At 39.7% G+C, this 72089-nt stretch overlaps 1 protein-coding gene and 2 long non-coding RNA genes across 3 annotated transcripts; 1 reads left to right on the top strand and 2 right to left on the bottom strand.

Annotated features, from left to right (window-relative positions):
- The first annotated feature begins 18679 nt into the window (after positions 1–18679).
- On the top strand, positions 18680–20311 carry LOC132611794 (zinc finger BED domain-containing protein RICESLEEPER 2-like). Its single transcript, XM_060326168.1, has one exon. It carries the CDS (start codon positions 18680–18682, stop codon positions 20309–20311), a length of 1632 nt encoding a protein of 543 aa, XP_060182151.1.
- A 13843-nt stretch (positions 20312–34154) lies between these two features.
- Positions 34155–36622, bottom strand: LOC132637086 (uncharacterized). Its single transcript, XR_009581530.1, has 3 exons — positions 36190–36622; positions 35654–35702; positions 34155–34571 (listed from the first exon to the last, which is right to left on the bottom strand). It is a non-coding gene; the product is annotated as an uncharacterized LOC132637086 (long non-coding RNA).
- Positions 36623–52732: 16110 nt separating this feature from the next.
- On the bottom strand, positions 52733–54960 carry LOC132636963 (uncharacterized). Its single transcript, XR_009581503.1, has 3 exons — positions 54752–54960; positions 54216–54264; positions 52733–53132 (listed from the first exon to the last, which is right to left on the bottom strand). It is a non-coding gene; the product is annotated as an uncharacterized LOC132636963 (long non-coding RNA).
- Between the last annotated feature and the right edge of the window lie 17129 nt (positions 54961–72089).

The following is a 72089-nucleotide window of genomic DNA, read 5'->3' as shown; positions in this document are numbered from 1 at the left end:
TCATTCTTTCCACGGGACGACAAATTTCTTGATTTTTTTTTATCACCATTCTTACTAGCTGAGCTTGATATACGGTACTCATGTCTCATGTCACGGAATCACTATGTTGCTTAAGCGTTCTGTATTTTTGCTCATACTCCCGCTGATCACAAGGCCGAGGTATCATCTATAGTAATATAGGGCTCATTTACTGTTTCTAGCAATAGCTTATCTAGTTCCCCTCTTGTCGGACTTACCAAACGTGCCCCTCGTTTTAATGGCCTAAAGATTTTTTTTATCACCGTGTTACTTTCCCTTCCTTACCAACTAACCTGTGGCTAGGCGTATCCCTCGAGAATGCGATGATCCCATATGTTGGTGTGTACTTATTTTTTTTCACGATATCCTTTGTATGACACCCTACTCATACTAAGCGTTCTTTAGCACATCATTGGCTTTGCGGTTCCTTTACCTTGCTTGCTAGCGCTAAACTTCTTAATTCATTTTCTTCCCATTGTCCGTACCTTCACGGCCTCTGCTCTTTGAGTGCCTCATTGCCCAACTTTTGTTTCTCCGCCATCTTCCATTTATGGCGATACTGTTATGCATGGCCATGTGTCACGCCCCGAAGCATGGCCTGGGTGTAACACGACACTCGATGCCTGATTACATGTGACCGAGTGAACCATATGGCTTGCTGACTCAATATGAACATGAACTGATGCGGAATAACCAATGAACATGCAAAGTAAAGCGTGGGGACCATAAATCATAAGTCTGAAAATATCCTAATATCATAATGCGGAATACTCTGAATAAACAGAATAATAACAAGCCAAAATGGCTAGACGACTCCGAATATCTGACATAACATAACTGACTAGTCTATAAAATCTCTGTCATGAATCTGAACTGTAGAACATACTTATTGGGACAAGGCCCCCAGCATAGCTTAACTGCATAACTGACATAAATGTAAATAATGACTAAACCCCGAAGAAGATAGGGCTCACCAAAGGCTGATACGTGGATGATCCTACTGAGCAGATGCGTTGTTCTGTAAATCGTACCTACATGGTGAGGTCCTGGGCAATAGAAAGGGGACGGCAGCACATTAAATGTACTGGTATATAAAGCAATTGAATGAAATAAACATGGCACATGAAATAACATGATAAGAGCTGAAACTGATACTGAGACCTGGCCATGAACATGAATACCTATATATATAATCATGAGTAAAAACATTTTAAGCAGGGAACACATAAGTATAATCGACAACATGAATCACCACATGGGTACGTGGAGCCTGGTACTTGACCCGACCATAAGAGCTCCCATACCTTGCTAGGGGTATAAGATATAAACATGTCATGAAAGGATCCAATCAATAAAGCATGAAGGAATCGTCCTAAACATGGGTGGAGCGATCCTTGTTCTACGGTGGCTAGCGTAGTTTCAGGATATTAAAGCCTTCTCGGTAATCGTTTTTATAAAACGTGACTTGCATTATACATGGATGTTGTTACATAATATACTCTCATGAAAGCGTGTAAACATGTAGAGTGTTTCATGAAAATAAACATAATACTTAATAACTTGCATGTAAGAACTCGTGGAATGCAAAGGATGGGGTTTTCATGGATTACAGACAGATTCTCAATAACCAAAATGGAATATCAAGAACACAATAACGAACTACGTATAGAAACATGGAACATCATGGTATATAGATTTAGGGTTATCATGAACATATCTAAAACCCTAGTTTTGGTGAACTCTTGTATAATCATAGAGGAACGTGGCGTGGGGAAGAACAAAGATATTCCCACATGTGGATAGAAGCTCTACGTACCTGGTAACGCTCCAAACTCGAAATAAAAATCTGAACTTTGAAGAAGAATCTCAAAGCTTGATCTTGAATCCCTTTAATTGGGTTTTCTTGAAAACCCTAGGTTAAGAAGGATGAATTCGTGTTTAATGTTCATTAACTTATGTTAGAATCCATTTGGAATAGGTTGGGACTGCTTACCTTAATGTTCTTGGTGATGGAGAATGAGAGTTGTTCATTCTAGGGCTTGAAAATTGGTGAAAAGTGAAATTAAAACTGAACCCCTCGTATTTATAGATTCTGGTGGACACGGGCATTGTGCGGGCTCCATGTATGGTCTATGCTTCAAAGTACAGCCCGTACATGGTGGGCGTACTTTGCCTTAATTTTCCAATGAGTAGGCTGCCTTGGCCATCGATGTACGGGCCGGGAAGTACATCCCGTACATTGATGTACGGCCCGTACATCCCTGGCCGTATTTCACCTTGTCGGACCAGCGAGCTCTAAACTTTTGCCTCTCAAGGTACGTCTTTAAGGTACATCCCATGCTTCATAGTACGGGCTGTACTTCTGACGTAGGATGTACATTTAACGTTCTGAGCTAGATTATTTAATTCTAACACCTTTGTCTTGGGTTCTATGTCCCCAAATCATGTGCATAAGCTTGTTAGGGATAATCATGTACATATCTCCCCATTGGGATCATTCGTCCTCGAATGATGGTTCATGGTTAAGATTGGGACTGGACATGGCTTGAATACATGAACGTGAAGGAAACATGACACAAAACATGGGGACTGAATTAACATGACATGGTAACATGGAAACATGAATACTGAGACATGGAATGTGAGCACTAGGTACATGTGCGTGAAACATGAGAAATGACATGACATGACATGGACTATGCAAAGGTTACCTTGGGCGTTCCCTGCTTGCTGTTCAAACAAAAATGGGTACTTGGATTTCATGTCTTCTTCGGCTTCCCATGTAGCCTCTTCAACTTTCTGACTCCTCCATAAGACCTTTACTGAGGCTACTTCCTCAGTTTTCAACTTGCGAACTTAACGTTCAAGAATTGCAATAGGGATCTCCTCATAGGTTAGGCCATCCTCAACCATTATAGTATTAGCAGGAACAACCAACGACGGTTCTCCTACACACTTCCTCAGCATGGATACATGAAACACTTGGTGTACAGCAGCTAAATCTTATGGCAACTCAAGTTCATAAGCCACTTGACCAACCCTTCGCAGGATTCTGTAAGATCCAATGTATCCGGGACTAAGTTTCCCTTTCTTGCCAAATCTTATCACACCTTTCATGAGTGAAACTTTTAAGAACACCCAATCCTTAACTTGAAACTCTAAGTCCCTTCTCCTCACATATGTATAGGGCTTCTGGCAACTCTGAGTCGTTTTCAAACGCTCCTGAATTAACTTGACTTTCTTCATAGCCTGATAGACCAAATCTGGTCCTAGCAGTTCTGCTTCACCAACTTCGAACCAACTAATGGGTGATCTACATCTTCGCCCATAAATAGCTTCAAACGGTGCCATCTTGATACTAGCATGATAACTGTTATTATAAGAAAATTTAATGAGAGGCAAACAGTCATTCCAATTTACCTTTAAAATCAAGGACACATGCCCTCAACATATCCTCAATAGTCTGAATAGTACGCGCTGCCTGGCCATCTGTCTGAGGATGAAAATCTATGTTGAGGTTCACCTTGGTACCCAATCCTTTCTGAAAGGATTTCAAAAACTTTGCTGTGAACTGAGCAACACGATCTGAAATAATAGACAATGGGGTCCCATGCAATCTGACAATTTCATTAATATACAACATGGCGTAATCTTCTGCTGAATCCGTGGTCTTGACCGGCAAAAAGTGCACTGACTTAGTAAGCCGGTCAACGATCACCCAAATAGAGTCATGCCTACGGGATAAACAAGGTAGACCTGTTATAAAGTCCATATTTATCATTTCCCATTTCCAAACAAGAATATCAATATTCTGTGCCAAGCCACCAGGCCTCTGGTGTTCGGCCTTCACTTGATGACAATTTGGGCACTTAGCCACAAAATCCGCTACATTTTTCTTCATATCATTCCACCAATAAATCTCCTTAAGATCATGATACATCATAGTGGAACCTGGATGAATGGAATACCTAGAATTGTGAGCTTCCGACACTATTTGCTCTCTGAGCCCATCTATATCTAGAACACCTAATCTTCCTCGGTACCTAAAGGTACCATCATACCCCCCTTGTTCAAAAGCTATTGTCTTATGCTTGTGGATCCCCTCCTTCAGTTGTAACAAGTAGGGATCACTAAAATGCTTCTCTTTGACTTCAACCACTAAAGAGGAATGAGCTCTGTTCTAAACAACAACCCCACCATCCTCGGAGTCCAAAAGTCGAACTCCAAAACTAGCCAAATGGTGAACTTCTTTCTTCATAGTTCTCTTATCTACCTCAACATGGGCTAAACTTTTCATGGAACGCTGACTAAGAGCATCAGCTACAACATTCGCTTTAACCGGATGATAGAGAATATCCATATCATAGTCCTTAAACAATTCGAGCCATCTTCTATGCCTAAGATTTAACTCCCTTTACTTGAAGATGTACTACAGACTTTTATGGTCAGTGAAAATATTTACATGAATTCCATACAAATAATGATGCCAAACCTTAAGCGCAAAAATCACGGCTGCCAATTCTAAGTCATGAGTCGGGTAATTCTTTTCATGAGCCTTGAATTGGCGAGATGCATAAGCTATAACCTTACCATGCTGCATTAAGACACATCCGAGACCAATTCCTGAAGTATCACAATATACAACGAACCCTTCGGTTCCCTCTGGTAGTGTCAAAACTGGAGCAGAAGTCAATCTCTTCTTCAACTCTTCAAAGCTTTGCTCACAAGCATTTGACCATTGAAACTTAACCTTTTTCTGAGTCAACTTAGTCAACGGGGAAGAAATAGAGGAAAATCCCTCTACGAAACGTCTATAATAGCCTGCAAGACCCAAGAAATTTCTTATATCAGAAACTGAAGTGGGCCAGGGCCAATTCTTTACGACATCTATTTTATGTGAGTCAACCTTCACACCTTCACCCGAAATTACATGGCCTAAGAATGCTACTAACTTAAGCCAAAACTCAAACTTTGAGAATTTTGCAAAAAGTTCACGATATTTAAGAGTTTGCAATACTATTTTGAGATATTCTGCATGATCAGCCTCACTATGGGAATATACCAGAATATCATCAATAAATACAATGACGAATAAATCAAGATACGGCTTGAAAACTCTGTTCATGAGGTCCATGAAAGCAGCTGGTGCATTTGTCAACCCAAATGACATAACAAGAAATTCAAAGTGACCATAACGAGTTCTGAAAGCAGTCTTCGGAATATAAACTTCCTTAACCTTTAACTGATGGTAGCCTGATCTGAGGTCAATCTTGGAATAACATTGGGCACCCTGAAGTTGGTCAAATAAGTCATCTATTCTGGGGAGAGGGTATCTGTTCTTAATGGTGGCTTTGTTCATGTCACGACCCAACTAGTGGGCCATGACGGGTATCCGGAGCTGATTACCAAGCACCACTCATCATGTTGTCTATCATGCTCAACCCGGGGAATACATCATTCTCAACACAAGACTTATCATGAAGCAATCTCCAAATATCTCCCAAAACATATATATATATATATATATATATATATATATATATAAACATAGGCCCATAATCCTACAAAAATGATGTACAAAGTATAGACTAAAGAAGTCTCATAACATCTATTACCCACACATAAGCATCTACGAGGCTCTAACTGGAATAATGGAATCATAAGGATGGGACAGGACCCCGCCATGCCCCATATATGTACACAAAAGAATATACCAATAGGCTGCACCTCCGGAGTAGTGGGTTTCTCCTGTACAACTGCTGATAAGGCTCCTAGGTGTCCGGTCCCTCTCCCTGTCTACTTGTGGGCATGAACACAACATCCATAAAAGAAAAGGACGTCAGTACGACAATGTACTGAGTATGTAAGGCATGTATGTCAACATAATAAAGATAAAAGAACCTGATATGAAGAGATAACCTGTAACTGATTGCCTTTTAAGGCGGAATCATGCATGCTAACAAGAGAAAACATCATATCATGTATACATATATATAAACTGCATGACTATATAGGTACGATGCGATCATCATTAGCCCACGTCCAGATCATCATTAGCCCACGTCCGGGGTAAACATCTCAAGCCGCCCACTAGTAGTGTCTGCCCGACCATATAGGCACGGTGTAATCATCATCATAACTGCCTACTACGCCCATCATAGTGGTGACTGCCCGACCATATAGGTGTGTAATCATACATATACATAACATGAAGCATGCATGTGAGCTCAAGTAAAAGCTATAACTCTATCGGAGTGACGTAAGGTCGGGAACCTCGAATTACATTATGGAATAGTCATCATCGCTATGCCTCACCTTGGAAGAACTAATATCATGAGGTGAGACAAAAACGAGAAGTAACATCATTGAAATCATAAAAATAGGATTATCAAACTCATGAAAGCATCATCATAGAACGCAGCTTATCTCTACCTCATAAGAAACTCTTAAGAATCTTTAACTTTCATCTTTTGGGATATAAGAAGATCATGGGGATATAGAAAGGAATCATGATATAGGAGTCATGCCTTTGAAAGAAAGGGATTAGCCTTACATACCTTTACGACTCCTTAACGACTAAGCGTTCTTCCCCCAAGCTCACAACTCTACATTCAAGAGAATTCGTACCAAGGTTAGATTATTAGAAACATGCTTAAGCTAAGCTAAGGCGACTAATTAAGAGCTAACGAAAATTGGGCAGCATTTCCTTTGTTTCTACAACTTTCTCCATATACTAAAAAAACTCCCAAACATCAATAACAACATCCATAATATCATAATCAATAAACTTCTTCAAGTTAAACATTATTCAATCCTCACAATCCCCTTTAAAAATCTTCCACAAGCATAGCTACAACACAACACCATGTCCATTCTCATATAATACTTCCTTAACATTATTAGCATCATTCATAACAAGATTATACTCATCTCATACTAAGAATTATGACTCAAATTAATTTACTACTCAAAATACCATTATTCCCATATTTGAGCTCATATCCTACATTATTCTCCAATCCAACTCTTTCAACCACTCAATACCTTTAATAACATGAACAAGTATAAAACTCACCTTTGATTATGCAGGAATGGTATTTGGATGAAGATACTCCACTTGAGAAGAACCCCAACTTCAATTCCTAAGGAAACCTTGACTTGTATCAACCTTAGTGAGCATCCATATTCTTGATTCTACCAACTCTTGGTGTTTAACCCTTGATTTCTCTTGGATGTATTAATAAGGTATATGAAATATTATAGAGGTCTCATGAAGTGTGGAGAAGATGAGAAATCAGAAAAATGAATTTGGGACCTCCTTATATAGAATTTAAAAGTTTCCCGTCGGGACTTATACGGACACTTATACAGTCCGTATAAGTGACCGTATAATACTTCTGGTGGAAGAACCTTCTCTGGACAAGTTATACGGTCCCTTGTACGGACCGTATAACTCACTTTTTCCGGAATTGCTCATTGATTCGTTTGACTTCCAATCCTCGTGGAACCTTCTTGGCACTTGTTTAATACTTCATTAGCCATCTAAGGAGCCCTATAACTCCTCCTCCTCAAGACATTACTAAATCAACATTAGCTCGGTTGTTACAAAACCCTTCCAAACACAACTTATACTTCGCGTTCTTCGACGAACTTTCTTCTCTTACCTCAAATGTCTTTGGAATCTTAATTAGAATCATTAAATATCCCTTCTTACTTGTAGGGAAATCTTGTAAACCCTAACTTGCATTAGTCTATTCCCATTACAACAACATGGAATGTTCGAGGTGTAACATTTCAACTAGCGATAGTCAATGCACATGCGTAAGGAACCATCTTTCTATCAGACGAATAAGACTGGCGCACCCCAAGGTGAAACACTAGGCCTAATAAATCCCTTATCAAGGAGATCTTTTAACTGGGCTTTTAACTCTGCTGGAGCCATTCTGTATGGCGGAATGGATATCGGTTGAACGTAGGGAAGTAGATAAATTCCAAAGTCAATCTCCCTGTCAGGAGGGACTCCGGGAAGATCTTCTGGGAAGACCTCTGGAAACTCATTAACGAGTGGTACGTACTAGAGATTTGGGGTTTGGGCTTCTGAATCCCTGATCGAACTAAATGATAGATATACCCCTTAGAAATCATCTTTCTAGCTTTAAGATGGGAAATAAATATACCCTGGGTACTACTGAATTACCTTTCTACTCTACGATTGGTTCGTTAGGAAACTCAAATCTCACTATTTTGGTTCTACAACCCACTGTAGTATAACATGAAGATAGCCAATCCATACCCATGATTACATCAAAGTCTACCATTTCTAATTCTGCTAAATCAGCTATGGTTTGCGGTGATAGACTAAAATTGGGCAACCCCTACAAATACGTCGAGCTATAACTGATTCCCCAACTGGGGTGGACACCTCAAAGGGTTCATGCAACTTTTCTGGTTCAATCTAAATTTCTTAGCAACAAATGGGGTTACATAAGATAAGGTGGATCCTGGGTCAATAAGGGCAGAGATGTCAAAAGTGAAAACTGTTAGTGTACCTGTGACAACATCTGCACGTGCCTTTATATCTTGGCGACCTGCCACCGTATACAAACGGTTCTGAACACTTCCCGTATTGTTGGACTTTGCTGCTCCACGACCCTGCTGGGCTTGTGAATTTGGAGGAGCTGCTGAATTTGTGGACTGGACCACATTACCTCCGGTACCTTGTCTAGCTGACGGACAATCTCTCTGAAAATGGCCTTGCTGGCCACACCCATAGCAAACATCCATACGCATGCGACACACCCCTGGGTGTCTCTTACGACACTTGTTGAAAACCGGAATGTCATAGGTCTTCTGACCCAGACTAGCCTGAGAATAGGAGTAAGTCGGCTTGGAATTATGTCTCTTTTGATCATTCTTTCACTTTGAGACTGGGGCACTGGCTGCCGATGGAGCGGGTCCTGATGACCTGTTCTTAAAGAATTTTCCGCCTCCACCTCCCCCATGACTGAAGTTACCTACAGACTTACCTCTTTTACTGATTTCCCTCTCTTTCTCTTTCTGAAGAGCTTCTTCATCTTTCATTCGGTCCTCATTACCTTGCACAAAAGCAACCATCTTGGCAATGGTCATGTTGTTGTTCTGAGCAGCCGTATTTGCATCACCATTCAAATCATATTTGAGTCCAAGCACAAATCTCCTAGTTACGACCCTCATATCGGGAACCATATGGGGAGCATGCTTGGCTAACGAAATGAACTTGTGATAATATTCTTGGACTGTCATATTATTCTGCCTTATCCTTTCGAACTAAATAGCCTTTGCTTCCCTGACCTCGATGGGCATGAAGTGGTCAAGAAAAGCATCTGCAAACTCATCCCAAGTACCAAGAAGTGCATCTTCCCCTCAGGATTGTTCCCATAACTCATACCAAATATGGGCCACATCCTATAACTGAAAAACACCAAACTCTGCTGTTTCTATATCTATAGCATGCATAATGTGGAACACCTTCTGTATCCCATCTATGTAGTTCTGCGGATCCTCCTCTGCCTTAGTCCCTGTGAAAACTAGAGGTTTCATCTGCATGAATTCCTGAGTCCTGGAACTAATAGATCCTCCACTAGCACTGACGCTAAGAGCTTTTTATTGACGTTGAGCCTGATTAGCCATAATCTGGGTGAGCAATTGAATAGCTCCCCTAACATCCATGTCCGAAGCATTAGGAGGCGTAGCTGTAGCATTAGCTGGGGCGGCCGCCTGAGTCTGAGTGTTCCCTTGTGTAGTTGTATTAACGGCAGCCCTCTAGCTAGTAGCTGTATTCCTCTTGTTGTACTTTCTTTTCGGAGCCATTCTCTGAAATACATAATTTGCACGAGTTAGAAGAATTCCTGAAAGTAGTGCTCTAACTGTATGATCTAGAGTATAAAAGAAGTGAGACAATCCTGACTGTCTTCGTGGTCCACTGTTTATATGTGTGGGGCCCTCACACATATTAAAGTGACCCCACTGGATATGGTTTCATAGACTCCCTAAGACACTTGAACCTAGTGCTCTGATACCAAGCTTTGTCACGCCTCGAACCATGGCCTGGGCGTAACACGACACTCGATGCCTGATTGAATGTGACCGAGCGAGCCACATGGCTTGCTGACTCAACATGGACATGAACTGATGCGGAATAACCGATGAACATGCATAATTTAAGTAAAGCATGGGCCCATCAATCATAAGTATGAAAATATCCTAATATCATAATGCAGAATAGTCTGAATAAACAGAATAATAGCGGGCCAAAATGGCTAGATGTATCTGACATAACATAACATAACTGACTAGTCTATGAAACCTCTATCATGAATCTGAATTGTAGAACATACTTGCTGGGACAAGACCCCCAACATAGCTTAACTGCATAACTGATGTTGACACCTAATTTTCACCTCATAAAACATATATTTTTAATTTCCATATTTCCCGAGTCCAAGACGGGGTAAGGATGCCCTTAAAAAATTACAAATTTAAAAATTCTGAGAAAATTGCAAAATTGACGTTTAATTACTATTCTGTGAAAATTGACAATTATAAGAAATTATGAGTTATTTATTTTCATAAATGTAAGTCAAAAAATAAATAATACACATCCCGTTCCGTTTAACTCGGGAAAATTGTTAATTAAAACAACGTACGAGTTATGATTCATTTTGACCGCATATTTCACATACTTAAATATTATCCGGAAGTATGTCAATATTGGACTCGTATTAAAGCTCGTATTTAAAAAACGGCGTACTATAAATTTTATTTTTATAAAAAATGACTTTACGAGTGACTTTTAAAATGAATACGCTCTTTTAAAATTTAGTATTTTTGTTTTAAAAGTGTGTACAAGGTTTAATTATTTACTTTTTATAAACATTAAAAGTCTTTTTAAACTTTTTTAATTCTTCTGGGGCTGGGGGTATATAAGACGAGGGGGACCAAAATTATCTTTTGATAACTTCAGTCCCACCTCGTCTGATTTTGAGAACTGAAGCTCTCTCTCGTCTTCTCCAAGTCTCTAATGGCGATAACCTAGGGTTTGATTCGCGATCACGATTGCGACCCTTCCCATGGTTGTTTTCATGATATTTTTGAGGGGTTTTGCTCCCCTAATCATGTTCTATTTCATACCAAGTTTAATTTGGCCTAATTTGTATTTTTAGCATATTTGTTATTCAAAAATAGGGTGTTACTCGGGTCATTTGTTGTGGTAGGGTAGCCATGGGTGAGACTACAAGTCTTTTGCCATCTTGTGCACCCTACCACATTGAAACATTTGACCTAGGGGAAATTTCCTTTATACATCAGCTTATTTCATTACGATTTTGGGGTTCTTATCTATTTTAGTACGTTAGTTACCGTTTGAATATGTTGTATTGGCTAGAATTTGTTCTATGTGTGACTATGCTGTACTATTCTGATATTTTCTCCTAAATTATAGGGATATAGTGGTGTATTTGTACGAATTTTGGCTGAATTCTACCTATTTGGTATGAGGTGTACACATTTTGATTGGGATATAGTACTATTCTGTACAATCTTGTCAAAATCTCTTGATATTTTTGAAAATATTCGAATTAGGGCGAGAATTCTGTTTTGGAATTTATTCCTAATCCATTTTTACCCCTAGCATCTAAATTCAGCATATAAATAGAAGTTTCTATTTCATTTTTAGGGATCCAGAATTTTCATCCTAAAAATATAGTAAGTCCTTTACTCTATAGCATATACTCCTACAATATACACTAATATACTACTATATACCACATAATATTATAGAAATATACTAGAATACACTACTATTTATACATTACTTGAAGATACAAAGCTTATTTTTTGAAAAATTGAAAGAAAGTGTTGAGGTTTTTGGTTTGGTGTTGACATTGGACTCTACTCTCCCCTTTTGATCTTTAGGTTGCCCCCAAGAAAGGTAACAACCTATCCTAGTCCTATTTACTACATTTAATTCTGTTAAAATGCTATTGTTGTGTTTATTATGGTAAAACTGCCTAAAATGTTTTTTTGTGCTTATTATGTTAAAATTACTTGAAATGTTCCTTTAGTACTGATTTATTGATTATAAGGTTTGCTTTATATGTTATGATGTTGATATAGTAATTCTGAGTTATTTTTTTTTCTAAAATAAAGTCCACTAGGCATTTAGGTGCCTAGGGCTAATTTTATAAATGTTTCTCAAAGCAGATCCAAAGGTCCTTACAAATGTAGCAAAAAAGGCTAATAAAGAATGCACGAATTATACTAATAACCAAAATAAGCCTTATAAGTTGAGTTAAATTGGTACTACAAATTGCTAAACTATGAATATGATAACAAAACTGAAACATGATAACATTAGCTGCTGAATCCATCAGATTTTGTGTCAGAGAAGTAGTGTCCCAAGTCTGCTCCCTTGATGCACCAATTGGCTTCCATCAATAGCATATCGTAGCTAATTTGCACTGAAATTTCAGCACAAAACCAACAACAATGCTGAATTGATTTTGAAGTCCTGCAGCAACAATGTAGCATCTTATTTCCAGTGATGAAGTCAAGTTTCAGCTTTCTTGAATTGCTGATGTCCTTGTGAGTGTTAGCCTGTAAGATCCCAATCATGTAAATCATGTAGTTTACTTCAAACCAGAACCAGTGTTCTGTTGAAAATTGCTTCCATTTCCTTTGCATGCAAACCATTAAAAAACCAGCAACCATATGATCCATAGCTGGAACAAATCTGTCCCAAATATGTTTCCCATAGAATGTTTCCTGATATTTTCCATGATTTGTTCCAGTTGCCGCATATAGTATCTTAGCAAAGAGCATACAAACTTTATTATCAATTACTGATATTTCCACCTTATTTCCTACAGTTGTAGGATCAGTGGACCAATAATCAGTTTTATCCATGTCCCAAACCTATACCAAATCCTCTCCAAAGTGAATAAGATCATTAGCACAGGATGTAAAACTCCACTTCTCCTCATTTCCAATCGGTGCTAGATCATTGATATACCTAGCACTAGTAAAATTTACAGTCCTGATAGCCTTGTTATTTAATTTGACACTGGTTTCCTCTAAAATTAAATTAAGAAAGTAACCTGCAAAAAAGAAAACTTTGTTAGTAGAAAAATATACCACCATACTCTCCTCCAAAAGGATTTGAGTATGATGATTAGTTATCTTCGACTTCCATCCATCAGTTTTTTTTTTCACACCAGTAGGAAAGAAAACCCAGATCTGTCCATTATTTCCAAAATTAAACCCAGTGTCTTCAAGGCAAATAAGCACCAAGTACTTTCCAAAGTGAGTTGGATCAATGAAACACAAATTATATGTGGTCCTGAAACCAACACCAAATCCAGCAACCAAAATGCATCTTTTTTTTTTCAAACTTTCCGACATTACACTTGATCTTTGTGCAAATAATCTACAGCCTCTGTTCTACCAAGTCATCTCCTATGTGAATAGGAACATAAACACACTTCAAACCACCTGCTATAACAAACCTCTCCCAACCACTGAACTCATGCAACATCTTTGCATTAAATCATATCCTACTTGAGTAGAATCATTAATACAGGTATCTGCATAACCAGTAAACAATAGCCAAACTTGCACCACATCATATCCAAAATTACCCCTGTTGCATAGTGCAAAAAATACTAGGCAAACCATTGTTGCATCAGAGCTAGCAAAAACCAATTTCTTTGACAAAACCATAGTCCTTGTTAACATCAGTCCAACAACTGTATTGTACACTTTGAATTGTACCAGAAAATTGCTATCCTTGGAACACCTAGTATCAAGCATTTCACCAGCATTAATCTTGATGATCCTAGTGTATACCATGTCATTTCCTATATAAACAGGATCCATGATACACATATTCTTCTCTTCCCTATCAAAAACCAGAAAAAACCAATTTTGGCTCATAATTACCATTTTACCCTGGTTGAAAATCTGTTTCTAGTTAAATACATTATACTACTTCCAATCAGCAACTCCCTGTGCATTAACTCCTTTGAATCATTGATACACCTTATCCCTCCAACCAACTCATCTCCCGACTGATCAGAAACAATATATTTCAGCCTTGCTGAATTGCTGAAGTATTTATAAACACACTAGCAGCCTGCATAAGCCATATTTGCACCTCAACATTACCAGTTATCCTCATCCACCAATAATGTACCACATGCTTTCCAAGAAGACTTGGATCAATAGTACATCCACCCTTCCATAGAATATTTTCAGTTATGAACACCAGCACCACATCACATCCCAAGTGATTATAGTTCATCACATTTGTCTTGTACACCTTGTAGTACACCATAATAACTGATCTCATATCATTTCCTGTGCAAAGATCAATGAGACAGCTGAAAACTTCAGACATGAACCAGTTTTGCACCAACTCATTTCCACTATGAGATAGATCATTGGCACAACAACCAGTAAGCACATTGAGCATGATGATCCTACTCTTCCATGTAGAGGTTTCATACTTTACTAAAGTGAAAATTCTACCATCAGTAATAAAATTGATCATGATGATCATAGTCTTCCATGTACAGGTCCCATATATCACCATGGTAAAACAACAACCTACAATTAGTAGAAAAAAAATACTACCCTACTCTCCTCCCATAGGACTTGAGTATGATAGCACAACTTTCTCCACTTCACATCACCAGTAACCATCATCAATATCTTTTCTGAGTTCTTATTCTCAAATAGGGACACTGCAATTTGTCACTATTGAGAATTTTCCTTCCCTTTGAGTCAAGTTCTGCAAAATCATGCACATTAACCTTACCATGATCAAGGGAAACATTAGCCAAATGATCTGCTAATTGATTTCCCTCTCTCATGATGTGAATAACCTGTACATTAGCATTGTCAATAATCTCTAGTAATTCTTCAACAACAAATGCTATACTCTAAGGAGGCTTCCACTCTCTATCCAGAATGTTCTTCATTAAAAGTGAATTAGTCTCAAGAATGAATGAGTAAACATGTTTAGATAAGCAGTACTTAGAAGCTTCAAGTAAAGCAATGCTTCTGTCACGACCTAAACCGATGGGCCATGACTAGTGCCCGAGTTAGACACTCGTATACGAACCTGTTAGATATAATAAGACTGATACTAAGGACAATGTGAAAATCTGTAAAAACATGCTGTAGACTCATAATGCTATATATCAGAATGAACCTGTCTCCTGGGGAGTCATAGTTAACCCAACATAACAAAATATGCAAGCCAACAGGGTTGCCACTATACACGAGAATATCCAAAACGAACTACGTCTATATAGCTGACCAAATCATATATACAACCCACACATGTCCACAGACCTCTAAGAGTATAATAGTGAAATATGGCTGTACAGGGCCTCGTCGTACCCCCGAATATACATAAGTCTATATCAAAAGGATCTGTACCAAAATGACCCAAGCTTCGGAACGATGGAGCTCTCCAAGCAGCCGAGCAGATGTCCTAAGCTGGAGGATCACCAAACTGAGTATCTGTACCTGCGGGCATAAAACACAGCCCCCAAAGAAAGGGAGTCAATACGGAAGATGTACTGAATATGTAAAGCATGAAGTACAGTAATGAAGATCATGACTGAGTGGAAAGATAATAGGAAATAAGTATGATAATTAAGGAATACCAAAGCATCTGTACCTTATGTTGAGAGTCATGCATATATAATATACCATACCCCGCCCATTATGGGACTCGATGAAATATAATATACCGTACCCGGGCCATTATGGGACTCGGTGAAATATAATACGTACCCGACCCTCTAGTGAGGGACTCGGTGAAATATGCAATGAAACTGTGCATGAGTAATAGGAGCAATCATGTACAAAATGAATCATAGGAGCAATCATGTACAAAATGAATCATCATTTGGGATTCAAGCGAATAATTAGAATGAACCAACACTTGAGAATCAAAGACAACTGTCATGTCAAGTACTACTGAGAACTAGAGTTAATTGGAGTCATGTATGTTCATCGTTTGCTCATTTTATGTAATTCATGTCAAAGAAGAAAGAAGGGATAGCTTTACATACCTTGAAGCTTATCTATTCGCTCAACTTCTACTTCTCGAACTCGCAAATCTACAATCAAGGGAATTCATACTATTGTTAGACTCGTTATCACGTGCTTATCTTAAGCCTTTAAGTTAACTCTTCCTAGAATCTGCCAAAATTTCGGCAGCACCTCCCCTGTTTATATCCCTAGCCCGAAATCACAATTACCAATAACCAACAACAAAAACATCATCACTAACATTAACATACTCCATAAGACATCTCATATGATGTTTATCCAATTTTTCAACAAACTACTCCATTATACGGCTATTTAATCGCTCTATTTCCGCAAATAAACCTAAAACAATATCAATAGGAGGGATTCATACCTTGTTCTTACTAGGACAGTAATATCTTCAGTGTTTGCCTAGAATCCAAACCGAATCCACCGCAAAACAAGACTACAATCACAACCACGCGCTATCTGGACCTAAACTAATATTCCGCCACTGGAAAATTGCTCACTTTTTGATATCCTCACTCCCTCTTATGATTTCTAATTTTTTTGGACAAAATCTGGTGAAAAAAAGAGGTTTTGACCCTTTATATAGGGGGTCAAATTCGGGTCGGGTCACTGTAGCAGTACTATAACAAGTCGGTTACTGTAGCACACGTTTCTCCTCTGTCAGCCGAACTTGTAACGTTCATAATTCTCTACTCCAATGTCCTATCGATGAGCGGTTTATTGCGTTAGAAACAAGACTCGACAAACTTCATTTTAGGCTTTTGTTTCACTTCAAAAAGCTTCATCTGCTAAGAGATATTCATCCCTCAAGTTGGACCAAACTTTTCACACTAAACTTCACCCATCCTTTCTCTAAAGTCGTACTACGCCATTTTTTCCAATCATTTCCTTATAAAACCTTCCAGTATACCTTATATACATCCTTCACTCATTAAATATACTTAATAATGCTTGATCCTTACATTCCAAAGTGGTTTTACTTAACCATAACTCAACGTACTTATGTTTCAAATTTGATAAGCGCTTCTTCGAAGATACGGGGTGTAACAGCTTCAGACTCAGTATTTGTTGCATCCTCCATTTCGCACACACCTAATCACCTGCATGATCTCTGACACAAAATGCAAAAGAAATCCTACTAGGATTTGCCCTAGTAGCACCATCTGTGTTACATTTCCACCACCCTTCAGGAGGCAAATACCACCAGACCTTTGTCACTTGTAACTTTGGAACAAATTGTTCCAAAATATTCAGAATATCGGACCATCTATGAGTAACATATTTAATATCTGGTTTCCTCACTCTTACTAATTGTTGAATGTTACTTGAGGATTAATATATGACTCTGCTGATGGAAACCTTGTTCCTATGCTTATCCCCATTCCTCTTCTTCCATAATTCCCAGACTATAATAGAAGGAATAACATAAAAAAAAAAGTTTCATTCTAGGCAGCACATCAGTAGACCTAGGGCTGGGCATAAAATACCGAAAATTGAATTACCGAACTGAACCGACTATTTTGGTATTTCGGTATTCGGTAATTCGGTTTTTGGTTCGGTTTTCGGGACTGAAAGTATAAAATTTTTATTTCAGTTTCGGTATTCGGTATTTACCATTATACCATTCGGTAAATACCGAATACCAAAATAAATACTAATAAATCCTAAAGGAGTAAAGTCCCATTGTAAAGACAATTCTTAGTCCCGCCCAATAGTGAATAGCCTAAAGGAGTAACCCAGTAAATACTGTACCAATATGGAAATATCCAATACCCATCAGTTCCACTTCACTCTCACAGTGTAAATCCCTAAAACAAAAGCTCCAAACACATTACACACACACACACACAAAAAATCCCTAATCCGGTAAGGCGGTAATCCCCATCACCTCCAAGTCTCTTTTTCTTCAATTTTGTTGTATTCTAATTTATCTGATGCTCCCCAAGCATCTGTGGAGAAGATAAAGGAAGGTCAGCCATTGTACCATATTTCTTGTCTCATATCACCGGTATGTTGTTGTTGTAATTTTTAGGTTACAGTACATCTATTGATTTTTTGTGCTTTTTCTTGATGTTTTCTAGCTATTTGATTTGTCTATTCTTGTTGTTTGGTTGTTTCCCATGAGAAAAAATCTAATCTTTTTGCTACCTACCATGTGATTCTGCATTAGACAACCCTTAATTTGTTTAGAAGACAAATTATTAAGCATTGGTTTATCTATTTTCAAGCTGTTTGATTTATCTATTGTTGGTGTTTGGTTGTTTCCATTGTTAGCTTTTGACTTCTTTTCTTGTCTTGACCTATCTCTATATGTAGTATGACTACAAGATGTACCAGTAAAAGTCCAACTTACTTCCAACTTTTATTTAGTATGTAAGGACCAGAATAAAACAGACTGAACCATACATGATTCTTTTTTGAAGTTTGATGGACTGAGTAGTGCAAAATTGATTAGTATGTGCTCTTTTGTTGTTTGTTAAATTGTATGATAGAAATGATACTTAATCCCTTGCAATTTATGTCTTGTAACATTTGTAATTTCTTTTGTGTTTAGATGGAAGATGAAGCAAGTCGAACAACCAATGTCAGTGGAAGCGCACCTATTACTGAGTCTCTTGATTCAACACCAGAAGTTGAACAAAATCCAGTGAATATGAAAAAGAAAGCTATAGAACCAAGATCCGCTGCTTGGCTGCACTATGATAAGCTCATAGAAGATGGAATTAATAAAACAAAGTGCAAGTATTGTGGTAAAGTTCTCTTAGCTGATCCAATTAGAAATGGAACAACTGGACTGATTAAACATTTGAAAACTTGTCCTAGAAATCCAAATAAAGTTGACACTTCCAATTCCAAGTACAAACAATCAAATTTAAACTTTCCATTAGAAGGTGAAATGGGTGATGGGGCAACTTGGACTTTTGATCAAGAGCTCTCTCGGAGGGCTTTAGTTGAGATGTTAATTCTTGATGAGCTTCCTTTTCATTTTGTTGAAAAGGAAGGTTTTAGGGAGTTTATAAAAAAAAATCAACCTTTATTCCGAGTTCCCTCCCGTAGAACAGTGACTAGGGATTGTTATTTAGTTTTTGGTGAAGAGAGAGAAAAGTTTATAAAGTATTTGAAAGAAACATCACCGAGAGTTTGTCTAACCACAAACACGTGGACTTATATACAGAGAATAAATTATATATGTTTGACAGTGCACTTTATTGATAGTGATTGGCTCTTGCATAAACGAATTTTAAACTTTCAGGTTGTCACTAATCATAAGGGTGACGAATTGGCCCGCTGTATTAGTAAGTGTTTGCTTGATTGGAAATTGGAGAAAATAATCACTATAACTATAGATAATGCTTCTTCTAATGATGTCATGGTGAAAGAGTTACACAAACAAATGGTTAATTGGGGATCTAACATGAAATGTGGTAACCATTTTCACGTGAGATGTATGGCTCACATTTTAAATCTTATTGTGCAAGATGGCATGAAAGAAGTTGGTCCAGCTATCAAACGTGTTAGGAAAATGGTGAAATATGTTAGACAATCTGCTGCAAGGATTAGAAAATTTGCGGAATGTTGTGAACTAAAATATATAGACAGTAAGAAGTCATTATGTTTAGATGTTTCGACCCACCGGAATTCGACCTACTTGATGTTGGATGCCGCACAACATTTTGAGAGTGCATTTGATAGGTTTGATCTTGAAGAAGGTGGATTATCAACTTATCTTGCTACTCATGTTTGTGATGATGGAAGTGTTGCAGGTGTACTTGAAAGTGATGATTGGAAAAAGGTGAGAAACATGGTAATATTTGTTAAAAGGTTTTATGATCTAACTGAGAAGGTTTCAGGTTCACTCTACGTCACTTCTAATGGTCAATTTGAAGATATAGTTAAGCTTCACAATCATTTAAGAGAGTGCATGGAAGATGATGATCCTTCTTTGGAAAAAATGGGAGAAAAAATGATAGAAAAGTTTGTCAAGTATTGGGGTGCTCCTGAAAAAATGAATAAAGTGCTTTTTATTGCCTCTATCTTAGATCCTCATAACAAACTTGAGTATGTTGGCGATGCACTTGAGGATATGTTTGGAGATGAAAAGGGGAGTGAAATAAAAGATGAAGTGGTGACTTACATGAAATCTATGTTTGAAGAGTATGTAGCAAAATTCTCTAATGCATCTTGACGCTCATCTTCTCTCTCTAATTTATCGGGCCAGACATCGGATTCATCTAGCTCTAACACTAGCACAAAATCAGCAAAAGTGAGAAATAGGATCCAAATGAAGAGGAACAAACAAGATGGTACAGGTTTGGGTGGTAAGTCGGAGTTGGAAAAGTATCTTAGTGAAGAACTAGAGCCGAGTGATGATGAGGACAATTTTGATATCTTGTCATGGTGGGAAGCTCATTCTCCTAGATATAAAATTCTTTCTGAGATGGCTCGTGATGTGTTGCCAATTCCAATTTCTAGTGTGGCATCGGAATGTGCCTTTAGCACCGGGGGCCGTATTCTTGATTCATTTAGGTGTTCTTTGACTCCGAAATTGGTGCAAGCTGTTATTTGTCTTCAAGATTGGCGTCGAAATGAGCCTTATCCCATAAATGTTAAAGAAGATTTTAATGATCTTATGAAACTTGAACTTGGTATGTTTTTCAGTTTTTGTATTTTATTTTTATATTTTTTTACTTAGTTTAATTGTTGACACATTTTAAATTCTTTTTAGATATGGCTAATAGCTCAAAATATTCCCTCGTTCTTGATTTGTAATCGCAAGATGCCTCAGGTATAGGGCTCTGAATTTTCATTTTTCATTTCTCCCCTCACTTCAAATGTTAAAATGTGTCCATGTTAGGATAATACAACATTAATCTAGTTCCTTTTCGCTGTTATATGGAATGGAGCCTTAACATCTCTGCTGGATGATGTATCAAAGAGCTGGATATCATATTTGACTCGTGGACTGAACTGATCAATGGAGTCTGTGCATAGAGTTAAACATTAAGCAGTGATTACTGAATGATACCCATGAAAAAGAACCGTTTATCCCTATTTAGAAAATTTAAATCACTTGCACTTCGAAGGTGCTTTTGTGCCAACATGAATTGGCAAAGGCACTCACTCAAGACAGATGGTCATTTACCACTCCCTTGGGTAGTCCTAACATACTTTGGTGACACAATAAGGACTCATGCATACCATTTTTTTTTAGATTTTTAATGGCATAAGAAGTTGATATCATATTTGTAAAGCTTTTAAGAGGTGTCAAACTTGTCCTTTTTCTAGAAAAAAGAAGTTAAAATATTATGGAACTCTACCCTTTGTATCAGCTTTTTTGTTGTTGGGAACTTCCTTCTCTGTGTCCTTCTCAGTGGTTTTGTCAACCTCTTGACTTATTTCCTGTATACTACCACTTGAAAATTGCCCATCAAAAACCTATTCCTGAATATTAGTGCCAATTCCACCAGGACTAGGCACCTGCTCATGACCTTCTCCACTTATATCATTTGCATTCTTTCCAAACATGATGTGGACCGGATCTTGAGAAGAACCTGAAGAAATACTAGATTGTTCCTGATCTACACCTTTCCCTCTTGTAATCTCACCTTCTTCCACATTTTCTTCAACCTGATGACTCCACAAATTCCTCTCACCACTAAAACCATTAAAAGTGGTGGAAGGAGCCTCATGGCAAGCCTTATTCAAAGTGTCCTCCACATTTGGACTTGGAAAGGAGGATTCAATCCACTGCTTAGTTTTACCAGGTGAATGTTTCTGCCTTCTAGGAGTGAAAACAGCTGCATTAGAATTCAAAGGAACCCCAACACCATTAATAATTTCTTTTTGAATCCTTGTAGCATCAAAAGTTGCCAGCAGCTGCTGTTGTACATTAACACCAACACTATCCTTTTTTCCAGCAGAAAAAGCATCTAAATTAATATTCAACTGCTTCCCAAGACCTACTTCCACCACAGGAGCAAATGGCACAATTGTAGCATTCTCTGCTGCATTATTTCCATTTATAGGGGCTCTACTTCTAATGAAGAAACTGTTACTGCAACTAGTTCCAACATTAGTTTACCACCAACTGCATTAACTTGCTGCACCATATCTACACCAAAGGTTGAGACAGCTTTTCCCACCTCTGGTTCTGCAACAACCAGATGTATATTAACTTCCCCATCTAACACCTCTACTACACCATCATCTTCACCATTCCTTAGTGCTACAAATTTATTATTTGTTACAATTGCATTAGGCTGCACTGAAACAGTAACATTTTTGCCATTTTCCACATTATTTCCACCAGTACTTTTAACTTTTGATAATGCCAACTGCTGCTGCTTATGATCACTGATCAGTCCCATTAGCATCCTTCTTGCCATTTGTTTCTTTTACTGATAGCCCAACCACCTGTTGAGAATTTTCATTATCCTTAACCTGCTTCTTCCCCTTGTTAGTTTGCCATTTGTGTAAGTCTTTAACATTGCCAACCAGCTTTCCACTATTCAACACCTTAATAACATGATTTCTATTTCGATAACTTGCTTGTTTAAACTTTGAATGCCTTGGATTATGATTTCCTTTACCTGTGTCTTGCTCATTAGTAACTGCAGGTTGTTTTCCTTTGTCCTTAGTAGTTTCAGCTTGAATTTCTTCATCTATATTAACTTCTTCATCAATTTCTTGTTCAAGAAGCAAATCTGGATTAAGTTTCCAACAATTTGCTTCATCGTGGCCTTGCAAACAACACTCTGTACAGTACTATGCTGTGTTGTTCTCATGAGAACTTTTATTTAATCTTTTTGGTCACTGATATGTGCTCATGTAGTTAATGTTTTTTTTTCTTTCTTGAATTGCTTAGGCTTTTGCCTATGGACCTTCTTACTCAAATTTACATGGAAGGCTTGTCCAAGTTCTAAAGAAAAATCATAATCTAATTCCAAAAGAAGTTGAAAAAAATTGTAATTGAAAAAAAATGAAAGGTGGCATTTAATGAGTCAAACAGTTTCCAGAGAGAGAATCCACTTTTGATGCATCTTTAGAGCTTTCATCCCTTAGACTGTTTCTTTTTATTTTTACTGCTTGAATGGGTGTTTACCTCTGTTGCATATCCTTAAATTGGTTTCTTTCATGGTCGCAGATGGTAAATTGGAGTGCATAACTAGAGCTTCCAGTTTTCGGACAGCGGGCAGTACAAGTGTACAACAGCTTCACAATTTCGCTACTGCTTTGAAAATTATCTACACTGCTATTCTTTTGTTGTTGGAAGCTGCTGTATTATGATATCTTGGACTAAGAATTTATAAGTAGCTACTTTTTGGGGTTGTCGTTTGTTATTGAAATAACTTAAGGATTTTTAAAGATCTAACTAGAATGTCTTCAATTCTGGAACTTTTGTCCAGTTTGGTATACAGTTTCTGCCCAATTTATTTTAAGAATATGTCGCTGTTGTGTCACGACCCGACTAGGGGCCGCGACGGGTACCCGGGGATAACCACCGAGCACCGCTCGTTCAATTACTCATCATACTCATCTAACGCTCTTTTATCAAATTTATACTCAAATCATAAGGAAATCATATTTCATTTGGGAACATAAATACTTTTATATACATTGGCCTTTCGGCTTTCAAAACAATATGCATATATATACATAATAGCAACTTCGTGAGACCATATAACCCACGTTGCGTATCTATGAGCCTCTACTAGAGTATTAGACATAAGGACGGGACACGACCCCGTCGTGCCCAAAATATACATATATTCACAAAATAATAGTCAAAGGCACATCTAGAATAATGGAGTGTTCTCAAATAAGCTACTGGCTCCTACGAGTCTGGATCAAGCTCACCTCCCTGTCTACCTGTGGGCATGAACGCAACGTCCAAAGAAAACGGTCGTCAGTACGAACATTGTACTGAGTATGAGAGGCATAACGATAATAATACGTCAATGAGATAAATAAAGCATCAAATATGGAGAAACTGTATCTGACTGTCAATTATAAAAGAAATAATGTATGCACAACTTACTTCATAGTCATCATCATATCATATATGCATAAATGTATAAGTATAAGCTGCCCGTCCATATAGGTACGGTGTGATAATAAGTAACCTCCGTCCAGGCCTCCTTCGTCCGGGGTATAAGCTGTCCACTATAGTGGTGTGTGTCTGCCCGTCCATATAGGCACGGTGTAATGTCATGAACATATAATCATCATAATGCATGTATAATAACTCAAAGATAACTACACTTTATCGAGGTGACCTAAGGTCATGAACCCCCGATTCCATTATGGAACATCTATAAGTATTCTGCCTCACCTTGAAGGAAGTAGTATATAAGGTGAGTGTGTACAATAAACGACATCATTAACATTATGGTACTCTGCCTCACCTTGAAGGAAGTAATACATAAGGTGAGTGGATACAATGATTGACATCATTAACATTATAGGAACATCATATTATAAACTCTAGAATCTTTATACTTAACTCATCATCATCGTTATTGAACTCATAATATATCTCTCATCTCATATGGCTATTCATGAACATAGGCTATTGGTTTTCCGGAATGTAGAAGATTCATGGAGAAGAAGGAAGAATCATGTCATCGGATTCATGCCATAGAAAAAGACTAGCCTCACATACCTTTGTTGTTTAACTACTCTATTGCTTGCTCATTCTCCTTTAATGTTCACGTCTTTACCTTAGATATCGTAGGAACAAGCCTTGAGTGGTATTGTTTTTCTTGCACCAAAACCCTAGTTCATTTCTCTTGAAATTTCTTGGCTTAGATGACTTTAATGTGCTTCACACTCATGGTTTTTGTTGGTTTGATGAAGTTGATCATCAATTTCCTTTGTGTTCTTGTGGATGAAATGTATGGAACCTTCTAGAGTTCTTGAGAGAGATGAAGGAATGTGGGAAATGAATTTAATGAAATGGGAATACATTTATATAATCAGAACTTATTCAACTCGTCGGGACTTCCACGGATGCTTTCACGGTCCGTGGAACACTTCACGGTTCGTGGAAGTGGTCGTGGTTCACCACTGGCCAGACATCATCTCTGTTGGGTATTCCACGGACCAGCATAGGGTCCGTGGAAGGTTTCACGGTCCGTGAAAGGGGTCGTGGAACTCACAGCTTTTTCGAAGTTGCTCTCGTTGTTTCGTTTGATCTCCAATCCTTATACAACCTTCTTAACACTTGTTTAATACTTCATTAATGATCTAAACATCCCTATAACTCGTCCTCAAAACCTTACCAAACAATTCTCAACGCAATTAATTTATGAAACCTTTCCTAAATCTCACTTATACTTCACTTATCCTTATCAATCCTTATTCCATCAATTCATATAACTTCAAGATCTTAACGTACGCGTTCTAAAACCACCAAATATTCATCTTATAGTCTTAAGAACTTCCTGTTACCCTCAAGCTCATGTTGGTTCATTCACTATGCGATGACATGAAATTTCCAAGGTGTAACATTCTTCCCCCCTTTTGGAACATTTGTCCTCGAATGTTAAACACTCGGGAATTCTACAAAAATTTTGCCAGAGTTTTCCCTGTAATATGGCACCACCATCCTATCACAACAACCCATAACAACAATGCTTCACAGGGCCACAACATGATAGCAACAGAATTTGTCCACACACGACCTAAAAGCATAAAAGGAAAACATACATACCTTATGATCTTGATGTTTCGTCTCAAATGTTTTCCGGGGCTGAAACAAGTGCGGACACTTGGATTTCATATTTTCTTCCGCTTCCCAAGTCATTTATTCCCGGTTGTTGTTTCGCCACAAGACTTTAACTGAAGCTACTCCCTTATTTCGAAGTTTTCGTACTTGCCTATCCAAGATGGCAATGGACACTTCTTCATACATCAACTTTTTCTTGTCACTCGAACATCATCTATTGGGACAATTTTCGTGGGATCTCCAACACACTTATGGAGCATTGAGACATGAAAAACTCGGTGGATTGACTCCAAATCAGGAGGTAGATCTAATTCATAATCCACCCTGCCTATTGGCGCACCACCTCATAAGGCCTAATGTATCGGGGACTAAGCTTCCCTTTTTTAATTGTTGCTTATAAATCGCAATATCATTAATTACGAATTTACCGCTAGTGCCTTTGTCTCCATTCCAATATAGCATCGCTATCTTTTACAATATCCCTTGAGTTATTTGCTCTCAATGTCACGTTGTTCGAGGTTTCCACGAATGATTTCCCGTACAGTCTCAGATGCCTGTTCAATTTATATTCGCTCAGTTGCTAGTCAGTAGACTCATTTTTGTGTAACTCTCACTCTTTGTTTCAGAGTCTTTATCTATCACATCTTAGGGTCCATCATTTCAATCTCTACACTTGGATCCTCTGTATTGCTTCCCCCCTTTAAGGGTTTTACTTGTACCATCCTCAAATCCGTTGCCTCACCTTCAAATCTTGAATTCATATATCCCTTACTATACTACATCTCATTAATGTTGTTTCCCATAATTTATAGCTACGATAATTCATGTGGGAGGTCTTAACATACTCATCTTGCAGATTTGTAATCAAGTAATACAACCAATATAGCAATCCGAACAAGGATGTATTTTTACTTAGCTCATCTGGTAGTTATGAGTCGGTACTAAATCCGCTCCAATTAACAACTCCTGTCCCATAGGGATGCTCACAACAGTAGCATGCCTAGTTATCCACACCATCCAAAGCTACTTGACCCACCTTGCGGATAATCTTATAGGGTCTAATGCATCGAGGACTTAACTTTACTTTCTTACCAAATCTCATCCCTCCTTTCATTGGTGACACCTTTAAGAATACCCAATCATCAACCTGAAATTCTAAGTCTCGCCGGCGGTTGTTCGCATAAGATTTTTGGCGACTTTGGGCTGTCAATAATCGATCTCGGATCACCTTGACTTTTTCTACTGCTTGTTGAATTAAATCAGGGCCTATTAGCTGTACTTCTCCTATTTCAAACCATCCAATTGGGGATCTGCACTTCCTTCCATAGAGAACTTCATACGGAGCCATTTGGATACTGGAATGGTAGCTATTGTTGTATGCAAACTCGATTAGAGGTAAGTGGTCATCCCAACTACCACCAAAATCTAGAACACATGCTCTTAGCATATCTTCCAAGGTCTGAATGGTACGTTCGGCTTGCCCATCAGTCTGCGGATGAAATGCCGTGCTAAGATTTACTTTTGTACCTAGACTTTCTTGGAAAGATTTCCAACTTGGCTTTAAATTGCGCTCCTCTATCTATGATAATGGATATCGGAATACCATGGAGTCGCACAATCTCCTGGAGATACAACCTTGCATAATCTTCTGCTGAGTATGTGGTTCTAACAGGAAAAAAATGAGCTACTTTCGTCAATCTATCCACAATCACCCATATAGAATCATACTTGCTTCGGGAACGATGTAATCCCACAATAAAATCCATATTGATCACTTCCCATTTACAAGTAGGGATTTCCATTGCCTGCAATAATCCTCCTAGCTTTTGATGTTCGATTTTCACTTACTGGCAATTTGGACATTGAGGTACAAATTCTACTACGTATTTCTTCATGCCATCCCACCAATATATTAACTTGAGATCATGATACATCTTCGTTGCACCTGGGTGAATAGAATACCGAGAATAATGATCTTCTTTGAGGATTCGATGACGTGATTCTGCAACATTCGGAACACATAGCCTGCCTCGGTATGTAAGAATTCCATCCATAGAAGTTTCAAAATGGAGACTTCTCTTTTTCATGAAATGTGTCTCTATAATGGCTCAACTGAGGATCTTCATATTGATGCTCTTTTACTTCTATATTCAGGGACGAAACTGTGGGATTATTAATACCAATTCCTGCACTACCTGAATCAATTAAATGTACTCCAAGATTAGCTGGTTGGTGGAGCTCATGAATTAATTCTTTCTTCTCCGGAGGAACTTCACATAGTCTGCCCATCGATCAGCGGCTAAGCGCATCATCTACTACATTTGCCTTTCCGGGGTAGTATAAAATACTCACATCATAATCTCTCAATAATTCTAACCACCGCCTCTACCGCAGATTTAACTCCTTCTGTTTGAAAATGTATTGAAGACTTTTGTGATCTGTATAAATATCGACATGTACACCACATAAGTAGTTTCTACACATCTTTAATGCATGAATAACTGCAGCCAATTCGAGATCATGAGTTGGGTAGTTCTTTTCATGTTTCCGTAGCTGTCTCGAAGCATAAGCAATGACTTTACGGTGCTGCATTAACACACATCCTAACCCAATACCGGAAGCATCACAATGTACAACATAACCATCTGGTCCTTCTGGGAGTGTTAAGACCGGAGATAAAGTTAACCTATCCTTCAATTCCTGAAAGCTACGCTCACAAGCATCATTCCACTGAAATTTAGCTGACTTCTGGGTTAGCTTCGTCAATGGGGCGGAAATAGAGGAAAATCTTTCTACGAACCTTCTATAGTAACCTGCCAATCCCAGAAAACTACGGACTTCTGTAGGAGTAGTAGGCCTTGGCCAAGTCTTCAAAGCTTCAATTTTCTGAGTATCAACTCGAATGCCATCATCTGAAATAACATAACCCAAAAATGTCACAGAATTCAGCCAAAACTCGCACTTTGAGAATTTTTGTTACACCTTGGAAAATTTCCCGTTAACTTACAGTGAATTGACTAGCGAAGGGAAAGACGTATACGATGTTTTGATAAGTAAGAAATAGCATTCGATGATCCTAATAGAGATTCAAAGACATTTGACATAAGGGAAGAAGGTTGTCAAGGAAAGCAAGGAATATGTTGCGTGTCGGGTAAGAATTTTGAGCGACAAGTTAATGATGGCTTAAAGATGTTTCGGAGAAGAGTGATAATGTCCCTTAGATTGGTATTGAGGTGCTAATCAAGTGTCAAGAAGGGTCCATAAGGATTGGAGATCAAACGAGTCAACGAGAATGAGTTCGGGTGAACTGGGCATTATACGGCCCAACATACTGGCCGTATAAATTATACTGGCCGTGTGTCTGGCCGTATAATCAGCCCAGAATAGCACACCTCACTGGACCAGATCTCCGGCCAGACATACGGTCAGTATAATTTAAACGGACCGTATGTTGGTCCGTAGAATCTGGTCGGGACATATTTTAAAACGGTATAAGGACTCTCTCTCTCATTAATTCATTTCATTTTCTCCCCTCCACACTTCAAGAATCCTCTAGAATCCTCTCCACTCTCCATCCAGCAGAACCTAAGAGAAATTGATGATCAACTTGATCAAACCCACAAAATCAAGTGTGTGAAACATAACAAAGTTCATCTAAGCCAAGAAATCCTAAGGGAAGTGAGCTAGGGTTTTGGTGCAAGAAGAGAATTTCCACTCAAGGCTTATTCTTCCATTATCTAAGGTGAGTTTTATGATCATTCCATGTTGTTTAAGGTGTGAAAAGTTAAAACACTTGGATTGTAGAAGGATATAGAAAATGGGTCATGAATGTGGGAATAGTGTCATTGTTGAGTGGTAGTTTGGGGTGAATTACGAATATTGATATGTTGTGATTATAAGTATGCTATAAGTGACATCTAGAACATGGAATAAGTATTAAATGTGAGAAAACGCAATAGTGAACCATGACCATGATTATGGAGGAATTGAAGTGAAATTGTGAAATGTGGATAATGTAGATGAATGATGATTGTAGCCTATAATATTGTGAATGTTGTTATGGATGTTTGGGAATTGATATAAGATATGGAGAAAGTAGTAGAAACAAAGGAAATGCTGCCCAATTTTCTCTAGCTTTAGAAAACACGTTCTTATAATCATCTAACAAATGTTAATACGAACTCCCTTGAAGGTAAGGACGTGAGCATTGAAGAAGAACGATCAAGCGGTAGAATAGCTAAAGGAAAAGGTATGTAAGGCTAGTCCTTTCTTTCTAAGGCATGACTCTTATAGCATGAATCCTTCTATCTTTCCATGATCTTCCTACATATCGGAAGCTATGAGTCTACGATTATAAAGAGCTTCATACAAGATAAAGAAAAGAGACACGTTACGAGCATGACAATATTGATGATGAATCTAAGTATAGAAGTCCTAAAGCTCATGAATGACATTCCTACGAAGATGATGATCCTTATATGATTCCTATGATATTATTTACCCTACCTCTCCATGACTTTCTTACATTCCAGGAACTATGAGTCAACATTGATAAAGATCTTCTTATGAGATAAAGATGAGGAATATGTCATGAATGTGATAATAATGATGATAAGTTTAAGCCTAGAGATTCTAAAGCAAGGAACGATATCTATGAAGTTAAGGTCCTATTTACGATCCTTTGATGTTGTTCATGGTGTACACTCACCTTAAAATGTTAGTTCCTTCAAGGTGAGATATGATCAATATGGTCACTCCATAATATAATCGGGGGTTCTTGACCTTATGTCACCTCGATATTGTTATAGATTGTCTATAAGCTCTAATGCATGTCCTATGACCAATGTCCCGAACAATTACGAGTCTATGTTCATAGAGGATTTCATATGAGATAAAGGTAAGAGATATGCCATAGATGTGAGGATGGTAATGATGAGCCTAAGTCTGGAGATTATAAAGTCTATCATACGATATTTATACGAAGTTCACGCTACAAATATGATATGATTTTCATAGATTGTCTTTAAATTCAAATGTATGCCTTATGAAAGGTTATGATAAGATTATGAGATGTATGTGATGACAATGATGATGATGAGATATACCGAGCCTTGTTATGGCCGGGCACGGAAGACATGTATGTGATATTGTCGAGCCACTACGTGGCCGAATACGGATAGTGTCGAGCCACTACGTGGCTGAATACGGATATTGTCAAGCCACTACGTGGCCGAATACGGATAATGCTTTATGTGTATGAGCAGATACAGTACTACGATGTTGAATTATATGACACAATGATGTATGCGCTATGATGATTCATGTACTATGATTATGTATATATGATATATGTATGAAATGTATCCATCCTTAAAAGTCACGCAGGTTTTTCCTTCACCTTAGGACTTATGACTTCTCTATCACGTTCATTTCATTCATGCCTTACATACTCAGTACAATGTTCGTACTGACGTCCGTTTTCTTTGGACGCTGTGTTCATGCCAACAGGTAGACAGGGAGGCGATCCAGACTCGTAGAAGTTTTCAGCAGATTTACAGGAGCACTCCATTACTCCGGAGGTGCTATTTGGCTTATTCTTTTGTGTGTCTATATATATATATATATATATATATATATATATATATATATATATATATATATATATATATGTAAGAGTGTACGATGTTTTACTAAGAAGGGAATGACTACCCATGCAGATTTGCATTTCGGCCCAGTGGTCGTAAAACAGAATACGGCCCGTAAAGTGATTTACGGACCGTAAAATGCCATCGTCTTCCAACTATCAAAATTTCAAGTTTCTGTCAATGTTGAAATGGTAAAATACGACTCCGAATACGGACCGTAAATTGAAATACGGCCCGTAAACTGTGACCGTAAACCACCATGACCTACAACAAACCTTTCTATTTCTGATATGCTTAAATACGGTCATGAAGGACGGACCGTAAACCAGAATACGGCCCGTAAACTGGGTTTACGGGCACTGTACACCCCGACTACTGTTCACAAAAATCAGATTTTTAAGTTAAGTATAAGGGATCCCAAGCTCATTTTATTTCATTTCTCATCTTCACAATTCAAGAACTCTCTATAATACTCCAAAACACTTCATCCACAAGAATTCAAGAGAATCAAAGGAAAATCAAGATCAACAACACCAAATCCATGAAATCAAGAGTGTGAAACCTATCAAAGTTTATCTACACAAAGAAATATCAAAGGAAGTGAAATAGGGTTTTTGGCATAAAAGAGTGTTGTTGCTCAAGGCTTGTTCCAACACTACCCAAGGTAAGTCTGATGACCTTCTCATGATGATTGAAGTATTTATACGTTGGAACACTTGGATTATGGAAGAGTGTAGTAGATGGGTCATAAAATGTGAATAGTGCCATAATTGAATGATAGTTGAATTGAATTATGAATGTTGATGTGTTGTGAGTATGAAGATGTTATAAATAACGTGTAGACCATGAAATGGGCGTGATATATATGAAAATGCGATGATGAGCTAAAACCCATAAATGTGGAGGAATTGGAGAAAAATGGTAGGATGTGGTAGATGTAGATAAATGACGATTGTTGATATGATATTGTGAGTGTTGTCATGAATGTTTGGTAGTTGATATAGAGTATGGTAAAAGTAGTATAACCAAAGGAAGTGCCACCCAATTTTCCCTAGAAATAGTAGCGCGTTTTGATAGTCGATTAACTAACGTAAATGCGAATTCTCTTTTGAATGTAGAAACGCGATATTGAAGGGAAGCAAGCGAACGATAGCTTAGCTAAATGTCAAAGGTATTCCAGGCTAGTCCCTTCTTTTTAATGGCATGAATCTTCTAGCATGAATTTCCTTCCTCTTCATGAGTTCCTATATTCCGGAAAGCTAAAAGCCTATATCTATGAATGACAACATAAGATAAGAAATATGATATGGTGATCCCAAAATGGCATGACGATATTTATTGAGCACACTCACCTTATATGTTAGTTCCTTCAAGGTGAGGCAGGATGTCGATAATTGCTCCATAATGAAACCGGGGGATCACGACCTTACGTCACCCCGATATAGTAAAGTTGTTCATAAGCCTTATGCATGTATTATGATAAATATGTTACGATGAGCATATTATGATGAGCATGTATGGTGATGATATAACACCGCGCCTAGTTGGCCGGGCAGTCACCGCTAAGGCGGGCAGCTATACGATACACCATGGCCAAATGGCATGGGCAGACACCACTAGTGGGCGGTATGAGATGATACCCTGGACGCGGGAGGCCTGGACGCAGGCTCATGTTATGATTATCACACCGATCCGATGTGGACGGGAAGCTTATACATTATTACACCGTGCCTATATGGGCGGGCAACTTATATACAAATAATTACGCACACATATCCTGATGATGACTATGAGTAAGCCAACATGCATTATTTCTTTTACACTTGTCAGTCAGATACAGTCATTCCATATTGATGGTTCTTGTATGTCGTTGCCTTATTTCCTTGTTTATGCCTCTCATACTCAGTCCAATGTTCATACTGACGTCCGTTTCCTTTGGACGCTGAGTTCATGCCTACAGGTAGACAGGGAGGAGAGCTCGACCCAGACCAGCAGTAGCCGTCAGCTGATTGAAAGCACTCCTTTGTTCGGAGGTGCTTATGACGATTCTTTTGTGTATATGTATTTTTGGGCATGACGGGGTCCTGTCCCGTCCTTATGCTTAACACTCCAGTAGAGGCTCGTAGATGCGCAGTGTGGGTTAGATGGTCTCACGAGATGCTATTAGATGTATATATTATTTTGATGGCCGAGAGGAAAACGTATATAAGAGTATTTATGTTTCCATTTAAAATATGATTTTCCTATAAGTTGAGTATAAAGCTGATAAAAGACCATTAAACGAGCAAGATAAGTAGTAGCACGAGTGGTGCTCGGTGGCTAGCCCCGGGTACCCGTCATGGCCCCTAGCTGGGTCGTGACAGTCTAGTAATCTAGTAGAGGCTCGTAGATACGTATGTGTGGGTCGCATGTCTCACGATTTTACTATCGTATATATACATATTACTATTTTGATAGTCGAAGGGCTTATGTATATGCAAGTAATTATGTTTCCAAATGAAGAATGATTTTTCTAGGAATATGAGCATAAGAAATACGACTGTATGTGCCACGACCCAACCCTGTGGGCCATGACTAGTGCCCAAATTGGACACCCGTATACGAACCTGTTACATATAATCAAACTGAATCTATGAACAATATGGAAACTTGCAAAAGAACTCCAACGGTTCATAACGTCATCATATATGTATATTTAGATAAACTGTCTCCTGAGGAGTCACAACTGATCAAATCGTAAAATGATACGCAAGCCGACAAGGCTGCCACTATACATCAATATCGTGTCATATGCAAGCCGACAAGGCTGCCACTACAGATAGACATCATATCATAGCACATCGTATAGACACAGCTGAACGGAACTTATACACAACCCACACATATGTCTACAGACCTCTAAGAGTAACAACAGTATCATATGACGGGACAGGGCCCCGCCGTACCCCTGGATAAAATACATATACACCACAAGAGATTCTGTACCAAAAACTAGGCTCCGGAACAAGGGAGCTCTCCAAGATAGCTGAATAGGACTCCTAAGCTGGCGGGTTACCTAACGTGAGCATCTGTAACTGCGGGCATGAACGCATCCCCCCGAAGAAAGGGGGTCAGTACGGAATATGTATTGAGCATGTAAAGCATAAATACAATAAACAGGATCATACTGAAGTGAGGAGTACAGAAAACCAGAAAACCACAAGGCTTACCTTTGAATCATAAATCATGGTGTCAATATCAGACTTAACTCGTTATGAAACTTAATGTCACCATTAGAGAATCATCCTGTTCATATGCATATGTATAACGTGTCCCGGCCCTCTAGTGAGGGACTCGGTAAATAAAATCATATCATCATCATGTATATATATATATATATATATAACGTGTCCCGACCCTCTAGTAAGGGTCTCGGTGAATAAGATCATCATGTGCCATCCTGGCCACCATCCCCATATCATCATACCATCATGTCTTCATATCATCATATACATATATATAACGTGTCTCGGCCCTCTAGTGAGGGACTCGGTGAATAATGCAGTGGATCTGTGCATGAAAACATGTCCTGGCCCGGGACTCATAGAAAGATGTATTGAGACATGCACGAGCAAAGTAGTGAGAAACCATATGCAAATTAAATCATATCTGAGACTCAATACAATAATCAAAACGAATCATCATTTGAAAACCAAGACAATAGTCATATCAAATACCTTTCGAATGTCGCTGTGGATTATATAAAAATAGAACCTCAAGGATTATATACACGTATCAAGACATAATAAAATAGTTTCTGGAAATCAAGAACATTAGTCATCCTAGTGGCTCTTTGAATATCATTATGAACTATATTAAATAACGTCTCAGGGATCATAGACAGCTATCAAATCAATACGAGACAGCTTATGAAAGTTAAGGACATTAGTCATTATAGAGCCTTTAGGAATAGAGACTTATACATACGATTATACTATACAACATATAGAAAGCTCGAGGGCAGTGGCTTAACTACTTTAAAAGCTCTAACATCAAGAAGTGAATAAGAATCATGAATCATATTCGGAACTTATGAATGGAATTACCCCAAAGCTCATGTCATTCATCACTTACGTCTAGGACATGCCAAAAGAAAGAAGGGATAGGCTTTACATACCTTGTCGCTTCTCAAGTTAATCATAACTTAGGTCTCGGGCTTCACCAATCTACAACAATACCACATATGCCAATAACCAAATTAGAATACTCTTTCAAACCAATCCTTAATTACTTAGAAATGTAACGATATTCGGGCAGCATCTTCCCTACAACACAATAATCCTCGTGATTTCAACTTAGCCAAAATATCAATCACCATATCAACAACAATATCAATAAATACATATCCAAATAGAATCAAATCCATTCTTAAATCACCTCCAAAACAGCTCAATATACATTCCTATACCGATACTTGTATACACTTCTTTATTTTCGTATATACATAGTATAACAACAAACACAACGATAACAACTACCGCCAATCCCACGATATTCCAGCACACCAAACAATTTATAACAACCACCAAACAGTCCACATGATAAGAATAACAATTTATCCGATTTCTCGCAATTAATTTCCATATTTCTCATCCCACCGTTTAACTATAACCCGGACGAACTTAAATATATCGAGAATGGGAGAATTCTTACCTGGATAAGTGGAGAAAAACCGTTAATTTTACTCTAACGTTTCTGAAATTCTTGTTGGAGTGAGAATTGGCCGAAAGTTTGCCAAATGTATTAAAAACAGTAAGTAACTTCTTCTAACACAATTATTTTTATTAAATGCCCTCAAGAGTTTCTAGCAACGTTTCTTTTTTTTTTTTCACTCCTTCAATGAAGACGTTGCTTTTCCAAAGAAACTGAAAGTAAAGGCTGTTGACATATTAGATTCCCATCAAATGAAATTTTTTTCTACGTATAAAGGGGTTGCTAGCCCTATCTTGGACCTATTGAATTGCTAGTGTGACACGTAGGTCCCTCCACTTCCACTAGCACACCACATGGATTAATTTTAAGCCTTACATGTAACACCAAAAGAATGATACACGTAATTCACCAAACATTCACCTTATCTACTAATATCTATTATATGACCATTCCATTATGGTCCCACATCTAAATGATGTCACCCAAAAATTACCCATATACGTATTTAACTAATTCCTTTGCTCCCCATTTCATTCCATCATTTAACTAACTACTCGCATAATTAATTTTTTATCCCAATTCACTTAAATAATAATTATTTTCAACACACCTCATATATTCATTATCACGATCACGAAATATGGTACTACTCCGTAGCCTCTTTTGGCACACACAAAATATTATTTCCAATCACCGTTACCACAATTTTAAGTCTGAAATCATTCCGGGACTTCACGTCCTTATTCCACGAGCTCTTAATTTGCATGATTGAATATGACTAAATCCTCCGAGCTCGAGTAAATTTGCTCATTCTAGATGGTTCAATTTCCTAGTCCAAAAATACGAGGTATTATAGCTTGGACCGTATTTCATTCAAATAAATTTGAACCTTGACGAAACTTATTTTCTTCGACTGGTTTAACTTCAAATCCTTGTGATACATGTATGCCATCACTTTAACCATCTATAAGCTTGGGGGATAACCTCGTTTCCATTACTAATGTCATTTAACTCGCACACCTTCCAACGCATGAGAACACGGGATGTAACATCCTTCCCCCCTTTAGAACATCCGTCCTCGAATGTTAAACTAGTCCTGCACTCCCAATACTTCCTCAAGTGTTCTTCTATTTAATTATGCCCTTCGCAGGTCTCTTTCGTTGGTCGATTCTCTTTAATTTATTATAACGCATTCCAGATCTCTAAGGAACCATTCCCGTAATATTTCCTCTTACTCTTTCCTCTCGAGGTAATAATTCCACGTCGTTGTATTTACTCCCTTCTTTATTTCGCAGTCGGTTGTTAGTTGTATTGTGAGCTCTTCTGTTGAAATGTTACTGTCTCTCTTGTCTGCATACTGTTCAGTTGTACTGTCACTGATTGATTCGGACTTGTACTCATGGTGCACGTAGTCATGACTCGACTCTTTATTTTTTCTATAGTTACTCCTTTAAGATGATATATTGTTCACTTCACTTTACCTTCTGATCTTTAGACAAGATCTTGTAACGCGCAGACATCCCTCATCGATTTATTAGACTTTAATATCCCTGGAGTATTGCATGCCTTTGATAACCTGTAGACCCTTCGCAGGTTCTACGAGTAAAATGAAATTTTCCAGAGGGTAACATTTTTGTACTCCAATATCCTTGCTTTATTCCGCTGTTACAGTCTGTATTCTGGAATTCTCAGCATCATGTGTCACTTTCTGACTTTCCTTTAAAGGTCTTTAACTATCACTTGCCTTTACTTCTTGACCTCGATCTTTAGGGTTGGCTATCAAATAGCGCTAGGGTCCCCGCATATTATAACTTTACTGTCATCCAGTAACCAGTAACCCGCTTATTCTGATTGTCTCGGTTAAACCATTTCGTAATTTCCCTTACCCTAACTGGCAATACTTTAGGCATATTATCTCATGTCATTTCTTTATTTTTGATTCAAACTCATCTATTGCCCCTTTACTCAAATTTGCTCTTAATTCTCCTACCACGCATCCTATTGCAATCTTTACAAGAGTATGTGTAGGTGCTCAAATTAGCCCGGAAAAATGCCTTAGCGTTGCCTCGTTAGTTTTTTTGTCGACCCTATATTCTTCCCTTATATCTTTCAATTGATATCAAGGCTCAACTATGGCTTTTGCCCTCATTACTAATTATATCTCTGTAGTTTTGCCTCAAACCATCTTACACCTTTCTTTGGTGTACCTAAAATATTGCAACCGCATTGTTGTTACTGAATTCTTACTCTTCTTATCAAGTACTCACTTGGTCTCATCCTTAGCATACAAATATTCGTAGGTTGCATAACTATTCTTGTACAATTTGTACAAAGTGCACCCAATCTTAGTCATAGTCTTTCCTTCTCCTGGTTTATTCTGCTCTACATATCTTATTGTATTAAGACTCACTTGTTGTCTATTTTATCATATTCCTTTCCCTTCCTTTACTACTTATGTGTCACAATGTCATTAGCCAATAACTCCGTTGCCAACATCTTAATCTCTAATCTAGTATAGCCTTGCTATCCCTTATAATATCTTTTAAGTTACTCGTTACCATTCTCTTGTCGTATTCTTCCTTTTTATAAGCATCCACTTTCTGATGTCATATTATCTAAGATCTTTACCAATACATTTGGTATACTACACCATATCCATGTCTTCCTTTATATCATCTATAACTTAGATTACCCATGTATAAAACCCCAACACAATCACGAGGCGATGAGAACTCTCGATATACAGTACAAAATATTATCTGATGGCCGGTACTCGAGTAATGTAATTAATGTAGCAATTTATCCGAAGCCACATTCCATTCATTCCAATTAGTAATTAGCTAGTGCTTATAGTCGTTTCAGATTCTCAATTAGGTAGCACTTATATTCTGATGATGAGTGTCCCAAGCTTTCTTGCAATACTATTTTTATCCCAGCGGATATCATCTGTTTCTTTTAATAAATTCGCAATACATCAGTTGTTTCGCAAATCTACAATCCTTCTCCTCTAAGGATTTCACTATTTTCGAGGTGAAGTCACATACACGCAGTACTCCTTTATGCCTCATGCGATTTTACCCTTGTTGTGTACCCAACATTGACTTCTGACTTACTCAGAATCACATCAAGTTCGTCTTAATAATGGTTTATCTTATTGCCTTGTCGTCGTCTTACACCTTTAAGCTCGTAGCTATGTATTTCCCCTCTATTTTACACTCGTACTCAATTAATTACGTCTGTCTTGGGTGCTTCCTTTAGTATTCCTTTCATTTCTCCAGTCTATGTCCATCTTTTATCTTATGCACGAGGAATTTCATGCTACTCCTGTATCCTTCGGTAAACACTACTTCTACATAACTCCTTCTCACTTTCAAAACATATTCTTGTTCATCCCTATTTGTTCTTATCATACCAGTCATTTCTTGCATTCATTCTGTCTCATTGCTCATCTTCCTTTAGGCTGGTCTTTCACAATTCTGTCGCTTATATTACTCGTTTTCCTAGCTATACACGTCATAACGCATCGCTACACTGTAATCCCACTCACTTTCTTCTTATCTTCCTCCTTCTATTAACTCCTGTTCGTAATCCATCCTATAACGTAACATTTCTTAAACTTATTCACGATTCTTACTATGTTTTAATTACACTCTGTGGACTAGGCGTACTTAACCCTTCGCTTTTTCTGATCAACCTTATTCTTAATATCTCACAAGCTGTCTTATCAATACCTTCATAATTTGTCATAATTCTTCCTCCTCCGTAATTTTATGTCAATCATACTACTACTCCTTTTAACTGTAAACTCGTCGTAATTTATCCCTACTTATCGGTTCACTCGATACCTCAATAAAATGTTTTGTTAACATTTGCCACCTTTTTCTAAATCATCCCTTATTATCACAAGCCCTTCCGAATCATCCTAGCATTTCATCAATAACACGTGGAACACATGATCCATGACAGCTCACAAGTTTGAGGTTTCCTTCCACGAATTCCATCTCTAATTAGTTGATTAAAACTAATAAACTCAAAGAACACAAGAACACTCCCACTCCAAGGTTACGTCACCATGAAGCGTCCTCTGAAACCACACAAGAAGAGCTAGAATTCGACAAGTACCACGAGACTTCCATCGCTTAACTCACATAGTTTACCCTCAGATTTTTTTTTTGGGTCATGAATGAACTATTTAGTTCACAAACTACTTGTTGTATGTTTTGTACTCTTCAAATAAAAGTGGAACTTAATTGTGGACGTTTTTGTTCTTCAACATGAGCCTCTTCTAAGGTAAAATGTGGCTGGAAGGTATTCTGGTCCGTTCAAATGAATTTCGAATTCGCTGCTCACATAGGCTTTTTCGAAGTAAAATATTTTCCAAATAAGAATGGTGCCCCTTACGGACGACATGGAGGGTATCTCTTAAAGCTTTAGTCCGACATAACAAATTTACCCTATCGGTATCGATTTTTAAGACATTTTATGAACTTATATCTCATTCTCTTCATTTTCCTATTTCTGGGAACATTTTAGCAGAGTTTCCTCTGTATTTCTTACTATCTCAAAACCTGCACGCAGGAAACACCAACAATGCCTCACAGGGCCAACATATATACGCATATATCATAACGTATCATAGCCACACAGGGCTCCCAATTTCCAGTAAAAAGTATAAAGGTGTCGGAACTTACCTCACATATCGCACCTCCAGACGTACCTGATCCTTTAACGATCTGTCCTGTTATACCTTTCCATATACCTTCTCTTTCATCCTTCAACTTTATATTTCGACCGTATTCCATTATTCTTACCTTATCCGACATACCTCCTTCGCACCATTTATTACCTGTGTGCTCTGTAGCTTCCAATGTCATCGGTCGCTTTTATCTGTTGATATCTGTCACGACCCAACCCCGTGGGCCGCGACCAGTGCCCGAGCTGGGCACCTATACGTACCAGATACCCCAAATTAGCATATTAACAGAATAATAATATAATATTAATATTAGTGGTCGCTACAAAATTTAGCAGAAAAGAAGACTTGGCACACATAGGCCGATAAGGCCATCACAGAACAGAATATCCCAAACATATGTACAGAACCCACACAGATGTATCCACAGACCTCTACAGAACATATCATAATCATAAGACGGGACAGGGCCCCGTCATACCCTGAACAAAGTACATATCCAGATAGCAGTAACAGACTGTACCAAAAGATGGGCTCTGTAGAAGAGAGCGCCCCAAATAGCAGAATTAGGATCCTAAACGTGTGGATCAGCGAACCTGTCGTCAGTACCTGCGTGGCATGAAAACGCAGCCCCCGAAGAAAGGGGGTCAGTACGAAATATGTACTGAATATGTAAAGCGGAATCACAGAAGTCAAATCATAATGGTTACAGAAAATGAGTACAGAATCCAGAGTGTCAAATGCATATTTCCAAAACAGACAGAATGCGTACAGAAACATATGTCATATCATATCATATCCGGTCCCTGACACGGGACTCGGCAGACAGAATGTGGCCACCCTCCCGACGCTGGTGCCACTATACAGAGGAATCAGAAAAAGGGGCGTGGCCCCGTATCATATAATGTCATATCAAAATGGCCATACAGATCAGATCAGAATAGGCGGACATGGCACATCATACTCCACAGACCCATGTACGCGTATACCTGCCCCCTCACATCGGGACGCGGCGAACAATGCAGAGAATTACGCTTGACAACATATCCTGGCCCGGGCTCAGTGTGGGAAACATTGGGACATCCACGAATGGAGTAGTGAGAGACTAATGCAATTTAAAAATATAATAAATGTTTTCAAAGACTCGATGAAGCGTATCAAAGACAAACAAATCCAATGGGGTCGGACGGAATCATAATAAATGTAATTCGGATATCATAATAAATTACAGAAGTATAACTTTCCCGAAGTCATTCCGAGTGTCAAAATAATTTATAATATTTAACAGAATATTTAAAATAATATTCGTTAAGCGATTAGTAGGGTAATTAAAACATTTCTTTCAAAAATCGCTTAAAAAGGAAGCTTTAACACATTAGGGGCAAAACCGTAAATAGCGGGCCCGCCTTGGGACAAACAAGGCGGCGGGCTCAAATTGTGCCCTCTAAGCATATAGTATCACCTAAAAAGGTTATACAAACATTCTATGATTTTCTGAATAATTTAGAGCAATATTGCATAATTTCAGAAAAAGCGTATCAAAATGGTTCAATTTTACTGAAGGAAAAACTGAAATTTTGTCTTGCGGATTCCGAGGGCCAAGAGGTCCTTCGAGGCCCGGATCCGACCCTAACACACTAGGGGCATGCCAAGGGAAGAATTGGGGTTGCTTTACATACCTTTCGCGCTCCTTAAGCCTTTCCAAACTCACTTCCCGTTTCGTCGAAAAACTACAATTGGTCAAAGTTTACCAATTGTGAATTATTAATGCCATTATTTCAACTTTAAGCATATTTGGCTACCGAAATTTCGGCAGCACTTCCCCTATACATATGACACCCCGAGAATTCAACTCGGCTATAAATCATCAACAACAACCCAAACGACAACAACAATATCAACAATGAACATTAAAAACACAAATATCCTTCAACTAGTCATTTTTCTCACAAGTTGACATAATCTTCAATTCAACCCAACTTTCAACTAAGATCAATAATTTCATATTCAACAACCATCATGATAATCACCATATAGTTCTAGAAACATTTCATATCGTTTTCCTTAAGATATACACTCGATATACATGATATACAATCTTCCGCCAAAATCATAACTTATGCAAAACATCAAATATTTGGCATACAACTTCATAACAAGTTTCCAACTTCCAAATTCATCAACCATAATCATAATTCACATCTTAACAACTTCATTTCCATAATATCACAAAATTATTCTAAAGTGACATAATCATCTACATTCCAACTTCAACCAAAATTCATTCAACTTTCATTCCCAATATAATTTCCATCATAACCACAACTAGAATGCAACATAAAATTCAACTCATATATGTATACAACATATATACACCCATGACTACATATATATATACATACCCACTTTGCAAACTTCCTTATTTCCATAATTTCTACTCATTTCCACATACCACAACATAAACAAACCTTCATAACATAAGAAAAAGGAATTGATTCTTACCTTTTTCTACAAACTTCTTCACTTGAACAAGTTGTCAACTTGAAGAAATAAGTGCTCCTTCTTCCAAAACAATTACACCAAGTTGTAGAGGACACTTAATTTAGTAGGAATTCAACAAGAAAATAATTTTAGAGGCAAGATTTTGAGGGATGATTTTTCTATGGCCAAACCCGAAATGCCCTCTTTTTGTTCTTGTTTTTCTCTTGTTTTTCCTCCTATTCTTTCTCTTGAAAGTTCTATGGAATTTGGATGATTAAGTGGTCTTTTATTCATTGACCACGTGACTTAATTCCATGGGCTTGGATCCTTTTTATGGACCATGGCCGAATGGCTCCTCACTTGGGCCTTAATTTTTTTTTTTCATTTTTTTGGGCCAACTCGGTTGGTCCCGAGTTGGGCCTAGCCCACTGACCTTTCGACCTTAAAACGTTCATATCTCCTTGTACCGACGTCACCTGGGAACCCACGACCTATGGATGGAAAGCTAATTCAATTATCTACAACTTCTATTTCAAGGTATTTTCGAAATTCCAAACTTACAATACAGTTTTTGCCCCCCAAAGTCAGGTCACCCAAAAACGTTTTCTTAAAAATATTCGTTTGGAGGGTTTCCACTTTGATTTGGTCCAAAGGTACTTCATGAGTTGTGTTTAACTTTACATATGTGATTCATATGACTTTTCAGATGTTCCAAAAAAAATCTCGGTATGTGGGCCCCACCCCAGCAGATGCTCCGAGGTTCAAAAATACGGGATATAACATCCTCCCCCCCCCTTTAGAACATTCGTCCTCGAATGTTAAATTAATCACATAGGGTTTGAAAATACTTTGGGGGAGTTCATGTTTACAGACATCACATATGACACACGATTGATATTGGAATAAATTAAAGCAGGGATTTAAGGTTACCTGTGGGTATAGAGAACAAATGAGGATATTTCTTCTTCATTTCCTCTTCGGCCTCCCATGTCATTTCCTCCCTATTATCGTTCCGCCACAGTACCTTAACAGAGGCTACATCTTTATTCCGAAGCCTCCTTACCTGACGATCCAAAATAGATACGGGCTGCTCCTCGTACGATAGTTGCTCCGTCACCTGAATATCATCAGCAGAAAATATTCTAGAAGGGTCACCGACGCATTTACGAAGCATAGAGACATGAAATACCGGATGTACCGCTTCCAAATCAGATGGCAAATCTAGCTCATAGGCGACATTTCCAGTTTTTCGAACAATCTGATAAGGCCCAATATAACGCGGACTGAGCTTACCCTTTCTGCCGAACCGCATCACGCCTTTCATAGGCGATACCTTCAGGAATACCCAATCGCCTACCTGAAACTCCAACGGTCGACGCCGTTTATCCGCGTATGACTTCTGTCGGCTCTGGGCTGCCAACAGTCGCTCCCGAATAAGTTTTACCTTGTCCACGGCCTGCTGGACCATATCTGGGCCAATCAACTCTGACTCGCCAATATCAAACCAGCCAATCGGCGATCTGCATTTCCTGCCATATAGAGCCTCGTACGGAGCCATCTGGATGCTGGAATGCTAACTGTTGTTATATGCAAACTCAATCAATGGCAAGTGATCATCCCAGCTGCCTCTGAAATCAATAACGCAGGCCCGCAACATATCCCCCAACGTCTATATAGTGCGCTCGGCCTGTCCGTCGCTCTGAGGATGAAAGGCTGTGCTCAGACTCACCTGAGTCCCTAGACCCTCCTGAAACGACCTCCAGAAACGCGCCGTAAACTGGGCGCCTCTGTCAGAAATAATAGATATAGGAACTCCGTGAAGCTTCACAACCTCTCTAATATAGAGCCTGGCATAATCATCGGCGGAATAAGTAGTCCTGACGGGAAGAAAATGGGCTGAGTTCGTCAGCCTATCAACAACGACCCAGATGGAATCATACTTCCGTGGAGTGCGAGGCAAACCTGTAATGAAGTCCATATTAATAACCTCCCACTTCCAAGTCAGGATTTCCATCTCCTGCAACAGTCCACCCGGCTTCTGATGCTCAATCTTGACCTGCTGACAATTAGGGCACTGGGCGACGAACTCTGCAATATCCCGCTTCATGCCGTCCTACCAGTATAAGCATCAGAGATCATGGTACATCTTCGTAGACCCAGGATGGACCGAATAGCGAGCATAATGTGCCTCGCTCATAACCTGCTGCCGAAGGCCTGCAATATCAGGTACACACAACCTGCCTCTGTATAACAAAGTACCGTCCGGTGAAAACTCGAACGGAGTCCTCTCCTTATCATAGGCTGTGTCCCTGTACTGAGCTAAGACAGGATCTTCGTATTGACGCCGCTTAATATCTTCCCTGAGGGATGACTCAGAAACCCCTCGAACAGAAATCCGTGTATCTCCAGAATCGGCCAGACGAACCCCGAGACTAGCCAACTGCTGAATATCACGGGCTATCTCTCTCCTGTCTGGCTGTAAATCGGCCAAACTGCCCATAGACTTCCGACTGAGCGCATCGGCAACAACATTAGCCTTACCCGGATGATACAGAATATCCACGTCATAATCTTTCAGAAGCTCCAGCCACCTCCGCTGTCGCAAATTAAGCTCTCTCTGCCTGAAAATATACTGGAGACTCTTATGATCAGTATAGATATCCACATGAACGCCATATAAATAGTGTCTCCATATCTTCAGAGCATGAATTACCGCTGCGAGCTCCAGATCGTGGGTAGGATAATTCTTCTCATGCTGCTTGAGCTGCCGGGAAGCATACGCTATAACTCTGCCATGCTGCATCAATACACAGCCCAACCCCATGCCAGAAGCGTCACAATAAATAACATACCCGTCCGGTCCCTCTGGAAGAGTCAGAACTGGGGCTGTAGTCAGCTTCTCCTTCAGCAACTGGAAGCTCCGTTCACAAGCGTCAGACCACAGGAACTTAGCTCCCTTCTGAGTCAGCCTTGTCAAAGGCGCTGAAATCGAAGAAAACTTCTCCACAAATCTCCTGTAATAGCCTGCTAACCCCAGGAAACTGCGTACCTCTGTGGGCGTCGTAGGTCTGGGCCAATTCTTCACGGCCTCAATCTTCTGTGTGTCCACCCGGACACCATCAGCTGCAATAACATGCCCCAAGAAAGCCACTGAAGACAGCCAGAATTCACACTTAGAAAATTTCGCATATAATTTCTGATGCCGGAGTACCCCTAATACCGATCTCAGATGATCTGCGTGCTCCGCCTCAGACCGGGAATAAACCAGGATATCATCAATGAATACAATTACAAACATATCCAAGAATGGCCTGAATACCCGGTTCATCAAATCCATGAATACTGCGGGGGCATTAGTAAGCCCAAAAGACATAACCCTGAACTCGTAATGCCCATATCGGGTCCAGAAAGCTGTCTTAGGGATATCGGCCTCTCGTACTCGCACCTGGTGGTAACCGGATCGAAGATCTATCTTCGAAAAACACTTAGCGCCCTGCAGCTGATCAAACAAATCATCAATCCTGGGGAGGGGGTATTTATTCTTTATAGTTACCTTATTCAGCTGCCGATAATCAATACACATACGCAGCGACCCGTCCTTCTTACGCACAAATAATACCGGGGCTCCCCAAGGCGAAGTACTGGGTCTGATGAAGCCCTTATCCAACAAATCTTTCAGCTGCTCCTTCAACTCCTTTAATTCTGCAGGCGCCATTCTATACGGAGGAATAGAGATAGGCTGAGTGTCTGGGAGTAAATCAATAGAGAAATCTATCTCCCGCTCTGGAGGAAGACCTGGAAGCTCGTCGGGGAAAACATCTGGAAACTCATTAACCACGGGGACTGACTGAAGTGTCAGCGTCTCTGCGTCCAAGTCTTGCACCCGTACCAGATGATAGATATAACCCTTTCTAATCATTTTCTTTGCCTTAAGGTATGAAATAAACTTACCTTTCGGCGATGCTGTATTTCCAGCCCAATCTAAAACTGGCTCCCCGGGAAACTGGAAGCGAACCACCTTATTCTGGCAGTCAACATTAGCATAACAGGAAGCTAGCCAGTCCATACCCATAATAACATCAAATTCAGTCATATCTAACTCTACCAGATCTGCCTTAGTATCACGGCCACATACAATCACAGAACAGTCTTTATAAACCTGTTTCGCTACAATAAAGTCCCCTATCGGTGTGGCTACCTCAAATGGCTCTATAGGTTCAGACATAATACCAATTTTACCGGCAACAAGAGGTGAAATATATGATAAAGTTGAACCTGGATCAATTAATGCATACACAGACCGAGAGAAGACCAATAAAGTACCTGTAACGACATTAGGAGATGCCTCCTGATCCTGGCGGCTGGCCAAAGCATAAATACGGTTCGAAGGACCGCTAATACCAGAAGCTCCACCACGGCCTCTGCCGCGACCCGCTGGTGCCGAAATACCCTGCCCCGTAGGGCGCATAGCCACTGATGAAGATGAAGACCCAGCGGCTGATCCGGTAGGCTGCGCTGCACCACCCGAACTACCCTTATACGGGAAATCTCTCACAGAATGGCCCTGACGGCCACAAGAAAAGCATGCACCGGTGGCTCTGTAGCACTCTCCCGTATGGTATCTGCCGCAAAAAGAACACTGAACCCTGGGTGGCCTCATCTGACCAGAACCCCTATCTGTCCGCGAACTTGAAGCCCTGGAGCTCTGGCCTGCTCCTGAATACCCTGGGCTATCGAATCTGCGACCTGCAGGCTGGGGAGGCGCGCTCTGCGCCGGCTGAGATGCAAATCTGCTAGGCTGCTGCGGCTGTTGGGGCTGTCTGCCCCGAAAGTCTCCAGATGACCTGGCCCTCTTGGGCTGTCTCCGCTCCTGGCCCCTGTCAGGCTGGTGTCCTCCTCTGCCCCGATCCTCCATGCCCTGGGCATGGGCCTGGATACGGGCAATGTCCATACCGGGCTGAGCAGCCAATACTAAGCAGCTATCAACAAAATACCGATCCAGCCCCATAATATATCTATGCATCCGGTCCGCCATAGTAGCCACCACAGTAGGTGCATATCGGGCCAAGGAATCAAACTCCAAACTATAGTCCCGAATACTGCGGCCCTTCTGCCTCAATAATAAGAATCTATCAGATCTGGCTCGTCGCAACTCTGGGGGAAGAAAGTGTCCAAGAAATGCCTGAGAAAAATCGCCCCAAACTGCTGGAGGAGCGCCGTCCCCCCTGGATAGCCCCCATGACTCGTACCAGTTTGCCGCCACATCATATAACCGGTACGAAGCTAACGCGACTGACTCTGTCTCGGAGGCATTAATCAAATCTAGAGTGCGTCGCATCTTCCTAATAAACTCCTCAGGATCCTCCTCGGGCTTTGTCCCGAAGAACTCTGGAGGGTTACAAGTCAAAAACTCACGGGCTCTCGAACTATCACGCCTGACTGCCCGGTCACCTCCCAGTCCATACCCCTGAACCTGCCCTGCCACAAGTCTAGTCAGCAACTGGACTGCCTCCCTCATAGACTGATCCTCAGTGCCTGGCCGTGGAGCTGGAGGCTGAGGTACTGGAACTGCGGGAGCTGGCAGTGGAGCCGTCCCCCGATCTGCAGCTACGGCTGCCCCAATCTCCTCCACGAGTGGCGGTGTAGAAGAACCCTCTGTCTGGGGCAAAGTCTCCGGAGCAATATATATCTGGGCCCTGGTAGTCCTCTGGACCCGGCTAGTCTCTCCTACGGCAACTGACTTGGCCTTTTGGGCCGCTGTCGCCTTTTTTGGAGGCATATCTGCAAATATAGCCACTCGTTAGGAAGGGGTCATCCTGATAACACAGCTCTATCGCACGATCTAAGACAGAAAGAAGGGTAGTATCCTAAATGCCCTGTAGCCTCCTGTTTATAGGTGTGGTGCACAACACTCCGATAAACAAGACTCTACTAGACACGGTCTGTGGACATTCCGAGGACGAACCGCTCTGATACCACTTTTGTCACGACCCAACCCCGTGGGCCGCGACCAGTGCCCGAGCTGGGCACCTATATGTACCCGATACCCCAAATTAGCATATTAACAGAATAATAATATTAGTGGTCGCTACAGAATTTAGCAAAAAAGCAGACTTGGCACACATAGGCCGATAAGGCCATCACAGAACAGAATATCCCAAACATATGTACAGAACCCACACAGATGTATCCACAGACCTCTACAGAATATATCATAATCATAAGACGGGACAGGGCCCCGTCATACCCTGAACAAAGTACATATCCAGATAGCAGTGACAGACTGTACCAAAAGATGGGCTCTGTAGAAGAGAGCGCCCCAAATAGCAGAATTAGGATCCTAAACGTGTGGATCAGCGAACCTGTCGTCAGTACCTGCGTGGCATGAAAACGCAGCCCCCGAAGAAAGGGGGTCAGTACGAAATATGTACTGAATATGTAAAGCGGAATCACAGAAGTCAAATCATAATGGTTACAGAAAATGAGTACAGAATCCAGAGTGTCAAATGCATATTTCCAAAACAGACAGAATGCGTACAGAAACATATGTCATATCATATCATATCCGGTCCCTGACACGGGACTCGGCAGACAGAATGTGGCCACCCTCCCGACGCTGGTGCCACTATACAGAGGAATCAGAAAAAGGGGCGTGGCCCCGTATCATATAATGTCATATCAAAATGGCCATACAGATCAGATCAGAATAGGCGGACATGGCACATCATACTCCAGAGACCCATGTACGCGTATACCTGCCCCCTCACATCGGGACGCGGCGAACAATGCAGAGAATTACGCTTGACAACATATCCTGGCCCGGGCTCAGTGTGGGAAACATTGGGACATCCACGAATGGAGTAGTGAGAGACTAATGCAATTTAAAAATATAATAAATGTTTTCAAAGACTCGATGAAGCGTATCAAAGACAAACAAATCCAATGGGGTCGGACGGAATCATAATAAATGTATTTCGGATATCATAATAAATTACAGAAGTATAACTTTCCCGAAGTCATTCCGAGTGTCAAAATAATTTATAATATTAACAGAATATTTAAAATAATATTCGTTAAGCGATTAGTAGGGTAATTAAAACATTTCTTTCAAAAATCGCTTAAAAAGGAAGCTTTAACACATTAGGGGCAAAACCGTAAATAGCGGGCTCGCCTTGGGACAAACAAGGCGGCGGGCTCAAATTGTGCCCTCTAAGCATATAGTATCACCTAAAAAGGTTATACAAACATTCTATGATTTTCTGTATAATTTAGAGCAAAATTGCATAATTTCAGAAAAAGCGTATCAAAATGGTTCAATTCTACTGAAGGAAAAATTGAAATTTTGTCTTGCGGATTCCGAGGGCCAAGAGGTCCTTCGAGGCCCGGATCCGACCCTAACACACTAGGGGCATGCCAAGGGAAGAATTGGGGTTGCTTTACATACCTTTCGCGCTCCTTAAGCCTTTCCAAACTCACTTCCCGTTTCGTCGAAAAACTACAATTGGTCAAGTTTACCAATTGTGAATTATTAATGCCATTATTTCAACTTTAAGCATATTTGGCTACCGAAATTTCGGCAGCACTTCCCCTATACATATGACACCCCGAGAATTCAACTCGGCTATAAATCATCAACAACAACCCAAACGACAACAACAATATCAACAATGAACATTAAAAACACAAATATCCTTCAACTAGTCATTTTTCTCACAAGTTGACATAATCTTCAATTCAACCCAACTTTCAACTAAGATCAATAATTTCATATTCAACAACCATCATGATCATCACCATATAGTTCTAGAAACATTTCATATCGTTTTCCTTAAGATATACACTCGATATACATGATATACAATCTTCCGCCAAAATCATAACTTATGCAAAACATCAAATCTTTGGCATACAACTTCATAACAAGTTTCCAACTTCCAAATTCATCAACCATAATCATAATTCACATCTTAACAACTTCATTTCCATAATATCACAAAATTATTCTAAAGTGACATAATCATCTACATTCCAACTTCAACCAAAATTCATTCAACTTTCATTCCCAATATAATTTCCATCATAACCACAACTAGAATGCAACATAAAATTCAACTCATATATGTATACAACATATATACACCCATGGCTACATATATATATACATACCCACTTTGCAAACTTCCTTATTTCCATAATTTCTACTCATTTCCACATACCACAACATAAACAAACCTTCATAACATAAGAAAAAGGAATTGATTCTTACCTTTTTCTACAAACTTCTTCACTTGAACAAGTTGTCAACTTGAAGAAATAAGTGCTCCTTCTTCCAAAACAATTACACCAAGTTGTAGAGGACACTTAATTTAGTAGGAATTCAACAAGAAAATAATTTTAGAGGCAAGATTTTGAGGGGTGATTTTTCTATGGCCAAACCCGAAATGCCCTCTTTTTGTTCTTGTTTTTCTCTTGTTTTTCCTCCTATTCTTTCTCTTGAAAGTTCTATGGAATTTGGATGATTAAGTGGTCTTTTATTCATTGACCACATGACTTAATTCCATGGGCTTGGATCCTTTTTATGGACCATGGCCGAATGGCTCCTCACTTGGGCCTGAATTTGTTTTTTCATTTTTTTGGGCCAACTCGGTTGGTCCCGAGTTGGGCCTAGCCCACTGACCTTTCGACCTTAAAACGTTCATATCTCCTTGTACCGACGTCACCTGGGAACCCACGACCTATGGATGGAAAGCTAATTCAATTATCTACAACTTCTATTTCAAGGTATTTTCGAAATTCCAAACTTACAATACAGTTTTTGCCCCCCAAAGTCAGGTCACCCGAAAACGTTTTCTTAAAAATATTCGTTTGGAGGGTTTCCACTTTGATTTGGTCCAAAGGTACTTCATGAGTTGTGTTTAACTTTACATATGTGATTCATATGACTTTTCAGATGTTCCAAAAAAAATCTCGGTATGTGGGCCCCACCCCAGCAGATGCTCCGAGGTTCAAAAATACGGGATATAACAATATCGTTCTTCTGCTGAAATCAAATGTTAGTAAAGGGAATTTCATTTCCTGTGGCTGGGCTCTATCGCACGATCTTAGATATGAAAGAAAGGTAACATCCTAAATGTCCTATACCTTCCTGTTTATAGATGTGGTGCACAACACACCGATAAACAAGACTCTACTAGACACGGTCTGTAGACACTCCGAGGACGAACTGCTCTGATACCACTTTTGTCACGACCCAATCCCGTGGGCCATGACTAGTTCCCGAACTGGACACCCATATACGAACCTATTACATATAATCAAATTGAATCTATGAACAATATGGAAACTTGCAAAAGAACTCCAACGGTTCATAACGTCATCATATATGTATATTCAGATAAACTGTCTCCTGAGGAGTCACAACTGATCAAATCATAAAATGATACGCAAGCCGACAAGGTTGCCACTACACATCAATATCGTGTCATATGCAAGCCAACAAGGCTGCCACTACAGACAGACATCATATCATAGCACATCGTATAGACACGGCTGAACAGAACTTATACACAACCCACACATATGTCTACAGACCTCTAAGAGTAACAATAGTATCATATGACGGGACAGGGCCCCGCCATACCCCTGGATAAAATACATATACACCACAAGAGATTCTGTACCAAAATCAAGGCTCTGGAACAAGGGAGCTCTCCAAGATAGCTGAATAGGACTCCTAAGCTGGCGGGTTACCTAACGTGAGCATCTGTACCTGCGGGCATGAACGCAGCCCCCCAAAGAAAGGGGGTCAGTACGGAATATGTACTGAGCATGTAAAGCATAAATACAATAAACAGGATCATACTGAAGTGAGGAGTACAGAAAACCAGTACAATAACCAGAAAACCACAAGGCTTACCTTTGAATCATAAATCATGGTGTCAATATCAGACTTAACTCGTTATGAAACTTAATGTCACCATTAGAGAATCATCCTGTTCATATGCATATGTATAACGTGTCCCGGCCCTCTAGTGAGGGACTCGGTAAATAAAATCATATCATCATCATGTATATATATATAACGTGTCCCGGCCCTCTAGTAAGGGACTAGGTGAATAAGATCATCATGTGCCATCCTGGCAGCCATCCCCATATCATCATATCATTATGTCATCATATCATCATATACGTATATATAACGTGTCCCGGCCCTCTAGTGAGGGACTCGGTGAATAATGCAGTGGATCTGTGCACGAAAACATGTCCTGGCCCGGGACTCAATGAAAGATGTATTGAGGCATGCACGAGCAAAGTAATGAGAAACCATATGCAAATTAAATCATATCTGAGACTCAATAGAATAATCAAAACGAATCATCATTTGAAAACCAAGACAATAGTCATATCAAATACCTTTCGAATGTCGCTGTGGATTATATAAAAATAGAACCTCAAGGATTATATACACGTATCAAGACATAATAAAATAGTTTATGGAAATCAAGAACTTAGCCATCCTAGTGGCTCTTTGAATATCATTATGAACTATATTAAATAACGTCTCAGGGATCATAGACAGCTATCAAATCAATACGAGACAACTTATGAAAGTTAAGGACATTAGTCATTATAGAGTCTTTAGGAATAGAGACTTATATATACGATTATACTATACAACATATAGAAAGCTCAAGGGCAGTGGCTTAACTACTTTAAAAGCTCTAACATTAAGAAGTGAATAAGAGTCATGAATCATATTCAGAACTTATGAATGGAATTACCACAAAGCTCATGTCATTCATCACTTACATCTAGGACATGCTAAAAGAAAGAAGGGATAGGCTTTACATACCTTGTCGCTTCTCAAGTTAATCATAACTTAGGTCTCGGGCTTCACCAATCTACAACAATACCAAATATGCCAATAACCAAATTAGGATACTCTTTCAAACCAATCCTTAATTACTTAGAAATGTAACGATATTCGGGCAGGATCTTCCCTACAACACAATAATCCTCGTGATTTCAACTTAGCCAAAATATCAATCACCATATCAACAACAATATCAATAAATACATATCCAAATAGAATCAAATCCATTCTTAAATCACCTCCAAAACAGCTCAATATACATTCCTATACCGATACTTGTATACACTTCTTTATTTTCGTATATACATAGTATAACAACAAACACAACGACAACAACTACCGCCAATCCCACGATATTCCAGCACACCAAACAATTTATAACAACCACCAAACAGTCCACATGATAAGAATAACAATTTATCCGATTTCCCGCAATTAATTTCCATATTTCTCATCCCACCGTTTAACTATGACCCGGATGAACTTAAATATATCGAGAATGGGAGAATTCTTACCTGGATAAGTGGAGAAAAACCGTTAATTTTACGCTAACGTTTCTGAAATTCTTGTTGGAGTGAGAATTGGCCGAAAGTTTGCCAAATGTATTAAAAACAGTAAGTAACTTCTTCTAACACAATTATTTTTATTAAATGCCCTCAAGAGTTTCTAGCAACGTTTCTTTTTTTTTTTTTTCACTCACGTTGCTTTTCCAAAGAAAGTGAAAGTAAAGGCTGTTGACATATTAGATTCCCATCAAATGAAATTTTTTTCTACGTATAAAGGGGTTGCTAGCCCTATCTTGGACCTATTGAATTGCTAGTGTGACACGTAGGTCCCTCCACTTCCACTAGCACACCACATGGATTAATTTTAAGCCTTACATGTAACACCAAAAGAATGATACACGTAATTCACCAAACATTCACCTTATCTACTAATATCTATTATATGACCATTCCATTATGGTCCCACATCTAAATGATGTCACCCAAAAATTACCCATATACGTATTTAACTAATTCCTTTGCTCCCCATTTCATTCCATCATTTAACTAACTACTCGCATAATTAATTTCTTGATCCCAATTCACTTAAATAATAATTATTTTCAACACACCTCATATATTCATTATCACGATCACGAAATATGGTACTACTCCGTAGCCTCTTTTGGCACACACAAAATATTATTTTCAATCACCGTCACCACAATTTTAAGTCTGAAATCATTCCGGGACTTCACGTCCTTATTCCACGAGCTCTTAATTTGCATGATTGAATATGACTAAATCCTCCGAGCTCGAGTAAATTTGCTCATTCTAGATGGTTCAATTTCCTCGTCCAAAAATACGAGGTATTATAGCTTGGACCGTATTTCATTCAAATAAATTTGAACCTCGACGAAACTTTTTTTCTTCGGCTGGTTTAACTTCAAATCCTTATGATACATGTATGCCATCACTTTAACCATCTATAAGCTTGGGGGATAACCTCGTTTCTATTACTAATATCATTTAACTCGCACACCTTCCAACGCATGAGAACACGGGATGTAACAGTATGCAGAACGAGTAATAGAATGAGTGGTGCTCGGTGGTTAGCCCCAGGTACCCGTCACGGCCCCTAGTCGGGTCGTGACAATTTTGCATAAAATTCTCGAGTTCGAAGAATTCCTAGAACAATACGTAAATGGTCTGCATGTTCTGATTCTATGCGAGAGTATACCAGAATATCGTCAATGAATAATATTACGAATAAATCCAAGAGAGGCCTAAATACGTTATTCATCAAATTCATGAACATTGCCGGAGCGTTAGTTAACCCAAATGATATCACCCAGAATTCATAATGGCCATATCTCGTTCTAAAAGCTGTTTTGGGAATATCTTCTTCTTTAACTCTCACTTGGTGATAACCTCACCTCAAGTCTATTTTGGAAAACCACTTGGCACCCTGTAGTTGATCAAATAAATCATCAATTCTCGGAAGAGGATATTTGTTCTTTATCGTCACCTTATTCAACTGCCTATAATCGACAAAGAGACGGGTAGAAAGAGAGCCTCCGATGAACATAGAAGAAGGCGAATCACATAATGAGGCCTTTTCTAATACTTCATCTACCCCGCCTAATGTGGAAGAGCAAGGAGGAGCCCCAACTCCAATTCCCCTACCGGTTGCTTCGGGTCAACAAATGACCGAGGCTGTCCATTTATTGACGCAATTGGTCGCCGCACAGGTACAATGACAAAGTGCGAGTTCAAGTGATCAGGCAGCAAGTACCAAAGCCCGTGATTTCATGAGTCTAAATCCTCCGGAGTTTTTTGGGTCAAAGCTGGATGAAGACCCGCAAGGTTTCATAGATGAGGTGTTGAGGACATTGAAGATTGTCCATGCCTCTGAAACTGAATCCGGGGAGTTAGCATCTTATAGACTCCGGGATGTGGCTGTTTTGTGGTACAACAATTGGGTATTATCAAGAGGAGAGAATGCGCCTCCTCCGATTTGGCAAGAATTTGTGGATGCATTTATTCGCCACTATTTGCCACCCGAGGTCCGCCGAGCTAGAGCGGATAGATTTCTAAATCTGAGGCAAGGAAATATGAGTACCAGGGAGTATAGCATGCAATTTAATTCTTTGGCTAGATATGCCCCGGCTATTGTGGCCGACATAGGAGACCGACTACATAGATTTGTAAGTGGCCTAGGGCCACATTTATTCAGAGATTGTTTGACGGCTTTCTTGCAAGACGGGATGGATATTTCCCGAATACAGGCCCATGCTCAGAATTTAGAGGGGCGACAACAACCACCAAGAAGTGACCGCGATAGTGAAAGAAGGCAAGGCAAGAGGGCTAGATCTATGGGAGCAGGTAGTGGTTATAGAGGGGGATCAAGGCAGAAATATTCTGGTTACTCAGGCCAGTCGGTGACCAGTGCACCTCCCCGAGTTGCAGGTAGGAGATTTGATCACTCCTTCCGCTCAGGACAGGGTTAGAGCTCGACGGCCCCAAACTCCCAAATCAGGGAAGATTATAGCCAGAGGAGACCCCCAGTACCACGATGCAGCCAGTGCGGTAGATTGCATTCCGGACAGTGTCGCCAGTGTTCGGACGCTTGCTATACTTGCGGCCAAGTTGGGCACATGATGAGAGATTGCCCATCGATGAATGGTAGAGTTGGGGTTCAGCCCACAGGTTCGGCAGCTGGTTCTTCCTCAGCACGCCCGGCAGGATAGATTCCCCAGATATCAGCAGGCCGAGGTAGAGATAGAGAGGCAACATCTACTTTAGGTGCCACTCAGCCCCATATATATGATCTAGCCGGACAACAGGATCTGGAGTCCTCCCAAGATGTGGTTACAGGTATATTGTCTATATTCTCCCGTGATGTGTATGCATTGATAGATCCGGGTTCTACCCTTTCTTATATTACTCCATATGTTGCTGGTTGTATTGGGGTGAGGCCCGAATCAATTAAACCTTTTGAGGTACTCACTCCGATTGGTGATCCCGTGATAGCAAGGCAAGTGTATAAAAATTGTGTCATTGTAATATGTGATCGTCAGACCACAGCTGATTTGATTGAGTTGGAAATGTTGGATTTTGATATAATCATGGGTATGGATTTGTTGGCCTCGTGCTATGCTAATGTTGATTGCCGAACAAACGTGGTTCTATTCCAATTCCCGGGAGAGCCCGTGCTTTAATGGAAGGGTAATGCAGCATCTCTAAAGGGTAGGTTTATTTCCTACCTTAAAGCGATGAAGATGATAGCCAAGGGCTATATTTATCATTTAGTTCGGGTTCATGACACCGAAGCAAAGCCGCCAACTTTCCAATCATTTCCGGTCGTGAATGAATTCCCAGATGTATTTCCTGATGAGCTTCCAGGTCTTCCTCTAGAAAAAGAAATAGATTTTGCTATTGACGTGTTGCCGGACACCAAGCCTATTTCTATTCCTCCTTATCGAATGGCTCCGGCGGAATTAAAAGAGCTAAAGGCGCAGTTGAAAGACTTGCTTGAAAAGGGGTTTATTAGGCCCAGTTCATCGCCGTGGGGAGCACCGGTCTTGTTTGTAAGAAAGAAAGACGGATCTATACGAATGTGTATTGACTACAGGCAATTGAATAAAGTGACAATAAAGAACAAGTATCCTCTTCCGAGGATTGATGATTTATTTGATCAACTACAGGGTGCCAAATGGTTTTCAAAAATAGATTTGAGATCGAGTTATCATCAAGTGAGAGTTAGAGAAGCGGATATTCCCAAGACGGCCTTCAGAACGAGATATGGCCACTATGAATTCCGAGTGATGTCATTTGGGCTGACTAATGCTCCGGTCGTGTTTATGAATTTGATGAACAACGTAATCAGGCCTCTCTTGATCTATTTGTGATAGTGTTTATTGATGATATTCTGGTGTATTCTCGCACGGAATCGGAACATGCAGATCATTTGCGAATTGTTCTTGGCATTCTTCGAGCCCGAGAATTATATGCAAAATTTTCAAAGTGCGAGTTCTGGCTAAATTCGGTGACATTTTTGGGCCACGTTATCTCATATGATGGCATTCGAGTCGACACTCAGAAAATTGAAGCTGTGAAGACTTGGCCATGGCCTACGACGCCTACAGAAATTCGTAGTTTTCTGGGGTTGGCAGGTTATTACAGAAGGTTCGTAGAGGGGTTCTCGTCTATTTTAGCCCCATTGACGAAGCTAACCCAGAAGACAACAACATTTCATTGGAATGATGCTTGTGATCGCAACTTTCATGAGTTGAAAGACAGGTTGACCTCAGCTCCGATCTTAACACTTCCAGAAGGGTCAGATGGCTATGTGGTGTATTGTGACGCTTTCGGTGTCGGATTAGGGTGTGTGTTGATGAATCATGGTAAAGTTATTGCATATGCTTCGAGACAATTACGGAAACATAAAAGGAATTATCCGACTCATGATCTCGAATTGGCTGTGATTATTCATGCCTTAAAAATATGGAGGCATTATTTGTATGGTGTGCATGTTGATATCTATACGGATCACAAGAGTCTTCAGTTCATTTTCAAGCAGAAAGAGTTAAACCTGCGGCAGAGGCGGTGGTTATAACTATTGAAAGATTTTGATATGAACATTTTGTACCACCCCGAGAGAGCGAATGTAGTAGCCGATACGCTTAGCCGCCGATCAATGGGCAGTTTATGTGAAGTCCCTCCGGAAAAGAAAGAAATGGTTCATGAGCTCCGCCAACTAGCTAGTCTTGAGGTACGTGTAATAGATTCGGGTGATGTGGGGATTAGTATCAGCAATCCCACAACTTCGTCCTTGGACATAGAAGTGAAGGAGCGACAATATGAAGACTCCCAATTGTGCCATTACAGAGGCCTATCTCATGAAAAAGATAAGTTCCCATTTGAAGTTTCTACTCATGGAATTCTTAGATACTGAGGCAGGCTGTGTGTGCCGAATGCGGCAGAATTGCACCGACGGACTCTAGAGGAAACGCATTATTCTCGGTATTCTATTCATCCAGGTACAACCAAAATGTATCAGGATCTCAAATTGCTATACTGGTGGGATGGCATGAAGAGGGACATAGCAGTATTTGTAGCGCAGTGTCCAAATTGTCAACAAGTAAAAGTTGAACATCAGAAGCCAGGAGGCTTATTGCAAGCAATGGAAATCCCTTGGAAATGGGAAGTGATTAACATGGATTTTATTGTAGGATTACCCCGTTCTCGAGGCAAGTATGATTCGATATGGGTGATCGTGGGCAGGCTCACAAAAGCCGCTCATTTTCTTCTAGTCAGAACCACGTATTCAGCAGAAGATTATGCTAAGTTGTACTTAAAAGAAATTGTGCGACTTCATGGTATACCATTATCTATTATAACAGATAGAGGAGCACAGTTTACAATCATGTTTTGGAAGTCCTTCCAAGAAGGTCTAGGCACTCAAGTGAAGCTTAGCATGGTATTTCATCCGCAGACTGACGGACAGGCCGAGCGTACTATTCAGACCTTGGAAGATATGCTACGAGCATGTGTGATGGATTTTGGTGGTAGTTGGGATGAACATTTACCCCTTATCGAATTCGCATACAACAACAGCTACCATTTCGGTATTCAAATGGCTCCGTATGAAGCTTTGTATGGAAGGAAGTGTAGATCTCCGATTGGTTGGTTCGAAACCGGAGAAGTGCAATTAATAGGCCCCGAATTAAGTCAACAAGCAGTAGAAAAGGTTAAGGTGATCCGAGATCGATTGTTGACAGCCCAAAGTCGCCAAAAGTCTTATATGGACAATCGCCGACGAGAATTAGAATTTCAAGTTGATGATTGGGTATTTTTGAAAGTATCGCCAATGAAAGGGGTGATGAGATTTGGTAAGAAAGGGAAGCTGAGTCCTAGATACATTGGACCCTATAAAATTATCCGCAAGGTGGGTCATGTAGCCTATGAACTGGATTTGCCTTCGGAGCTTGAATATGTCCATCCAGTCTTCCATGTTTCGATGCTCCGCAAGTGTATTGGAGATCCCACAAAGATTGTCCCGATAGATGATGTGCAAGTGACAAAAAGGCTAACCTATGAAGAGGTGCCTATTGCTATTTTAGACAGGCAAGTGCGAAGACTCCGAAATAAAGAAGTAGCTTCAGTCAAAGTACTGTGGCGAAATAATAACCGGGAAGAGATGACTTGGGAAACGGAAGAGAGTATGAAGTCTAAGTACCCGCAATTATTCCAAACCTCAGAGGAAATTCAAGGTGGAATGCCTATAATATAAGGTATGTATGCATTAAATGAAGTGTAATAATTATAGTATCTCAATACCCCTATTTCCATCATTTCTCAAAAATTCTATTGTGTTATGGCCCTGTGAGGCAGTGATGTGATATTATGGGTTGTTGTGGCAGGATGGTAGTGCCATATTATAAAGGAAACTCTGGCGAAATTTTTCTAGAATCCCCGATGATCTAACATTCGAGGACGAATGTTCCCAAAAGGGGGGAAGAATGTTACACCTCGGAAAATTTTTTGTGGGCATACAATAAATAGACCAACGAAGAGTAAGAGTGTACGATGTTTTACTAAGAAGGGAATGACTACCCATGAGTTTTGAAAACGCGAAGGTTGCAGATTTGCATTTCAGCCTAGTGGTCGTAAAACAGAATACGGCCCGTAAAGTGATTTACGGACCGTAAAGTGCCATCGTCTTCCAACTATCAAAATTTCAACTTTCTATCAATGTTGAAATGGTAAAATACGACTCAAAATACGGCCCGTAAACTGTGACCGTAAACCACCATGACCTACAGCAAACCTTTCTATTTCTAATATGCTTAAATACGGTCATGAAGGGCGGATCGTAAACCAGAATACGGCCCGTAAATTGAGTTTACGGGCACTGTACACCCCGACTACTGTTCACAAAAATCAGATTTTTAAGTTAAGTATAAGGGATCCCAAGCTCATTTTATTTCATATCTCATCTTCACAATTCAAGAACTATGTAGAATACTCCAAAACACTTCATCCACAAGAATTCAAGAGAATCAAAGGAAAATCAAGATCAACAACACCAAATCCATGAAATCAAGAGTGTGAAACCTATCAAAGTTCATCTACACAAAGAAATATCAAAGGAAGTGAAATAGGGTTTTTGGCATAAAAGAGTGTTGTTGCTCAAGGCTTGCTCCAACACTACCCAAGGTAAGTCTGATGACCTTCTCATGATGATTGAAGTATTTATACGTTGGAACACCTGGATTATGGAAGAGTGTAGTAGATGGGTCATAAAATGTGAATAGTGCCATAATTGAATGATAGTTGAATTGAATTATGAATGTTGATGTGTTGTGAGTATGAAGATGTTATAAATAACGTGTAGACCATGAAATGGGCGTGATATATATGAAAATGCGATGATGTGCTAAAACCCATAAATGTGGAGGAATTGGAGAAAAATGGTAGGATGTGGTAGATGTAGATAAATGACGATTGTTGATATGATATTGTGAGTGTTGTCATGAATGTTTGGTAGTTGATATAGAGTATGGTAAAAGTAGTATAACCAAAGGAAGTGCCGCCCAATTTTCCCTAGAAATAGTAGCGCGTTCTGATAGTCGATTAACTAACGTAAATGCGAATTCTCTTTTGAATGTAGAAACGCGATATTGAAGGGAAGCAAGCAAACGATAGCTTAGCTAAATGTCAAAGGTATTCCAGGCTAGTCCCTTCTTTTTAATGGCATGAATCTTCTAGCATGAATTTCCTTCCTCTTCATGAGTTCCTATATTCCGGAAAGCTAAAAGCCTATATCTATGAATGACAACATAAGATAAGAAATATGATATGGTGATCCCAAAATGGCATGGCGATATTTATTGCGCACACTCACCTTATATGTTAGTTCCTTCAAGGTGAGGCAGGATGTCGATAATTGCTCCATAATGAAACCGGGGGATCACGACCTTACGTCACCCCGATATAGTAAAGTTGTTCATAAGCCTTATGCATGTATTATGATAAATATGTTACGATGAGCATATTATGATGAGCATGTATGGTGATGATATAACACCGCGCCTAGTTGGCCGGGCAGTCACTGCTAAGGCAGGCAACTATACGATACACCATGGCCAAATGGCATGGGCAGACACCATTAGTGGGTGGCATGAGCTGATACCCCGGACGCGGGAGGCCTGGACGCAGGCACATGTTATGATTATCACACCGATCCGATGTGGACGGGCAGCTTATACATTATTACACCGTGCCTATATGGGCGGGCAGCTTATATACAAATAATTACGCACACATATCTTGATGATGACTATGAGTAAGCCAGCATGCATTATTTCTTTTACACTTGTCAGTCAGATACAGTCATTCCATATTGATGCTTCTTGTATGTCGTTGCCTTATTTCCTTGTTTATGCCTCTCATACTCAGTACAATGTTCGTACTGACGTCCGTTTCCTTTAGACGCTGAGTTCATGCCCACAGGTAGACAGGGAGGAGAGCTCGACCCAGACCAGCAGTAGCCGTCAGCTGATTGAAAGCACTCATTTGTTCGGAGGTGCTTATGACGATTCTTTTGTGTATATGTATTTTTGGGCATGACGGGGTCCTGTCCCGTCCTTATGCTTAACACTCTAGTAGAGGCTCGTAGATGCGCAGTGTGGGTTAGATGGTCTCACGAGATGCTATTATATGTATATGTTATTTTGATGGCCGAGAGGAAAACGTATATAAGAGTATTTATGTTTCCATTTAAAATATGATTTTCCTATAAGTTGAGTATAAAGCTGATAAAAGACCATTAAACGAGCAAGATAAGTAGTAGCACGAGTGGTGCTCGGTGGCTAGCCCCGGGTACCCGTCATGGCCCCTAGCTGGGTCGTGACAGTCTAGTAATCTAGTAGAGGCTCGTAGATACGTATGTGTGGGTCGCATGTCTCACGATTTTACTATAGTATATATACATATTACTATTTTGATAGTCGAAGGGCTTATGTATATGCAAGTAATTATGTTTCCAAATGAAGAATGATTTTTCTAGGAATATAAGCATAAGAAATACGACTGTAGGCAGAACGAGTAATAGAATGAGTGGTGCTCGGTGGTTAGCCCCGGGTACCCGTCACGGCCCCTAGTCGGGTCGTGACAATTTTGCATACAATTCGCAAGTTCGAAGAATTCCTAGAACAATACGTAAATGGTCTGCATGTTTTGGTTCTATGCGAGAGTATACCAGAATATCGTCAATGAATACTATTACGAATAAATCCAAGAGAGGCCTGAATACGTTATTCATCAAATTCATGAACACTGCCTGAGCGTTAGTTAACCCAAATAATCTCACCCGGAATTCATAATGGCCATATCTCGTTCTAAAAGCTGTTTTGGGAATATCTTCTTCTTTAACTCTCACTTGGTGATAACCTCACCTCAAGTCTATTTTGGAAAACCACTTGGCACCCTGTAGTTGCTCAAATAAATCATCAATTCTCGGAAGAGGATATTTGTTCTTTATTGTCACCTTATTCAACTGCCTATAATCGATGCACATTCGTAGGGAGCCATCTTTCTTTCTTACAAATAGGACAGGTTCTCCCCACGGTGATGAACTGGGTCTAATAAACCCCTTCTCAAGCAAATCTTTCAACTGTACCTTTAACTCTTTCAATTCTGCCGGAGCCATTCGGTAAGGAGGAATAGAAATAGGCTTGGTATCCGGCCACACATTAATAGCGAAATCAATCTCTCTTTCCGGAGGAAGGCCTGGAAGTTCATCTGAAAATACATCCGAAAATTCATTCACAACCGGAACGGATTGGAAAGTTGGCGACTTTGATTCGGTGTGATGAACTCAGACTAAGTGATAAATATAGCGTTTTGCTATCATCTTTCTTGCCTTAAGGTAGGAAATATACCTACCTCTTGGAGATGCGGTATTATGTTACACCTCGGAAATTTCCAATCTCGTACAGTGAATAGACTAACGAAGAATACGAGTATACGATGTTTTAATCAGAAGGGAATGACGTTTGACGGCCCTAAGTAAGATTTCAAAGGCAATGGGAATAAGAGATAGGTTATGCTCCACACTGACTAATTATAGGTTCTGAAGACGTGAAAGTTGCAGATTTACGCTTTGGCCCAGTCGATCGTAAAATGAAATACGGACCGTAAAGTGGTATACGGCCCATAAACTACCATGTCGTATTTCAACTTACAAAACTTCAACTTTCTGCCAAAGACTTGAATGGTTAAAAATGACTTGAAATACAGACCGTAAACTGAAATACGGCCCGTAAACTGAGTCGTAAACCACCATGTCCTCAGCCTACCTTTCTGGTTCTGTTATGCTTAAATACGCCCGCAGAATACGGACCGTAAACCGAGTTTACGACCACTGTGCACTTTCAACTACTGTTCATTTCGAATCAGATTTCAAGTTTTAAATAAGAGACCCAAGTTCATTTATTTCATTTTCATTTTGATTCTCCACAACTCAAGACTTCTCTAGAAACTTCCACACATTTCATATACAAGAACTCATGAGAAATTGATCATCAACTTCATCAAATCAACAAAACCAAGTGTGGGAAACTCATCAAAGTTCATCCAAGTTAAGAAATTTCAAGAGAAGTAAACTAGGGTTTTGGTGCAAGAAAAGTAATACCACTCAAGGCTTGTTCCTACAACATCTAAGGTAAGCTATATGGCATTTACATGTTATTTAGGGTATGGAAGAGTTGAAACACTTGGATTATAGAAGGATGTAAGAAATGGGTCATGAAAGTGTGAATAGTAGAAATGTTGAGTAAAGGTTTGAATTAAGCCATGATCATTGATAATTTGTGATTATAAAAATGTTATGAATGACATTTAGAACGTGGAATAAGTATTCTATGTGAGAAATTTGCAACAATGAACCATGACGATGATTATGGAGAAATTGAAGACAAATTGTGAAATACGGATATTGTAAACGAATGATGAGTGTTGTCTATCATGTTGAGAATGTTGTTATGAACGTCTAGGAGTTGATATAGAATATGGGGAAAGTAGTATAAACAAAGGAAATGCTTCCCAATTTTCCCTAGAAATAGTAGCGCGTTCTTATAGTCGATTAACTAATGTTAATGTGAATTCTCTCTTGAAGGTAGAACGTACGCACTAAAGGAGAACAATCAAGCGATAGATTAGTAAACGACAAAGGTATGTGAGGCCAGTCCTTTATTTCTAATGGCATGAATCCTAAAGCATGACTTCCCATTTTCTTCATGATTCTCCTACATTCTGGAAAAACTACGAGTCTATGTTCATGAATAACCATATGAGATAAGAGATATATTATGAGTCCAATAATGGTAATGATGAGTTTAAGCCTAAAGATTCTAGAGCTCATGAGATGATGTTCCTATAAAGTTAATAACATTGTTCATTGTACACACTCACCTTATATATTATTTCCTTCAAGGTGAGGTAGAATATTTATAAATGCTCCATAATGGAATCGAGGATTCACGACCTTATGTCACCTCGATAAAGTATAACCATCTTTGAGTTTCCATGCATGCATTATGAGGAGTACATGTTGATGATATTACACCGCGCCTATATGGCCGGGTAGCACCGCTAAGGCGGGCGGCTTATAGATGATTACACCGTGTCTATATGGCACGGGCAGCACCACTAGTGGGTGGCATAAGATGATACCCCGGAAGCGGGAGGCCTGGACGCAGGCTAATGTTATGATTATCACACCGTACCTATATGGACGGGCAGCTTATACATTTATGCATACATGACATGATGATGATTATTTCCTTTGTACTTGACAGTCAGATACGGATGTTCCATATTGATATTGTTTTTATATCATTGTCTTACTTCATTGTTTATGCCTCTCATACTCAGTATAATGTTCGTACTGACGTCCGCTTTCTTTGGACGCTGTGTTCATGCCCACAGGTAGACAGGGAGGTGAACTTGATCCTGATTCGTAGAAGCTAGTAGATGATTGAGAGCACTCCCTTGTTCGGAGGTGCCTATGATGATTCTTTTGTGTATATTCGTGTATATGTATTTTGGGCATGACGAGGTCTTGTCCCGTCCTTATGCTTAGCACTCCAGTAGAGGCTCGTAGATATGCAGTATGGGTTAGATGGTCTCACGAGAGGTTATTATGTATATATATATTATTTTGATGGCCGAGAGGCATATGTATATAAAAGTATTTATGTTTCCATATGAAATATGATTTTCCTACAATTTGAGTATAAATGTGATAAAAGAGCCAAATGAGCATGATGAGAAATAGAACGAGCGGTGCTCGGTGGTTAGCCCCGGGTACCCGTCGCGGCCCCTAGCTGGGTCGTGACATATTACCCTTTCATTCAAGCACGGGTTCTCCCGGAAATTGAAATCGAACTACTTTCATTCGGCAATCAACATTAGCATAACATGAGGCCAACCAATCCATACCCATAATCACATCTAAATCTAACATTTCCAGCTTAACTAAATCAGCTTTAGTCTAGCGATCGCATATCACAATTACATAATTTTTGTACACTTGTCTAGCTATCACGAGATCACAAGCCGGAGTAGATACCTGAAAAGGTTTAATTGGCTCGGGTTTCACCCCAATACGACTAGCAACATACGGAGTAATATAAGAAAGGGTAGAACTCGGATCTATCAATGCATACACATCATGGGAAAATACGAATAATATACTTGTAACCACATCCGGGGAGGACTCAAGATCCTGTCGTCCGGCTAAAGCATACATACGGGCTGAGTGGCACCTGAAGTAGATGCTCCCCCTCTGCCTCTACTTCGACCTGCTGGGATCTGGGCAGTCTGCCTTACCGGGCGCACTGAAGAGAAACCAGCTGCTGATCTTGTGGGCTGAACCCCACCTCTACCGTACCTCGAAGGGCAATCACGCATCAAGTGCCCAGCCTATCCACAAACATAGCAAGAATCTGTGCCCTGGCGACATGGCCCCGAATGTAATTTTCTGCACTGACTACATCGTGAAACTGGTGGTCTCCTCTGACTATAATCACCCCCAAACTGGAAACCTGGAGCTCTCGAACTCTGACCCTGTCCTGAAGGAATGGAGCGGTCAAATCTCCTACCTGCAATTGTGGAGGTGCACTAGTCGCCGACTGACCTGAGTGTCTGGGATATGTCTGCCTCGATCCCCCTCTATAATCACTAACTACCCCCGTACATCTGGCCCTCTTTCTTTTCCCTCTATCAATATCACGATCACCCGATTGTGGATGTTGTTGTCCTTCTAAATACTGGGCATGCGCTTGAATACGAGAAATATCCATTCCATCTTGCAATGAAACCGTCAAACAATCCTTAAATAAATGTGGCCCTAAGCCACCAACAAACTTGTGCACCCTATCTCCCATGTCGACCACCATAGTCGGTGCATATCTAGCCAATGAATTGAACTGAAGGCTATACTCCCGAGCACTCATATTTTCTTGTTTGAAATTTAAAAATCTATCCGCTCTAGCTCGGCGGACCTCGGGTGGTAAATAGTGGCAGATGAAGGCATCTACAAATTCTTGCCAAACGGGAGGAGGTGCGTTCTCTTTTCTTGATGACATCCAATTATTGTACTGAAGACCGCCACATCCCGGAGTCTATACGATTCCAACTCCACAGATTCAGTTTCGGAGGCATGAATAATCTTCAATGTTCTCAACATTTCATCGATAAAACTTTGCGGGTCTTCAGCCGGCTTTGACCTGAAGAACACCGGAGGATTCAAACTCATGAAATCATGGGCTCTAGTACTAACGGCCCTGTCGCTTGAACCCGAACCCTGCCGCTGTGCCTGGGCGGCAACTAAGTGCGTCAATAGATAAATAGCCTCGGTCACTTGTTGACCCGAAGTAGCCGATGGAGGAACGGAGGCATAGGAGCTGGAGCTGAAGCTCCCTCTTATTCTTCTAAATTGGGCGGAGTGGAGGAAGTATTAGATGGGGCCTCATTATGTGATTCGCCCTCTTCTACATTCATTGGTGGCTCTCTCTTTACCCGTCTTTTCATCGTAATCTTACCCTTCTGGGCGGCTGTAACTTTACCCTTTGTTGGCATTTCTGAAATCATAGCACACTATTAGGGAGGAGATAATCTTATAACACAGCTCTATCGCACGATCTCTTAAGATGAAAGATGGTCATTTTTCCTAAATGTCCTGTAGCCACCTGTTTATTAGTGTGGCGCGCAACACACCATAAATAAGACTCTACTAGACACGGCTCGTAGACACTTCCTAGGATTGAACTGCTCTGATACCACTTTTGTCACGACCCGACTAGGGGCCATGACGAGTACCCGAGGCTAACCACCGAGCACCGCTCATACCATTACCCATCGTACTCATCAAGCGTTCATTCATTAATCTTATACTCAAATCATAGGAAAACCATTTTTCACTTGGAATCATAATTACATTTATATGCATAAGCCCTTCGGCTATCAAAATAATGTACATACAATAGGGATATCGTGAGACCATGCTACCCACACATACGTATCTACGAACCTCTACTAGAGTACTAGACATATGGACGGGACAGGACCCCGTCATGCCCAAAACATATATATATATATATATATATATATATATATATATATATATATATATATATATATATATATATATATATATATACACACAAAAGGTTAAATTAATGGCACCTCCGGAATAATGGGGTGCTCTCAAAGTCTGCTGGTAGCTCCTACGAGTCTTGATCACCTTCCTTCCTACCTATGGGCATGAACACAGCGTCCAAAGAAAACGGACGTCAGTACGAACATTGTACTGAGTATGTAAGGCATGGATGAAATGAACATAACAGAGAAATCATAAGACATAAGGTGAAAATATAACCTGCTTAACTTTTAAGAGTGGATGCATTTCATACATATATCTTATATATTCGTAGTACATGTATCATATATATATATATATATATATATATATATATATATATATATATATATATATATATATATATATATATATATATATATATATATATATATATATCATCATCGTTAACCCGCGTCCGGGTAAACCTCATATGCCGCCCACTAGTGGTGATCGTGTCTGGCCTTCTAGGAGCGGTGGAATCATAAGCAGCCCGCCTTAGCGGTGACATGTCCGACCATTTGGGCACGGTGGAATCACAAGCAGCCCGCCTTTGCGGTGACATGTCTGGCCATTTAGGCACGGTGGAATTGTAGCATCGTGAGCACATCATAAACTTAACATTACTGTACATCTCATAGGCATATCATGACCTTATCATAACTTAGTATCATTATACATTTATCATCAAAACATACGTTAGAAGTTGAAGATGACTATGGCGATGTAGGGGTGACATAAGGTCGTGAACCCCCGATTACATTTTGGAGTGATCATAATCATTATGTCTCACCTTGAGGGGACTAACATTTTAAGGTGAGTGTACACAAGGAAAAGCATCAATGGAACCGTGCTTAGGATCATAAACCTCATGGACATCGTATATTGCTCGAGGATTCTCTAAACTTAAACTCATCATCATCATTATCATACTCGTATCGTATCTCTTTTCTTTATCATATGCGTATGTAGCTCTTTATAGTCATGGACACGTAATTTCCGTTATTTAGGAAGATTATGGAAAAATAGAAAGATTCATGCCATAGGAGTCATGCCTTAGAAGGAAGGGATTAGCCATACATACCTCTTTCGTTTAGCTATTCTATCGTTTGATCGTTCTCCTTCAATGCTCACGTCTTTACCTTCAAGGGAGTTCGTATTAACATTAGCTAAACGATTATAAGAACGTGCTTACTAAAGCTAGAGAAAATTGGGCAGCATTTCCTTTGTTTATACAACTTTCATCATATTAAATATCAACTCTCAAACCTCCATGACAACATTCACAATATTATAAGCAACAATCGTCATTCATCTACATTATCCACATTTCACAATTTCACTTCAATTCCTCCATAATCATGGTCATAGTACACTACTACGTTCACTCATATACAATGTTTATCCCATGTTCTTAATATCATTTATAACGTGATCATAATCATAACATATCAAGAATCATGACTCAATCCAAGCTACTACTAAAAAAAATGACACTATTCCCACATTCATGACCCATTTTCTATCTCCTTCTACAATCCAAGTCTTTCAACCTCTCAATACCTTAAATAACATGGAAAGACCATAAATCTTACCTTAGATGGCGTAGGGATAAGCCTTGGGTGGAAATACTTCACTTGAGCCAAAACCCTAGTTCACCTCCAATGAAATTTCTTGACTTGGATGATCTCTAATGAGTTTCTTACACTTGGTTTTCTTAGTTTGATGAAGTTGATCATAAATTTCTCTTGATTTCTTATGGATGAAGAGTGGAGAGGGTTCTAGAGAATTCTTGAAGTGTTGGCTGAAAATGAAATGAAATAATAAACTTGGTCCCCTTTTTAATAACTTAAAAATCTGATCCTTTGGGAAAATATACGGACACTTATACGGTCCGTATAAACTTATACGGTCTGTATAAGTGACTGGGAAATCGCGCTTCAACATCTCGTTTCTGTGACCATTATACGGCACATTATACGGTCTGTATAGGTTTATACGATCCGTATAAGTTTATACGGTCCGTATAAATGACTGTATAATCCCATCAGTGAGGGACCTTCACTGTGATGATTCTGCGGACCATTATACGGACCGTATAACATTATACAGACCGTATAATCGGCCGTGTAACCCATCTTTTCTATGATCTTGTTCTCGTCACTTCGTTTGATCTCCAATCCTTATGGAACCTTCCTGATACTTGTTTAAAACCTTATTAACGATCTAAGGGACGTTATAATTCTTCTCTAAGACACTATTAAATCATCATTAACTTATTACTCGTAAATCCTTTCTGATACACATTGTATGCCTTGCCCTCTCTTGACAAACTTTCTCTTCTTGCTCCGAATGTCTATGCAAATCTCAATTAGGGTCATCAAATGTCATTTCTCACTTATTGCAATACCGTATACTTCGTGCCTTTCGTTAGTCTATTCACTGTGCATCAGTGGGGAATTTTTCGGGGTATAACAATCTGTTGACCCGAAGAACTGGGTAGAGGAACTGGAGGCATAGGAGCTGGAGCTGAAGCCCCTTCATGCTTCTCCAAAACAGGCGGAGTGCGAGAGGTATGAGATGGAGCCTCATTATGGGATACACCTTCGTCTATATTCGTTTGTGGCTCCCTTTCCATCCGCCTTGCTGTCATGGCCTTGC

Source organism: Lycium barbarum, chromosome 1 (assembly GCF_019175385.1).
Source record: "Lycium barbarum isolate Lr01 chromosome 1, ASM1917538v2, whole genome shotgun sequence".
Taxonomy (NCBI): domain Eukaryota; kingdom Viridiplantae; phylum Streptophyta; class Magnoliopsida; order Solanales; family Solanaceae; genus Lycium; species Lycium barbarum.
This window is presented reverse-complemented; position numbering and strand designations above follow the sequence as displayed.

Coding starts and splice junctions, on each gene's coding strand:
- LOC132611794 (XM_060326168.1), top strand. CDS start 18,680: ATGGAAGATGAAGCAAGTCGAACAACCAATGTCAGTGGAAGCGCACCT.